Raw genomic sequence first — 71,319 nt, forward strand, 5'->3', positions numbered from 1 at the left:
TATAGAGAGAAGGTCCTGTAGGTCACATGAAACCTTAGACACTGTATAGAAAAGAGAGAGAACATCAGTAAATTTCAGATCACGCTTCATTTTCTCTTCATTCATCCTTTTCATAAATCACTGAAGATGGTCATAAGCAACAGGACACTGATGTGGGCGCCCTTGGTGTGAAGTACAGTATGTATCTCGCAACAACTATCTGAACAGCAGAGCTGGGGGGGAAAATCAATACAGCATAGTATTTTATTAAATAAATAAAAATACTCAGATTATTGTGGACAAGGACTCATCTAATGCACCACCATCCTGAGATAACATTAGCCGAGCAAAGTTACATTAAATCGGCTCAACCGAAAAAAACCATCCAACATTGGACACACACTTAGCCTGACAAAGCTCCCTCCTTATTCAGAGCGAGCTCATGGCTCAGTCACATGAGTAAAACATAGGATTGCAACAGTCTATGACCAGTTGCAACTTGTGGTGACTAAATGGTTGCCCAGAACTTGAGGGTGTTGCGCACTCACGACCATATTTGATCACTCGAAGATTGTATGGATCGCCTGATAGGAAGCAACATTTCTGCAAACAGTTGCAGTCTTACTCGGACTGACTGCATTCACTCTCAGAGAGATTGTCAAAGGTTTGCAAATAATTGCTGTCTAATTTATAAATGTGATCAGATTGCCAGCATGTTGCCATCAGTCTGCATGAGCCTTTGTCAATAAGCACAACTCCAGGCACTCGGCTCAACTGGCTGCCAGCTTGTATTCTGGTTAGAACAGGAAGGTTGCTGAACACAACTCTAAAAGCTAAAGGTGAATTTCTGTTCATGTATGCAGCAACAGATATGTGATTTTCAACAATTTATTATAGTTAATTGCTTCATGATCAGAAACAGAATCCATGTAATTCCCAACATGTCCCCAATTAATCACAGACATCAGACTGATATCAGACTGACTTCATCTTAACATTTATGGCAGGTTGCAGTGACAGTTTTCGTATGTTTGACAATCTCATTTTGCAGCCAAAAAATAAATAAATAAATAAAGTAAGATAACTTTGTCTTATTGGAAAAAATAGATACTGACAAAGTTTAACTTTGATGACATAATTTTCAATTGAAAAAAAAAGATATACACTGACAGGTGAAGCGGATAACACTAATTATCTCTTCATCATGGCACCTGTTAATGGGTGGGATATGTCAGGGAGCATGTGAAGATTTTTTCCTCAAAGTTGATGTGGTCGAAGGAAGAAAAATGAGCAGTGTTAAAGATTTGAATGAGTGTGACGAGGGCCAAATTGCGATGACTAGATGACTTGGTCAGAGCATCTCCAAAACTGCAGCTTTTATGGGGTGTTTCCAGTCTGCAGTGGACAGTACCTATCAAAAGTGGTCCAAGGAAGGATCAGTGGTGAACCAGCAGCACAGTCATTGCCAGCCAAGGCTCACTGATGCATGTGGGGAGCAAAGACTCGCCCGTATGGGCCGATTCTAATAAGCCAGCTACTGTAGCTCAAATTGCTGAAAAAGTTAATGCTGGTTCTGATAGAAAGGTGTCAGAATACATACAGTAGTGTGCTGCAGTTTGTTGCGTATTGGGGTTGTATAGCTGCAGACCAATCAGGGTGCCCATGCTGACCCTTGTCCACCATTGAAAGCACCAACAATGGGGACGTGATCATCAGAACTGGGCCATGGAGCAATGGAAGAAGGTTGCCTGGTCTGATGAATCATGTTTTCTTTTACATCACGTGGATGGCCGGGTGTGTATGCGTTGCTTGCCTGGGGAATACCTGGTATTAGGATGCACTATGGGAAGAAGGCAAACCAGCAGAGGCAGTGTGATGCTTTGGGCAGTGTTCTGCTGGGAAACCTTGGGTTCTGCTATCCATGTGGTTGCTACTTTGACACGTACCACCTACCCAAGCACTTCTGCAGACCATGTACATCCTTACATGGAAATGATATTCCCTGATGGCTGTGGCCTTTTTCAGCAGGATAATGTGTCATGCCACAAAGCAAGAATGTTTCAGGAATGGTTTGAAGAGCATAACAAGTTTGAGGTGTTGACTTGGCCTCCAAGTCCCCCAGATCTCAATCCAGTCAATCCACTCAATCCTTAAACTATTGTAATTATTTCCATTTTTTTACCTCTACATGCTGTAAATAGCCTGTCTTTCTTTTTCATCAGAGACCAAGCAGAGTGCATGCTTATGAAAGTTTCCCTTGCAGTCGAAAGCCTTCATCTCTCATAAGCAGCATTAGCCGAACCTCCGGCTGGTGGCTTATAGAGTTTCCACATTCACACATAGTGGAATCATCCAACATAGCGTGTTTCCCTGAACTATACTATACCTCAGGACACTGCATGAGAAATTGGCCTCCTATTCTGGTTAACGTTGCATGGAAAGCACATTAAGAACAATGTTCTCTGGCTGAATGCAAGAACTCATCTCACCAGGGGTGATAGTAACAGGCTTTGTACTGGGATGAACTGTGAGCATTAACACTCTCGAAAGAATAAACAGATTTCCAAGTATCAGCTCTAAAAAATTAAGATTTATTACAGTAGCACTTTGTTCTGGATGTCTATTCATCCACAGAGGATAGTTACTGGTGTGATGGTTTTAGTTTGCTGCTGTTAGGAAGGTTAGATGATGTGCTTTCTCTGTTTGAGGATTTTTACATCTCTTACCTCAGATGGAGGCAGACGGAGGCATTCAGCAGGCGGCCCTGAATTACAGTAATTAAAAAGGCACAGACAGCCCTGCAAGGCCAACTCCACATGAGAACAGGGCAGAGCCCAGGCAGGCAAGCAGAGGCAGAGCAAAATAGAGCTGATATTTATTGTTTTTCATTCTTTTTTTTTCTTTCCCCTTGTTTTTCACTTTGGGGGTCAGACTGGGAGCTAACTGCGTTGAAAAGGTGTTTAACTTTTTTTTTTTTTCCTCAGATGATTATCTGTGGCATTGGCCTAGCACACTTGAAGCCTTGACACCCATTTTTTGGCGGCCCACAGTTCAAGCAGACCGTGACTGATAGTGAGTTTGGACATCTTGTACACAGTATGTGCCCAGCAGCATCTGCGTCAGTATGCACATGAGCACATACATAATTCACACACCTGCACCAACAAGGACAATGTCGAGTCAGTGAGCCAGTGGTGTGAAAAGGGGGAAAAAGTTGAATCCAGCTGTGCTTCCTTGTTATTCTCCTGTGTAAATATGCAATTATGATTTTTTTTTTGTATTAAGCTGTGTGTTTGCAAGAAAACAATATGTACTAAAGTCATCAGGCACATTCACTTTTAACTTTGGTTGGAATCCAGATATTTTCCACCATATAAATCAGTTCTGTACATTCATTTAGTGTCTACACATTCATTTAAACTATTTCAAAACAAATGTCATGTATGAATGAGGTTTAGCATGTTTATTATAGTGATAGTGCTGTTCAATACTGCACAAATAACATTTTACAGCCAACATATAAACGGCTTCACTGTCACAGAATATTCACATATCAGCAGCTGCAGAGCTCACTAATTAATAATTTCCTCACCAACGCAACAAAGCCTCAGGGAGTCATTGTGCCTTATCAAGAAATAGTCCATCATATGACACCACAAGGTGCAATTTTATAATTTCAGGTTTTCTGTGGCTCAAATAATTTGTATGGAAGGTATAAAGGCTCTTTATGGCAAGCTATCCAGCTTCTTACTTTAATTGCATATATTGACAGACAGATGAAAGAAGGAATTAATTTGCACATTTAACGCATGGCAATAAAGCCACTATGTATATACACTCATCCTCACATATGCAAATATGTTATCAGCCAATCTCATAGCAGCAACTTCGTGCATTTAGGGATGTAGACATGGTCAAGATGACCTGCTGAAGTTCAGCTTGAACATCAGAATGGGGAAGAAAGGTGATTTAAGTGACTTTGAATGTGGCATGGTTGTTGGTGCCAGACTGGGTGGACTGAAACTGCTGATCTGCAGGGGTTTTCCAACCATCTCTAAGGTTCCTGGAGAATGGTCCAAAAAAGAGAAAATATCCCTGAGTGGCAATTCTGTGGGTCGAACCTTGAAACAGATGGGCTACAGCAACAGAAGACCATGCCAGGTGCAACTCCTGTCAGCTAAGAACAGGAAACCGAGGACACGGTTTGTGCAGGTTCACCACAATTGGACAAGAGAATACTGGAAAAACACTGTCTGCTCTGATGAGTTTCATTTTCTGCTGTAAAAGTTGGATGATAGGGTCAGAATTTGGTGCAAAAAACATGAAAGCATGGATCCATCCCACCTTGCAAGCTGCTGGTGGTGTAATGTGTGGAGGATATTTTCTTGGCACACTTTTAGCTCCTTAGTACCAACTGGGTGTCATTTAACACCGCAGCCTATCTGAGTATTGCTGGTGACCACCTTAAAGGCTATCCCTTTATAACCATAGTGTGCCCATCTTCTGATGTCTGCTTTCAGCAGGATAACGCACTACGCCGCAAAGCTCAAATCATTTCAAACTGTTTTCTTGAACATGACAGTGAGTCACCAGATCTCAAGCCAACAGAATACCTTTGGGATGTAGTGAAACAGGAGAGTCACATCATATGTGGCTTTCACGTCTGAATCCTAAACTATTTCAGGAGTATCATTATCTGAAGTTAACCATAACAGGTACTCTTCAGGTTTTTCCCACAGCTGGAAATACGTTGATTAGGGAAGAGGTTCTGCCTTGATAAAGCATGGAGGAGAATGGACACAATATGGAGTTACCTGTACACCACCACATGGGTGCAAGGAGGATGCTCTGGACATTTGTACACATGTGCAGGACACGTATGAAAAAAAAGGTATAAGGGGCAATGCGTAACCCCACCCCTTAGACACAGTAAACTTAAAAATAGCCTCATCATATTCCTTATAATAGCTGTGCCCTAACACTGTGGCACTGCTATTGTAAGGGGAAAAGTTTGAAAGGATTTACATGTTTTACAGCCCACTTGCACAGTGTTACAGACAGCCTCTGCCCACATTTGGAATGCTATATTCTAATGGTAGAGCACTGTCAGTAGAGTAAAAATCCATTATCTACTGCCATTAGTGATGCATGCTTTGCAAAATAAAAAAAACAAACAAAAAAAAACATTAAATTGTTTATATGTAACATAAACATAAAATGGAAATGCTATTTGTGTGTTATGAGTGTTCTAATGAACCTCAATTAATATTGCTTCTGAGTGAAAATGCACTGTATATATTTGGCTTCTTAATTAATTATCTGATGGTCTGAAGGGGGATCCATTATTATTATGAAATTTGTGGGCTGCAGTACAAACCTTTATCTGTCTGGCATTTTACTTTTAGGACATACTCTCACAAAAAGCAACATAAACACTCACACCTGCACAGGTTAGTCCTGGTCTCATCCAGACAAGGTCATTGATGCAGGAGTGTCTGAAGAGTTGGTGTTGGGTGTCCTTATAGGAGTAGAAACCACAGGTCTGCAGGAACAGCTCAGTCAGCTGCCTACCACCTAATCTCCTTTGTCAAGGCAACATTAAAGTTGCATTGGGAAGAGGGAGAGCTCATGTGCCACCCAGCTCAAGCTGATTGAGGAAAGCCAAGCCCCTGATAGACACTTAATTTTTGTCACTTAAATAGATACCTAATTTAAAGCATTAATTTGTCTATAGCTCTGATAAAACAGTAGAAGACTTCTAAAATGTCATGCAGTTATCAAAATGTCTTTAAACATTGTTATTGCTTGAAAAATGGAAAGCTCTGTGTATCCTATCATCTTAAGAGCACCAAAAAGGAGACCTTTTTTTTTTTTTACTAGGGGATAAAAGAGAGCACTGCAGCGGGGGGTGGGGGGGGGGGGGGGGTGGGGGGCTGTAAATCCACACAAACAGTACAAATTATTGGCAAATCATTTTGTCAAAAAGGAGTTGTTGCTTGGGGATGTAGGGAGACACAGAAAGGCCCGACAACAAATAAACATTTGTTGCACATCTAAGCCGAGACATCAGAGGGGCCAATTCTTTCAGCCAGAGTATGGTGGAGATCAGCTAGATTAAAGAGGGCTCCAAAATGAGCTATAGATCGTTGAACCTTTATTGTTTATAGTGATGGAAGCTAATCTGATTTTGCTAAAATAAATAATTAAATGAGTTCCAAAACAGTCCTTAACTCCCATCTCAACAATGAACATAAGCATGGGCAGAGAGAAAAAAAAAGATATTAGATCTGCACCAAGTAGAGTCTGATCTTTGTTGCCAGCATATGGGTGCACAATTGGGTCAGGAGATAAGCAAGCCCCTGTGGACTGTGGACAGATGCAATCCATCTCTCGCTGTGTTGATGTCCTCTCCCATCTTGTCTCTCTTACAGGCAGGCAGGGATCAGACCATGACCTGTGGAAAAACAGTCATGCCTTTAGGATGCAGATGAACGGTGAGGATGAGGCCTGGATGGTAGCAGGCTCCCGTGCTTTCCTGACATCTGCTTTCATGAGATATCATGAAATGTGATTTTGCTGAGAGGGCTGATGCAGATCCAAAATCAAAAGGATATCTGGCTTGCTGAGGTGCTCTGGAAAATGATTATATTTTTGCTTTAGAAGTAAAGGTCACGTGATTCCGTTTAGTCTGATTTAATGTGATTTTTCAAGTTATTAATTAGAAAGTTTGAGATTTTGAATAGGCTTCCAATTCAACAAATAAGGCAATAATGCAAATGTACGCACACCTGCACCTTTCTGCGTGCATGTCAATGTGAGGACGTGTCACACAAAAATTATGGCTACACTGTAAACTTTGTGCAGGTCAGCGATTCAGTGGTAATGATGAGCAAGGTGTCTGTCCATTGGCCTGCTGCCTGAAAATCGCAATACATTAGACTGTCAAGCAGGGCGGAAGGTGTAGTGGTAGGTGGGGTGGGTGTACACAGTGCTCTTTGGAACAGACGTGGTGGGATTTTCACGAACCACATCAGTCACGCCACTGGCATATAGCTCTGATCTGGGAGCAAAAATCATCTCAGAGCTGCATTATGATAAATGTCAGAATGAAGAGCAGGAATGAGTGTCATCTGTATATTATCCACTAGCCAGCCTGTATTACTCCACAAGGGGACATGCAGCCCTATTCTGCACCTACACAGAAGTCATCTAATCATTTCATAGCTGGATAATTAACTTTTAGATTTCACCTTTGTGTTATTTATTACTTCCGCCTTCCTGATTAGAGATATTGTTTGCTGTGGAGCACTTTCTAATACCAGGTCTACAGACATGTTATAAATCTAAGTTCCATTCAGTTTTTATTACTTATTCTATTCCAGTTTGCAAGTAGATCAGTTTGAGCTAAATTAATCAGACTACTTGTTCCTAAACCCTCTGTGAGGATGCCCGTGTGCCTACTACTTTACTGCAGTTGAATAGGTCTTAAAGGCTTGCTATATAAAATTACACAATAGAAAGAAATTTATGAAAGAAATTTCTTTTTCATAGATTTTTTTAATCTACCTATGTCTTGATCCCCTACATGTACATTTCCAAGGAGGATGTTGACTCATCAACTTTCTCCTGCAACCTAATCAATATGCAGAAAATATGCTATGTTCTACAGTTCAAAGTAGCACATTGGCAGCAACTTGATTTTACTGGTGTATCTCTCTGGTGAGCTGATTGGAGCTCATGGGACTGATAGGCACCCTTTATCCGGATTAAAGCATCTAAAGACTTTACATCCATCCACCACTGTTTACTAATGCCAAGCAAATAATTCCCCAATATCCACACACGCATAGACACAAACTCACATACCAGGGTCCTAGTAAATTAAAAAAAAAAAAAAAAACATCTGTCACTTCAGTAGTCTGCTTATCTGTCCCAGCCATGTCAGTGCTCTCCCAAGTGAGCACAAAGGCAGCAGTGGTGTTTTATGTTCTGGAGATGAGTTTGCTGATAGCCACACTGCTTCAGCCTCAGTGCTGTTCAAACAGTGAGAGAGCCGTGAGCGGTGATAACCAGGGTCACTGTCTCTTATTGCATTTCTGTAAAACACAGACAAAGGCAATGCCATTGGAGGTAATTAATGGTTTGTGTGACACAGAGAACCACACAATAACAGCATTTGGCTCGATTGGTCTGACTAAACACCACCCTCACTACCACCTCCACACACATACAGTACCCCCCCACGCTCTCCCTTCCCTCCCTCACCCACACCTTCCAAAACGGACCCCTTGAATCCACCACCTCCTCCCCCTTTTCTTTTCTCCCTCTCACACTTTGTGGTCTAAGCTGCATGCTCACTGTCCCGAAACATGATGAACCATTCAGCCCTATGGGAATTTCTCCTCCCAGCTTGCTAGCGTCAGCTACATCTGTGTCTGTCAGCCGGTGTAGTTCCAGCAGCAGCAGTAGCAGCAGCAGCATCAGTGTGGCAATGGTAGTGACTTGGCTCAGGCATCAAGCTGCTTCTCAGTGACATTCTGCTTCAACTTGACTGAGAGGCAGCATCGTTTCCTCTCAGCTCAGACAGGCAGGAAAACTTTTCTTTCTCTGGCTCTGGCTTAGATTCTTCTTTAATTTATTAATGCCAGAGGAAGGATCCCTTTGCAACTTTAAGGATACCTGTCTCATCTGGGCAAACCAGTCTGTTTCGGACAGCTGAGAAGAGTGTCATGCTGTACACCGCGCCTCTTGAGCAGGGATGACTGAAATCTTCCAGTACCCACCCTCTTCCTACTCTCCGTTGTCTTTCTCCTGAACCCCTGTGTTCACACTTTTCCCCAAGACCCCTCCGGCATGCAAGGGTCAAGTCAGCAGGATTTCTCATCCAGCACAATCCTCTCTCCAACTGTGTTGTGATCCTGTTCCTCAGCACCGTACTTGAGCAGAAGGCTTCCCAAGCAAAACAAAGGGATTAACAATGAACTTTGCTCTCACCAGGAGACACGGTCTCCCCTTAAACAGAAGACTGTGAGATCTGATGAAAGTCAGCCGTGAGTATTCATCCTTTTTTCTTCCCTTTACATCAGTCATTTGCTTCACAGTCTCCAGAGAATCATGCCCTTTTTGATTAATGCACAAAGGCATGACCTGGATTCAAGAGGAAATAGCATCATGTGTGCACAAGTGCATGTCTGAGAGGTCTCAGCATGTTTTTTTAATGTAGCCTTTTACCTTGATGAATGCAACAGAGGATAAGCTTCCAAAAAGATGTGTGTACATTTGTTCCTCGGGCAAACTTGCTGTATAGAAAAGCACCATACACACTACATTATGTATGTATCTATTTAGCCCCATATCAGTCTTAAGTTGTAGCTGCTAATTATTGCTAAATACCATTAGTTCTAAGTCAATAAATAACTTGCCTCTTGACATACTGTCTTAATTATTTTCCCACTCATTCCTTTGGAGTTTTAATTTTAGATTCGTATCTGCTGTGATAACCTACATCCGCCTCTCACATATTTCTATGTACACACTTAATCTGTCAATAAAGCATCCAGTTTTATAGCACAATCATATTTCTATCTCCTCTCTAGCCCTCCAATCACCTTCTTTAGCCCTGTCTTAAAATATCTGATAATAGCGCCTATATTTTATTTTCTTCCTCCTGGTTGTAAAATGTTAAATTTGTGTCCTTTAGTTGAATTAAACCAAAAAAAAAAAAAAAAAAGAGGCATTTTGATTCACTTCCACAAAGCCAATCGATATTTTCCTTCAAAAGCTTAAGCTCTTTCCTTCCCCTCCTCTCTTTGATTAACTGCAAATGACAAAACAGAGAAGGATTAAGCAGTGAAGCGTGATTTTAACGAGTCCTTCCTGTCCCCACAGACCTTGTGAGGTGTTACAACAAATGCTGAAAGGTGCTTGTGCTCTTGAGAAAATCCTGCAAGTAGCTGCCACAGAGCAGTAATGGCAATAATGCTGCGGACTAGTAGACTGATTTACCACCAGAAACTTCACAGTGATATTAGTAATATTATGATTTTATTTGTGAACGTTGCAAATTTTCCACTTGGGAGTTTTCATGCTGAAATGCACCATAAGAAACCTGACATTATCCATGTGTTTGTGTGCAGTCTTAGAAATGTGTTCCCTCAACTGTTTAGCTCTTCCAATATCTTTTGTTGTGCAGACAAAAGTAATAGCAGCGCCGAGAAAATGGGGTGAGTTGGGAACAAACATCAGAAAACCCAGAGGCACAAACGAAGGCAGACGCACACTCGTATTTAGGAAAATCTTCACACAATAATTCAAATGAGCCAGATCATTATCCAAATGATGGGGTTTTAATGAAATGCTGTAGTCACTCATAAAACAGTCACTCAGTGTTATTGTTTTATTCCCTCCAGTCGCTGCCAAATCCACTAAGCAGAGCATAATATTCATCTAACGATTGTAGTCCTCATTTCTCAGAGGAGAAAAGATGTAATTTAGGTTTGTGCTGGTTTTAAAAACACAGCATAGAAAAATGTTAAGCAACAAAACCCTTATTTTCATCTTTGGCTTTAGCCGATTCGATCCTATGCTTTCATTGTCTTTCTTTCCCCTTCAGTGCCTGACATAAGAGTGATTCAAGCATTATCTTAGAGCCACCCTCCTCTTCCAGAATGCCACATATCTAGAGTTCTTAGCACTACCCCAGTGAGCTGACTACAGGATGCACAAATCGTTGTGTCAAGGAGGTTTGGGCTGATTTGCACATCACACACACTCATCAGGCAGATGCATAGCCTAAAGTATGGTTTCCTCTGCTTCCTTTGCCTTGACATGCCTCTGTGTTGCTTTCTCCTTCTTCTGATGATCACTCTCGTCTCCTTTCTCTTTTGCTAATGCCACACATGCGCTAATCGCTTCCTTGCTTTTTGCTGTGCTGTGCAGTTGTGTTTCCACCAAAGGACAATGAAAAGAAAGGTTACCTGTGACTAGGAGGCTTGGTGGGGGCAGTGTATGAAGCTACTGCACAGGAGCAATGATGGCCAAGTGCCAGAGGATCTGCAGGAAGCCAGCCTTCAACATGTCTGCCTCTGCAACCAGTTTGGAGGCTCGGGACAGATTTGTGCTACCTGTGCAGACTCACCAACTGGGCACTGTTAATCACTGGATCAATGACCATTACTTATGCATACCAACACGATATTTCAGAGAATGGTCTGATACCCTTAGTATGTATAATTAATAAGGGAGACTCAGTTTTCTTGGCAAGAGCAACACAATTATTTTGCGTCACTGCTGGGCACTGATACACACTTTTAACCTCTCATATAAAAACAAAATTCACATAAAGCCTTCTGTAAAACCAAAATGACAGAAACGCACATCATGATACTGCAGCACTATCTCTGTTTTATTTCTCGCCTCATTTTACTGGGTTGACACGGTCAGCAAAGCTTGCCCATTTCCCAATGTGAGTCACATTTGATACCAAGCTTCATCCATAAAAAGTCAAAAAACAGGCCACAACAGACCATATTCACTATTTATAGTGAGGCAGAGGCCATGTTTACCCCACAGTCTGAGCTCTGAGTGTACCATTAAAATACTTCCTGCTTCGATTTAGAAGCTATTAGCGGGCTTGACTTGTTCTACCACTTGAGGTCAAGCAGCAGAACAAGTCTGTTCTTTGTGTGTGTGGCTGTAAACCTAGAACACAACAGCCATCAGTGAGTCAGGAATATCTCTATTCCAAAAACAGTGCACCTATCATCACTGATTCATTCTTTTCTGAAAAGGAAAATCAAATAGCTTGCATTATAAAATTAGAAAGTCTGTAGCCATGCGTTTTTAGAGTGTAGCTTACTTATCTGGGCTCACGCCAGCAAACTGACATGCTCACGCAAGACTGCTAAAACTGTTATGTTTAGGGGGAGTAATATTTTCCAAGCCACATCAAATAGCCTATGACTATTATAATAAAAAATGTATTAAATGACTATGTGAAAACAGTGTGTGCCTCCCATAGTGATTAGTAAAGATTTATTAGCTATGGGCTAATAAATGCCCCTTTCAAACAACTATTAAACTGTCCACTAATAAATTTTTCATTTATGCTTTCACTTACGTACCATCATTTTGGAAAAAAACAAAAAACAGGACAATAATGACAACAAAACAAAAAACAGCTGTTTTCAGGAGAAAGTAAAAACTCCAGTGAACTGTGCCTTTCTAAAACAAATCAAACATGTGACCATAAGCTGCAAGATGCTTCCAAGCTCTAAAATGTAAGCCAATCACAGAAATGCCTCAAACCTGCAGTTTCAAATAGCCAGCAGGGAGCAAGAAAAAAAAAAAAACCCAAACATCCCAGTTAGTCATGGTAAAAAGAAAGGGCACCCTCTTTCTCTCTTATAAGATTTTTACAGATCATGACATCAGGGAATCAGGGAAATGCAACCTCAGATGTACTACAGAGTATGACGTGTCATTATTTATTTAATTAACAGAAATTAGGCCAAAATGCACAGGGAGTGTGCAAAAAAAAAAAAACTCAGGACACCCTTACGGCTTCCATAGGGCTAGATAAGCTGCAGGTTGGTGCTGCTAATCAAATGTACTTGATTAACTGATCATCAGCAAGTTTGAGCACCTCTGTGAAAGCAAAAGCTTTGGTAGTTTGCAGGTCTGGATCATTCAGGTGTGAGTTAACTTTAATGTCAAGGAGGAAAGACACCAGCAATGATCACAGAGAAGCAATTGTTGCTGCTCACCAATCTAGGAGTGTTTATAAGGCCATTTTCAACCAATGTGAGTCCTGAAATTTGATAGTAAGAAAGCTTATTCACAAGTGGAAAACATTCAGGAAAGTTGCCAATTATCTCCCAGAAGTGGATGTCACAACAAATTCAACAATGCCAGTGTGTGCAGTGCTCGGAGAAATTACAAAAAACCCAAAGGCTACGTCTCAGACTCCATAGGCCTCAGTTAGCATGTTAAATGTTAAAGTTGAAACACAGCATATCAGCTCAAACACCTCATATACCAGCTGTCAATCACAGTGTTGAAGGGGTGATGATTTGGGCTCGTTTTACAGCTATAGGACCCGGGCACCTTTCAGTCATTGGGATGACCATGAACTCTCCTGCATACCAAAGTATTCTCGCATCAAATGTGACGCCATCTGTCCGAAACTTAGCCTAAAATAGGTCATAAAACATGACAGCAGCCTACAACTAGCAAATCTGCAACAGAATGGCTGAAAAATAAAAGAATCAAGATGTTGCAATGCCCCAGTCAAAGTCCAGACAATGTAGAGTTAAGCAAGGACCTTCAGAAAACTGTGCATAAACAAATGTCTGAAAACCTCAATGAACTGAAGCAATGTTGTAAAGAAGAGTGGGCCAAGATTCCTCCACAATGATGTGACACACTGATAAAGTCAAACAAAAAACAAAGACTGGTTCTACAAGCCATTGAATCATGGGATATACTTAGTTTTTCACGCAGAGCTTCTGCATGTTCATTTCCCCTAAATGGTCCCATTTAGAGTAAAATAGATGATAAACAGACTTCAAAACACCAAGATGGGAACAGTCCAAATTCTCCAGGCTTCATAACATGACTTTACTAACCAATGTATTGGTACATGCTTTATCTACAGTCTTTGAATTGGACATAATTAACAGCCAGCTTGTCAATGTATTGGAACTTTTAGCAGCAGAGTTTCTGTTTAGGAGACCAAAAAAACAACAGAGTGAACATTGAACAGAAACCTTAAGCAATACAAAATATTTTTTGCAGGATAAATTTAACATGCAGCTAAGATGATGTCATTTAGGAAGCGTTAACTGAGGCTGACATTAGATGTATTTGTGCAATGCACATTGACAAATTGGTCCATCTTTTAAAGGTGGAGATGCCAGGTCCAAGGGCTCCCCTGTTCCATAAATTCAATAAATAATTTCCTGATGATTTTATGGGCTCAGTCACTAGTTACAGGCCACACCGAATAGAACTTTAGGTCAGTTTTGATTATGAGTCAGAAAGGAGGATAACCAAGGATGGTCTCATTGGCTAATGCCTTGTGATTGACAAGCTGCTGATGCTTGGTTTCACAATCAGATCCACTCCTCGTTCAGCACATCAAAATTCAAAACACAAAGATGGTGATGGTGAAAACTCTTAGCTTGAGGCTTATGATGGGTAATATCACAGTTAGCTCTGTCCATCTTTTATACTGTCTGTGGTCCCATTCTGTGAACACTCAGTACTCATGGCTCACCGCACACCCGTCTTTCAAGCAAACCTTCATTTTGCTTTGTTGTGACATTTTTCTGTTTACAAAATCGGTCCAAAATTGTGACATCAAGTGTCTCCAAGACCACATTTTGCCCCAAGTCTGGATCAACATAATGGACCTAAAAAATGGCGTTACTACCCCCAGAAACATGCTGCAAACATCACTAAAGTTTCTCCACAGATGTCTTTGAACCATATACTTTTATAAAATTCCTACCTTAAATAAAGTCTCAGAGTCGAAAACTGAGATCAGAAACTGCTATTAAAGTGAACATTTTCCATCCCTCTATCCATCCATCCATACATGCATACGTCCTATAACAAGATCAGGGACATTTGAAGTCCTGCAGGAGGACCCCAACTGTTGCACAGTCACTGTAATGTTATTTGTGTGGACCTGAGGCTGCCACTCCTGCTTACCTGGCCCCATCCAAAGAATGCCTCTGAATAATGAACTTATTTCTCAGGAGAGTTAGTGATTATATCCAAAGCATTACTGTACATGTACATTGTAGACAGTGATACATCTCTCTTTGGAAGAGTTATCCACTTGAGAAGTTAAGAGAGAGTTTCCTTTCACCCGTCCTCAGAATTTAGTAGCATTTTTCAGATTAGGCAGGTTTGGATGCTAAGAGATGGATTGGTTAAAAAAAAAAAAAGAAGAAGTAATTTGAGCTTTAGAAAATAGTCACAGAATAGTTGTGTTTTTCTGTTTTTGAACTAAAGGAAAGTGGCCTCAGCTGCATTATCACTTTGCAAGACAGTAACATTAAGTAAGCTAAAGATCTCTGTTTGGAACCACAGAAAAGATTTAACCATTTTTTTCTGCATACACTAAGTTTTCCAAAGCAGCTCTGATACACTACCCTGGTCTCTAGATATATACATTTTTTTCCTTTTTTTTGTTTGATGAGAGCACTCTTACACTCCAGGGTTAGTCTTCTGATATATAAATGCTTGTATACATGTTTGAAAGCCAATTCCCCTGCCACTGACTGCTTTCCCAGCTTCCCTTTGCCTATGTTTTGGAACAGGCTGGTTGAGAGGGTAATGTGTAAAGCTGTCTTTACCTAGATGTGTGCCAGTATGCTGGCTGACAGCCTGAAGCTTCATTTGGTGCTCCCCACATGGAGGTTATCTGCACTGAGTTCATTGTTGCTCTGCACTGTGAGTCTCAGAGCATCTGCACCTCCCTGATGGTAGATTTACCATATGGCGTAGCTGTATTATTTTCAGTAGAACAGAATAACTGTGAATGTGAACATAAAATGTTAGAGTTTGGAAGGTCATGCACAGGACACAGATGCTGGGCTGTAACATAGTGATTTTCTAATTTTAAACAGACCAAATGGCATGGATGAAAATACCAGTGCCATGGTGTCCAGTTGGCTGCAGTATTTCCTGAGGGAAGAGTGTCCGTTCTAGAAAGATGGAGGGTGTGACAGCTGATTAACTTATAGAAAAACAAGAGAAAGACCCAAACAGTAGATATATGTAAATAAATAGTCTGCATGAATGGGTATGAATCTGTATCAGTTGCATATGCAAATATACTCAATTCCACATGATTTAATCTTGCTTCAGTAAATTTGAAACCCTCCAAAGTGAGCACGAGACTACACGGATCTGTTATGTGTTTGTAGTCCATGAAAGACAAGGCATCAAGTCCCGTGGGGTTCGGGCTGGCATGGATAGCCAGACACTCGCTATTGATTGTAGTTTCCAGCACAGAGGAACAACATTTTCACATACCTGCTCTAACCTGAGAGAGAGGGAAGCTTGCGTGTCTGCCATTTTCACTGTTAGCCTGAGCACAGACGTGAAAACAACAGCGCTCAAATACGCCGTCGATTAGTGAGGGATTATTCGCTGTGCAGGTCACTCACCGTCCCTGCATTCCTGGGATAGTTTTTTTCAACAGCCGAGAAAACGCGTTAGCAGGGAAAAGCAAACTAATGATCAAACAGTCATACAGAAATGTTTTGCTTATTTGATAATTACAATGCAGTTCATCTCAAAAAAGGACAGCAGATTGATGAAAATAAGCTGACAGCAAGTTTGAAATGTAGGCAGGCATTTGGAGGTTTAAGCTACCTCCAAATTGGATCTCTGAATTAATATATATGTATAAATTAAACATCTTACAGCAAATTAATCTTCTCTCCAAAAACATGTGAAATGGGCAAACATGTAAATTACTCACAATGCATGTGACTAGTATGTATGTGATAACCCTGCCAGTAACCTTTGACCATTGCTGGAAGGCTTGACCCCATCACAGTCAGAAAATGTGCAATACAGTAAGTACAAAAAATAATAGGTGATTACTCTTCAGTTATACATAACATCTCACTCTGATGTGTTATGTCTGTTTCACTCTGTTGGTTTTATATTGATGTGAAGCACCCTGTGATTTGTATCTAGAAAGGCACTATATTAATACATTTACTTACTTCTGTAAGCAAATGAACCTATCCAAGTAGATACACTTAAAATTATCTTTTTGTTTATACACTTATAAAGTAGTAACTTTTAAAGACGCTAACTCATCATTACATATAACATATTTACTATAAAAATGATTCTGGTTTCTCCAGAATGCAGTAAATATCGCATTGTTGAATATTTATTTTTTTACAGATATTAGTAATATTTCCACTTTAGCAATAAATAATATTGATGTAATGACCTGGATCATTGTGCCACTGCCTGATTCCATATGGCTGCATACTCACATGAGTTAATCAGCTGACAAAAAAATGCTAATCTGTATTGTATAAAACATGTAAGATTCAAAATTAGTGCCTGTGGCTTGTGCTTGGTGGTGGACTGTGTATCTAGTAGTAAATTATTTAAGGAGGAAAACATGTTAGTCTGAATATTTTCACCCCAAATCTGAATGCGAGTCCAAGTTTGACAATTTGATCCACGCTGAACTGCTGCCATCTAGTGGCAGAGATATAGAGTAATGTCTCTGTCTTTTTTCTTCTTTTTTCAGGAAGGCTTAGTGGAAATGAAAAACCGAACAACCCATGTCATGGTTGGATGGCAATAATCAGGAAAAGGCCATGGAAGGAGAAAATATGAACTCCACAGTAAATACCAGCACAATGGACATTCACTTGGTCACTCACAGTCTCTGGGAGGTGATCACCATTGCAACTGTCTCAGCTATAGTCAGCCTCATTACCATTGTGGGGAATGTTCTAGTGATGGTCTCGTTTAAAGTCAACAGCCAACTGAAGACAGTAAACAATTACTACCTGCTGAGTTTGGCAGCTGCTGACCTCATCATAGGTGTTTTCTCCATGAATTTATACACCTCTTACATACTGATGGGTTACTGGGCCTTAGGAAATCTTGCCTGTGACTTGTGGTTGGCTGTGGACTATGTGGCTAGTAATGCCTCAGTCATGAACCTGCTAGTGATCAGTTTTGACAGATATTTCTCCATCACCAGGCCTCTAACCTACAGGGCCAAACGGACTCCTAAACGAGCTGGCATCATGATAGGTTTAGCCTGGCTAGTGTCGCTTGTTCTGTGGGCCCCACCTATTCTCTGCTGGCAGTACTTTGTTGGAAAGAGGACTGTCCCTGAGAGGCAATGCCAAATCCAGTTTTTCTCTGAGCCTGTGATTACCTTTGGGACAGCTATTGCAGCCTTTTACATCCCTGTATCAGTCATGACAATCCTCTACTGCAGAATCTACAAGGAGACAGAAAAGAGGACAAAAGATCTTGCAGAGCTTCAGGGGATTAACTATTCTACAGACTCTGGGGTGACCCAGCCTCAGAAAACCATCATCAGGTCTTGTTTTAGCTGCAAACTAAGTTCAGCTTCACATGACAGGACCCAGGCCTCCTGGTCATCCTCAACTAGGAGTAACGCTGTCAAATCAGCAGCAACCACCAGTGATGAGTGGTCCAAAGCTGGACAGCTGACCACATTTAACAGCTATGCCTCCTCAGAGGACGAGGACAGGCCAGTGTCTCCAGGAGACTTTCAGGCCTCCTTCAGGAACCAGGGTTGTGAGGCCAGCAAGAGTGGAGTATGCAGCGAGAGCGAGCAGCTCAGCAGCTACGATGAAGACAGTTTCTTTCAGACACCACCCAAAAGCAGCTCTCAGAAGAGCAGCAAGTGTGTGTCCTACAAGTTTAAACCAGTGACTAAAGAAAGCCACGTCGAGCACCAAAGCAAAAATGGAGACACGAAAATGGCATCATCAACATTCTCCTCGGCTGAGTCTATGAGCGTTCCATCCACCTCCACGACGTCCAAGCCCATAGACACAACGCTGAAGAACCAGATCACCAAGAGAAAGAGGATGGTGCTGATCAAAGAAAGAAAGGCGGCTCAGACTCTCAGCGCCATCCTGCTGGCCTTCATCTTAACATGGACTCCTTATAACATCATGGTGCTTATTTCTACCTTCTGCTCACACTGCATCCCTGTCTCCCTCTGGCACCTGGGCTACTGGCTGTGCTACGTCAACAGCACTGTCAATCCCATGTGCTACGCCCTTTGCAACAAGACTTTCCAAAAGACCTTTCGCATGCTCTTACTCTGCCAGTGGAAAAAGAAAAGGATTGAAGAAAAACTATACTGGTATGGACAAAACCCTGTGGTCAGCACTAAACTGGCCTGAGCTTTCAAGGAGTAAGACAATTGCTGTAAATCATACATTTGCACCAATAACTATGGCTTTATGAACTTCTACATACATATTAGGTGATATCAAAAGATATCCAGAGGATCTTATAGTGCTGCTCATTAATCAGTAGGCCTGCTATAGTGTATGGTAATCGCTGCTGGAAGAATATTATATATTTTGTACACTGTATATAGGTTCAAAATTATAAAAAAAACATACCAGTATTTTTCTCCAAATTGATGCACATAATGGCATCGATTAACGCTATGATATTTGGAGATCATCATGAAATTGGTCCAGAATGTCACAACACACACACACACACACACACACACACACACACACACACACACACACACACACACACACACACACACACACACACACACATGCACTCGTTTAATTCTCTGAGTTTTGTGCTTTTACTGATGAGGCACCTTTCCAAATTGCTGTTTTATTTTAAAGGGCTAATTCACATCATCATCATGATGTTGGACTCTTGCTTGTTAAGTCAAGATGGTTACTTGATGTTTATGACGCCTTTTAATGTGTGCCACTGTAATTTGTCCGATGAATAAATGTGCATAGATTCAGCTTCATTGTTTTGTCATCACTCGCTATGAATTTTATGTGGTGCAAAATCCCAGTGCAAGTTACAGTGATAGTAAAAGGCATTAATAAATCACTTGAATTTAACAACGATGGTCGGCAGTTCAAAGACAAACATTTTTTTCTCATTCCAGTTTCACTGCATAACTAACTTGTTAATAATGTCAGTGTTTACATAATATGTTTTGTGGAGGATATAACAGTTTGCAGTGTTTATGAATTCACTTTATTACATTTCATTCTCAGGATATTTTCTTTTTCTTTGAGCATTGAATTACAGTATTTTTTCCCCATGAATTATTGTGGCTAAATCAATATCACTGTATTTCTGGCAAACTTGTATTGTACTGTGGAAAATATGTTGGTGCAGTGTTCCTTTCTGTAAGCATTGAACGGAAGATGGCTTGCAAAAGTTATTTTATTTTTATGTGTCATAAGCTATAATGCCATGAACCTTTTTTTGGTAACTGTGATAAACCAGGAGCCTGCACTTGCAATTTTCAGAAAGAAAGAAAAAAAAAAAAAAAAAAGATTTGCTTCAAGTACACAGCTAAAAAAAAAATATTAAAGGAACACTTTGAAAACACATCAGATCTCACAAATTATCAACCTGAATTCAAAGACACCCCGAAAATCAAAGTGAAAAAATGGAGCAGCAGGCTTGTCCTTTTTGCCAAAATTTCATTGCAGCAACTCAAAATAGTACTCACTAATTTGTATGGCCCCCACATGCTTGTATGCATGCATGACAACATTGGGGCATGCTCCTAATGAGATGGTGGATGGTGTTCGGGGGATCTCCTCCCAGATCTAGACCAGGGCATTACTGAGTTACTGGACAGTCTGAGGTGTAACCTGGTGGATGGACCGAAACATAATGTCCCAGAGGTGTTCTATTGGGTCAGTGTTATCAATTCCTTCATCCTCCAGGAACTGCCTGCATACTCTCACCACATGAGGCCAGGCATTGTCATGCACCAGGAAGGATCCAGGACCCACTGCATCAGCGTAGGGTCTGAGAGTGGGTCCAAGGATTTCATCCTGATGCCTAATGGCAGTCAGGGTGCCGTTGCCTAGCCTGTAGAGGTCTGTGCCCCTCCTTGGATTAACAGCCCCCTCTGCTACTTAACTGCACAGATCGATATCCCAGAGATTTAATGAAGTTTGAATGATGCTGTGCTCTGATTAAAAAGTGTTCCTTTAAATTTTTGAGCAGTATATAGTGACTTGGTGTATGATGGAAACAAAGCTAGAGCTAAAGCTGTACTGCGACTTTTTAATGTGTTTCGAGTTTGTGATAATTTTTTGTTTCTTTCCAGTATTTTGTGATCATGTCCATGCATTTCTGAATAAAATGTGGTCAATGGACGGTCCAATAGTTATTACAGGAAAATTACTGATATCATCCATTGTAGTTTTTGATGAAACTAAGACTAAAATCTGACATAAATCATGAGAAAAAGTCCTCATAGCTCATCCTTCTTGCAGTTTCCACTCTGAATCACTTTGACTGTGTCAGACGGTCTCACCATCATCCATGCATACTTGCATAGCCGCTCCTTGTTGCAGTCTTTCTGCCAGTAGATGACGTTCCTGCGATTTAGATTGGCACCGGCGCAGGCATCGTACCACCAACCTCCTCCTGGCACCCCTTGAAACTCCAGTTTGGCACAGTTTTGGAAGTAGTTATCATTGTCTCTGTCTTTAGTGGTGAATTTCTGATTGTCGTGCAGATAGTTCTCTGTGTCCAAGGTCATAGCGTCTATGGCTGTGCCCTCAAACAACCCCAGCCTCAGTCTATATGCTGATGATTCATCCTCCACCAGGAATGGATCATACTCTCCCATCTTGGTGATGGCATCTCGGTCCACGAGTTTTACTCCGAGTTTATAGCGTGCAGGGCCACGGGTGAGCAGATGAAGATATTCATTCCCAAGCCAATGATCTCCAGTGATAGACCCAAAGCCTTTCTTATATTCAGCCCAAGTGCGGTCAAAGTTCACACTGCTATTGACAGTAATATGCTGCACCACAGTCCAGCCTCCCTCCTGCATGGCACAGTAGGCCACAATGGGGGAGCCCCCTGGTTGGATCAGGTACACGCCGTCTCTGGCCTGGCCTGAAGAGGCCATCAGCATTTCATAGCAGTCTCTGGGCAGCACTGTCGAGCAAATAAACATCAGTCATATCAAATCTAATAACAGCCAATTAGAATTACTCTTTTGCCAAGAATCATCTTTAATAGTTACCACATCATAATTGTCTTTTCTTTTTTCACAATTATCACTTAGTACAAAAGATTACAATCAGTTCTGCAACCTTCAAAAGGAACCAGAGAAGATTGCTTATTTAAACCTACCTCATGTACAATTTGATTATGTTTAACCTCAGTTGTAGAGTCAAAAGTTGCACTGTGGTAACCATCAATTAGCAGTGTTTGAAAATGTGTTTATCTTCTGCTATTTTCTATATTTTTACCTGAAGCATCATTAGATTTTAACACAAATCCTTAAGGTCAGTGAAAAAAAAAATCCAGTTATTGAGGGAAATAATCCATTTATATATCTGAGGGACAAAACATATTAACTTCTACTTTGAGAATCTGGTGTTGTGCAGCAATAACTGCAACTAAATGTTGATCAGCCATCAATTTTACTTTATTCCTTCATACAGAACAGCTTTAGTTCTGAGATGGTGGTGGGTTTGCTTGAATTACCTGCTTAGCTCAGGTTCTTCAGCAGCACAAAAGTCAGGACTTTGACTTTGGACATTTCAAAGCATTATCTCTTATCTTCACTTCTCTCCTTTGGTAAAAACAACTTGTGTGATGAGTTCTCTTACTCCATGACCTACTTTCTCTTTAGATTCAGTTCACAGATTGACCTCCTTTAGAATTTGCTTGTTTACTGTAGTTCATATACCATGGCCCAAATTCACCAAAATAGACCCAAACCATGATGCTCCCTCCACCATGCATTGGAAAATGTTTTTATGGTGTTGTGTCGCGTTTTCTCCAAAGATAATTGCTCAGATTTAAATGAAGTTTTTAATCACATTCATCCACAAAAATACTGTATTACCAATACCCTTCTGTGGATAGAAAGCTGTAGGTGGGCAGCTGTGGTTTTTTTGGAGAGGAGTGGCTTTCCACTTGGAGCCCTGCTCTGCACACTGTTCCTGCTCAGTGTTTTCTTGATGTTGCACTTGAAAACATTAACTTTAATGTGAAAGAGGCCTCTACATACTTAGAAAAGAAATTAACCTCTTGGAATAATCTGTGTTGTCATCTTTTCTTGAACAGGGTAACAACCAAATTTGTTTTTCTTTTTTTTATTCTGAAAGAAACAGAACAGCAGCTGAGACATATCCATGGCAAGGACACAGAAGGTTTACAATCCTGTTTTCCTGAGTGTGGACTGATGGAGTAGAAAAACGCTTAAAAGCTGTTTCTGTTACTGTACCTTGCTCCAGCGCAGTGAGCATCAGCACCAATTTTCCTGATGTTCACAGAAATCTCCTTTGTTTTTGTCATGATTCACTTCCTCATATGTGATGTGAAGATCACATTGTAAGTCTCTCTTCTTAAAATTCACAGTGGCCTCATGTTTATTGAAAAAACAAAAATTAAACTAGATTATAGCTTCAGCTTGAGTTTGCTACTAACCCTACAGGTTCCCATAAATTTGCCAGTCAACATGTAATGCTGGATATTTTTCCTCAGTTCAGACATTTCTGAAATAATGTTTTCTTTTCTTAATGAACTCTTTATCGACTCTTGGGACTTGTATGAAAATGTGATGATCTCTCTGGGTGATATTTATGGAGAAATGAAGAAACTTTCAAGCACCACTCTAGTTAGTATTGATGGCTGCAGCACAACAACACAGTTTCTCAATGTTTCCCAGGTAAACACATAAAACCTTGATCAACTGCCAAAATCTTACAGCTGTTTTTCTAACAAATTACCTTTTAACGACACACACATAACCTCAGACGACCTAATACTTAGTTAGTGAGTCAGGAAGCAATTTGGATATACAGATTGGAACTATGACTCTCACATCCATAAGAGTAATCTTCACAGAAATTATGTTTTGAAGGTTTTCAGCATTTAAAAACAATCAAATGACTTTCCAAACCAGTGTTTTAAAAATTCTCCAAACTGAAGTGCAGTTTTTGTCTTCAGCAACGCCAAATCCACAACTGAAACAGACAAAGAACAGTCAAACTGAAAGTGAAAGCCTGCATAAAAAAATAAATACCTCTCATTCCACGGTTCAGGACCAATTTGTGCTCATCAGGGGAAAGGAGATTGAGGTTTTCAGCTTGAAGATGCTCCATGACAAGTCCGGTCACATTAAGCAGCAGCAAAGCTGCTGTTGGCAACAGACATCTCAAACACTTCATCTTTCACTTTCTTCTGTGGTCAAACCAACAGCACTTTTTAGTGAGACAGGTAAACTGATATAAAACTGATACTAAATTTAATAAAGTTAATTAAGTACCCTCAACAATTATACAAATACAGAATCAAGGTGCTTACGTTAAGTCTCCAAACACAATGCAGAAATCCTCTCCCACCCTGTATTTGTCTCCTCTGAGCATATGAAAAGCAGCAGAACACAAAGCCAACAGCTGAGTTCAGACTGAAAGTTCACTGTATTGCCGTGCCTGTGCCCAGTTAGAGTTGGACTTTATCCTCAGGTTCATCTTAAAACGATAGACACCAATCCTCGACTTATCTGTGTGAAGCGAGATAAATCCTGCATTTAAACACATATCTCTGCCTTACTTAAACCACTTCAACAGTGAATGAGGTCAAAGTCCAGCTGAACTGTAAAGGTTCAGCTTTAGCCTTTGGTCATTTCGCTCCTCCTCCTACTGAGTGTTTTTGTGTGTTAATTAGAGTGTGTAAGCCCCTGATCAGAACTGGTGTCTGCCCTTGCTTCAAGACATGCCTACTACCCAGATTTGTTCCAGTGATCTGCTACTTGTTGCTGGTAGTTTAAATCCTCGTTACTCGCTGGAGACTAAGAAGTATTAGCCAAATACCTCCAAAAAACTGCCCCATAGGACTTAGGGTGCCACACCCTGCTGTGATTTTGTTTTGATTAAGTATAAGTAAGCTGCACAGGACTGAATTATGTTTTTAGAATTTTACACAAAAAATAGAGCTAGATCAACTCTGGGTTAACCTTGTTCATCTGGTTGTTTCATGCTCCTTTCTCTTGCCCAGAGGGAGGTATGTCAGAGAGTGTTGCTTGTAATCTGACGGCTCAATTCAAAATTCGTTTAACTTAAAGGATATGTGTATACGGCTTTATAGAAGATGTAATTGTTGCATTTGCATCTATAGAACAGAAACATTAGTACCAGCTTCCTCCCCACAGAAAGGAAGCATGTTTATTTTTTGTAACATATTATTACAATATCAATCACAAATTACAAAATGTATTAATCATTGACTTAAGAACAGATACAAGAAACAGAAATCATTCATTCTTACATTGATCAAAATCTTCAAGTTCTATGAAAAGCTGGACAATTATTTACTACTTTGCCACCAGAGAGACAGTTATGCAAATCAACCTCGTCACACCATTGCATTGCTGTTGTGCCCATTGCTCAGTTCTTTAATTAATGCTTAAGTTGCTCTGCAAATACATCCAGCCCCACAGTAAGAACCACTCACTGCAAACAATGGCAGCTATAAATAACACTTTCAGCGACGTGTTCTGGATCTTCAGTGCTGTCAAGTGAGTTGAGAAATGACGGACTCGATGGCCTAAGGGGCAAAAAGATGCACATAAAACAAGCCTGTTTTTGTAAAGAGTTAGAAAACAAAAAAAATTAAAATCTGAATTCTGAATTTTTACACTGACCTTTGCCATGTCTCCTGCAGGCCCTGGAACAGACTTCAAGAAAGGTTCCTGTTGCCAAAACTCCCATAACTGCTGATTAAAGACTTTAAAGTTTCTGCAACAAAGAAACAAATCGTAAAACTGTGGCAAGTGAACATTAAATCTGATCATTATTTATTGTGTCAAAAGCTTGGATTTCCCATGTGAAATATATAAAACCTACTCATCCAACAGAGGATTTGTTGATCCGCTGAAGCTGCTTGCTTTCAGATCCTCCCACCAGTGTTTTAAAACTGAATGTATCCACTTTAAGCCAACAATAAGATGCCTGTGAAAATAAAACAAAATAAAAAGCAATTATCTTGCTGCTAAACATAGGATCTGTTATTATGCACGTGCAAAGTGTTTCAATCAACAGGATTACTCACTCTTCATATGGACTCCTGAGGATTTTGCTAACTAAAGGAAAAAGGTCGACACAACAGCCAATAGTTATCTTTGGAGAATCCTCATCAATGCTGCAGAGAAAATTTGAAAATATCATTTACTCTGCTTGTTGTCAGTGTGACTAAGGTTGCTGCAAATCTCGGTGCTCACCATTTGCTTATGAGGGGGAGAAAGTCAACAAACACCCCAGTGTCTTGGATTCTGTACAAAAAAAAAATTATGTAACCATACTTTGGAAATTCCAGCAAACAAACAATGGCACATGTTTGAAACCAGCTGCAGGGTACACACCTCAGAAAGTATGTCAACAACTCTCCAACATTTCTCTGCCACAATGTTAAAGCCACTTTCAGTCTTAGATTTCGTCCAAAAAGCACATCAGTCATTGTGTTATGATCCCTTGTGAGCTGGAAAACATAATTGGCTTCAGGTGCATATCACGAAAAAAAAGTAATTTTTTTAACAAAGCAAAGATGAATAAGCCTTACTGACCTCAGTCAGTGCACAGTACTCAGCCTCTTCAGATTCACTTCTACTAGTCCTGTGGTTATTAGTGACATGAAGTGGGAACTCCCAAGAGTCCATATTGAAAATATCCTCCTGTGTGTTCGTCTTGTTTTCTTTGTTTGCGGCATCACAAGTCCTCCCGGACCCAAGCTGCTTCCTCCGAGCCACAGTCAAATGATGAGTCTTCCTTTTACATGATACTACCCGCTTCACTCTGCCTGGGTTGTTCGCAGAGCGACTAACCGGGTATCTGGAAGGGGTAAATTTCTAAAATGTAGCTTGAAACAAAAAAACAAATGGCTGTAATAAATGGAAAACAAGCAGGAAATACCTCTTTTTGTTGAAGTCTTCATTTGCGTCATCATCCACCTGCACATAAAAATACAAAACCATGGTGGTGCATAACACAATTAACAGCATAACAAGTTCCAGGAAACAGAAATAGATTTGCGTATCAGAATTATCAATTCAGCTCACTTGTTTTGTGTTTCTCCCTTTGGGATAGCTCACTCTGTACTGTGGTGCATCGGGATCCTCAGCACTTTGGCTCTCAGTATATTCTGTGTGCGAGTCCATTATCTCTATAAAAAAAAAAAAAAAAAAAAAAAAAAAAAAAAAAAAAAAAGAAAGAAGAAGAAGAAGAAACAGCCTTTATTGTCCCACAGAGGGGAAATTTGGGTGTAACAGCAGCCGCAGTTATTATAAATATGAATAAAAATATAATAATTCACACTATTAAGAAAAGAATATAAATATATATAAAATCAACAAACAAGATTAACCTTAATACTACTAATAATAACACTATATACAATGTACATGAAAGAAAGAAAGGACATCTTGAATCAGTTAGCAAATAAAATATATGTGTACCTAACTTAAGTGAACCTTAGGGCCTTCAACCTAAAGCTGAAGGATTTTCAGGATCAAGTTAATGGATTTATTTTATTTGTGCTCATTTTTTAAGTTGGCCCTGCAGACAAGACTAAAAACTTGTAAGGTGATTAAAAATATATATAACACAGGATTTTATAGGATTGGTGTGTAGGAAGCTTATGTTTCTGTCCATACATTGTGTCCGGTGTAAACAGAATATTGTCCCCACAACATAAGGGTTACAAATGTACACACACATTACCACTGTAAACAGGGAGCTAGGAATAAACTTCACACAAAAAGTGAGGAAATTTGTGTTTGGCTGATTACTTCTTTGTTGTAATGATGCATCTTAGCAATAAATCTTCTACTGTTGGAAAGCCTGTTTATTTTTATTTCCTTACGTTTTGTGCCGAGTTTAATTACGCTAAACATATTAAAACATCACTTCCCAGAATCCTCTTGGGCAGTGTTGTCGTTCTGTACGATGACGTAGTCAGGAAGAGCTCTCCAGCCAAGCATCTGGTTGATCTTAGCTAAGCTGTAACTCTTATAAGTTATTGTTTCAGTATTTATGTAATTATTCAGGACACAAGTCGTTTGTGCTTTTGGAGACAACCATTCACTGCCTTTAGTTAAACTGTAAGTTTCGTCCACAGGCAAAATGAGTTGCTTTCTATTGCACGTAACGTACAGTATTAGCGTTTAGTTGTCGTTAACATGTAATTAAGCCAGGTAGCCAGCAGCTAACAAGGCAGAAAGCTTGTTAATTAGAAGTCTGTGAGTTACAACTAGCTGTCGAGTAAATATAGGTGAAAACACGTCACGACATTTAAACGGAAACAAATAAACCTGTCATAAATAGTATACATGGTGTACTCACCTTGCTCTCCTTTTCTAAACAGTGATAGGGCAGTTAAACACTCCCTTTGATTCTTTTGTGCAATTGGCAACTAGTCAGTGGTAGATACCGCCCATCATTAGCGAATAAAGCACCCTATTCATGATTCAGCTGCTGGACTGTGCACCCTCTATCGGCTGTTGACATAGTGATGGAGGACGTTTCAAAACCAAACACTTCTTAACACTGGTCAGCCGATCTCACTGAGAGATACTTCATGATTAGCCTGACTGACAGTTTATGAAACTGATACATTAGATCAGCTGGTATAGGAGTTTTGACTCTTGAATTAAAACTTTGCAAGATTTTGTCTTCATGGGCTATTACACGGATAGTGTCTTTGTCTGGTCAGTCAGGCATATCAGCTGCTTGCCTTTTCTTTTTATTGATCTGAGACAAGTCATGGCTTGTGAGCTTATCTCTTCTGTCTTTCACTGCAGTACTGCCTTGAATGCACAATGGAAAAACAACACCATCTGCTTTTATTGTCACATAATCTATTTCCAAACTTGTAGCTGACGCTGCTGTTTTTGGTTCTGCAGTTTCATCATTTGGGTTGACTGGAGGTTAACCGATTTGGACTTTCTCAACAGTGACCAAAACACAGTATGTGAGTTTGTTTATCCTAGCCAGCCAGCACTGTGTGAACTTCCACCGAGGTCAGGTCATTTATTGGAAGCCTTAAAAAATATATATACCAGTTTATATTTATACCAGTGCTCTTGGTGTCATGTGATTTTTGTTATGAGAAGTTGGAGATCATGTGATTTAAGTATGTGTGTGTGTGGCTTCTTTAATCAGGCTTTTTTTCCCTGCAGTCCAGTGTTAACATGTTGCCCGTTCACGCTGCCTGTGCTTTGCTATTTGTTGCACCCCTGCTGGTGCTTGGTGTTCCTCCTATTTGGACCCAGCCGGAACAGGTGCACCTCTCCTATGGAGGTAAGGGTTTGAACTGTTTCCACCTGACTCATGTGTTTTCATTTAGGGATACTATTTTTCCATTAGAAATACAAGCGAGTATCCGGGTCACATGACTCACATATTTACAGATCTGTTGTATAAATTGCTCAATATTCTGTTTGACATAACTGTTTGTTCACAGCAGCATTCCATGACTGTGCTCTTTGTAATTCGTTTAGGTTAAGGGCTCTATATAATTACCTATATTTCCATACCTATATCTGATGCAGCATAAATCTTCTTTTGTTCTCTCCTTATTAATGTGAAACATCTGGTAGTCATTTAATGAACTGATGTCTTTATGCAATGAGCACCTGGCCAGCTTAAGCTGCCTTCCTAATGCTATATCTTGCCAGCAGCAAGATCAAAAGTACCGCTCTTGTAAAGTCAGCTTTTTCACATAAGCATCGTTTGGCTTTACTAAATGCACCAGTAAGTGAATCCAGTATTTCTGTCAGATCAATCTGCATCACATTTCCAGTAACTGGGCTTTTCTTCTTTAGGAGTGCCAGGCTCTATGGTAGTGACCTGGACAACCTTCAATAAGACAGAGAGCAAGGTGGAGTACAGCCTTCTGGGGGCTCAGCTCTTTGAGCTGAGCGCCAGAGGTGACGCGACTCTATTTGTTGACTCAGGAAAGGAAAAGAGGAAGATGTTCATCCACAGGGTCACACTCACAGGCCTCAAGCCTGCTGCTTCTTATGGTGGGTGGAGTTCTGATATAGCTGACATTAGCTTTTGGCTCCTCACACCATCACACACTGTGTAAACACTTGACTTTTTTTCAGTCTACCACTGTGGCAGCGATGAAGGCTGGAGCGATGTGTTCTTCTTCACTGCTCTCAACGACAGCACTAGTTTCAGCCCCAGGTTTGCTTTTTATGGTGACCTGGGCAATGAGAACCCCCAGTCTCTGGCTCGACTGCAAAAGGACACGCAGCTTGGCATGTACGATGTCATCCTACACATAGGTAACCTCTGCCCTAATAGATATTTTATTATTCAGCACTGTAAGCGAAGCATTAAGTTTTATAAACCGGAGCTTAAGGCATTAGTCATCCACAGATATTAGGCACTGCTTAGAGTACAATAGATTGTATTAACATAAATCAAATCAATAAGCTAGCTGACATCCAACAGAAATGTCTAATGATGAGGCAATGTACCATTGCGGTAATTACTGTAATTACCATAATAATACACATTTGTCATTTGCAATATTTACTTTGAGCAATATGGGATGGATTCTGGTCACTTGCCTGCTGTTCACTTCACAGATGATATTGCAGAATATAGATCTTTAAGCCAAAAAACCTAAATTCTGATTCACAAGCTCTCCAGCTTTTCTTTTTAAAACAAGGACATAATTTTTCTTTTGTTTTTGTCGCTTTTTTATTGAAACACCAAGTGAACTACTACCTCTCCTCTTGGCTCAAAAAAAACAGGTTCACCGCAGCACAACGTGCAACGGGGCTTGCTGAGGGGGTTATTGATGAATTCATTTTTGTCACATTAGTGGTCTCATTACTGTGAAACAGCCAAAGCAGTGCAGAGGCCTCTGCAGGAAATTATCCAAACCATTTAGCTTTATTTCTATTGCATCTCAAGTCACAAGTGTAGTAAAATGTGATATAAAGTAAAATGTGCCAGCACTTTCACAATAGTGCATTTAAACATAAAACAGTAAAGAAAGTCCTGAAGGAGACATTCCTGACTTCAACTTCCTGTACATACACTTTTTACTGTGTGACTTAAAATGGTTTATTTATATTTTAAGCATAATTCTGTCATTGTTGCACGTTTGCTGTTGTTCAGCATCTAAATCACCAAACTGTTGGAGCAGTACTTGTGACGACTGGTGCAGCGATCACGTCTCTGCAGTGAATATGAAACTAGAGAGCAACTGTTTAGTTTAACTCCACATAAAGACAGAAAGCAAGGAAAAGCAAAATGATGTAATCCCCTGTGGAACTATAAACTGTCATTTATACATTTTGGGGTTTTGATGATAGGCACAGCCAGACTAGTTGTCTCCCAGTTTCTAACTGCCTTGTGGTTTTAGCCTCATCATCTTTAGCTTCTTTACATCTAACGCTAGGAAAGAAACTGCAAAATTTAAAGCTATTCTTTTAAGTTCAGTGCTGCTAAAATGAAATCTGATGATGTCAGATGAATCAAGTGAAGCTGAGTAGATAGTATAACGTTTTGGGGAAACTTAATCTGCACAAAGATCCACATCTTGTTTTTACACATTGCTGGGAGAGTAAAAGACTTGAAATCATCTAAAAGATTCTAATCCATAAATTTTTTTTTCTGCTTGTTTTACAGGGGACTTTGCCTATGATATGCATGAGGTAATTTACCCTTCTATCTTTCCAGTATTGTGAAATGTGATCAAACCTGTACCCAGGTCCAATTAAGATCTCTGACAGCAAATGTCCTTCATGAGTACTTTATACTCTTAAAATCATTCTGCTATATTGCTAATTCCAATAAGACAGAAGAGATAAGCCACTTTGCGTTTCTCTACCACCCCTTTCCCAGAGCACACCACTGTTTATTCTCAGGTCATATGAAAGCTCTCGTCTGTGGTCGGGACATTCAGCTTATGATTAGCAATACTGTGAAATGCTTTAAGCCTGCGGTGAAAGACGAGAGTACGGATTGTGTCGCCCAAATATTTCATGAATAAAAGTAGTGCTATTCAAAACCACAAATCTTAAGTCCCAATAATATATTTGCTCATATGAAATCCTCACAGCTGTCATCTTTGATATTAGGGGACATAACCTTGTCTTGGATGCTAATATAGTTTTCCTTTAAATAACTTCGTGCATTATTAATGCTGTTTTTTTAATATGGAGAGAATGTTAATCATAAGACTGCTGCAAAAATTAATAACCATAATTCATTTGAGCTGTGTTTTCAGCTGGAATGTGCAAGCACAACCTGTGGCTTCGCTGATATTATAAATAGAAAAGCAGAGAAAGGGAATTTAGCCCGAAACGTCGTTAATGGCTGTGGCAGGTAAAAGCCATCAGAAGAGAAATGAACCGCACGGCGCTTTTAAAGCCAGTATTAGGATATCTAAGACGAAATCTTCTCATTTCATTGAGGTTTGTTTGGTAGCCTTATGATACGTTCCTGAAGCTGTCTGGAAAATGGACTGAATGTATGAAAATGAAACACTGTCTAACAGGAAAATCTTTGACATCATGTTTAATGGCTGGATGACACTGTTCCAGGACAATGCCAGGATTGGAGATGAGTTCATGAGGCAGATCCAGTCCATAGCCGCCTACGTGCCCTACATGACATGTCCAGGCAACCACGAAGCTACATAGTAGGTGAAATTCAGTTGAATCTCTCTGCTGTCTCTGATCCTTATGTGAATTCACTGCAAAATGCTTTTTCTTTCTTTCTCATGTGCCGTCTGTCTGCTATCTGTAATCTGCTTTCAGTTTTTTCTTTTTCTTTACATTTGCACCACATTCTGCTCACAGAGCCAGAAGTGTAATTAATGGGTTTTGGACAAAAAACAGCATTGCATGCCATATTTCAAGGCTGGCCCTGTCAGCTGCAGTTTTTCTTCTACAGAATAGAGAACACACTTCGTACGTCCTGAAAACGTTTCGCTGTACCGTTTGAACAGATGGGAGCTATTTTTGTCTTCAAAGTCTGGAGCAGCATTAGGAGCCGCTAACTTCTAAACAAGACTAACATTTATCTGACTGGGCATCATCAGCTTAATATCTGTTTTTCAGTTTCCAGAGATGGCCTGTGGTAGTGGGAACTGTCTGTATTTTCACTCCTCACCACCAAATGTGCTGTTCACATTTGAGTCTTGGAAATTAGCTGGATAAAAAGACTAGACAGCTAGACAAAGGCTTAGTTAAATAGTTAAATCTTAAATTAAAATTATATATTTCATTATTTCTAAACAAAGCAGCCTATAGTGCAATTCTACATGTTGTCATTTGTGCATAGGTATTATTCAGTGTGTGGCTTTGCCCCCATTGGCTCAATAATTACAACTCCATAATTCTGCCTCATAAAATTAAAAAAAAAATCAGGTGTTTTAACTCAAAACTGATAAAAAAATACAATATTACAGTATGCTATTTAATTGTTTTCAGTACATTAAATTACAAATGTATTTGTTAAAATGAAAGCAGGACTTTCAGCAGACTTCATATGGTTTTTATCTTGAGGATCAGTAGCAAATGGATCCCTGAATTCCAAGAACATCTGCTGGAGTTAGCTGTGTGTGTCTTGCATTTTGAAACTTTCAGGGGTGTCTGATCCTGCACCATAATATTTACTTGACGCTTCTATATGGGGAAAGTTCTCACTTACTTGGCTTTGCCATGTGTAATAGGACTACTGCCTGGTCTTTATTAAGGAGCTGCTAACAGTAGCCTCTTTTTCTTGGCGCTGTATCCCGACATAAGAACCTGATATCAAGAACCAGCTCACTGCATTACATAACCAGAAATGCAGCTCCTGTCCCCTCTCTTCTGTACCTAAATATGTGTTTTGTTCTGTGGTGTTGTTCAGAATCCAAGTACACCCAGCAGCTGGGCCCTGCTTTTCTTCCTCACTTTCTGTTGTGCTCTGTCTACAGTAACTGTACTTCTCTGTTCCTCTCTCTTTCCAACCTCAAAACCTAATGGGTGAAAGGTGATTGAAACAGGGCTGACCACAAAGGTTTTCAGTCAGCATTCTAGCAGGATGAGAACAGAGGGTCCATGGAAGATGCTTAGTTCCCAATCAAGACTGTCTTTGTTCACCGAGAACAGCATATGTTTCAGCAGGCCTCAGGAACAGCCGTCATGTGAAATAATGTCCAGTGTCGGGAGATGGTGATGTGTTCCATGCACTGACTCCTTTAATTTGCCTGGATTTAGCCCATCAGATGATGAAAGGAAAGACTTGATGAACAGGGAAAATCTTATTGGGCCAGTTTAAGGAGACTGTATTGTTCTCAGTTTGATATCCACCAGATTTCTATCTCCACGCTATTTTAAAAGAAATGCAAACATGGCTGGAAAGATGAAGATTGGGTTTAGACAGAATGACTCATGTTACGCTGAGCTCCCAGGCCACAGATTAACGAAACAAATGTAAGCATATCATGTCTGTACCCAATTACATTTTCCACCACTGTGCTACAGACTTGATAGCTTGTTTTTGAATTTGCTTCTAATGGCTAATACTTTTCCTTTGGGTATCACTGTTCCCACTGCGTACACCTATAAATGCATTGATTTAAAAAAATGTTTTTTCTACTAATTAAATACTGTGGTCTCACATCCTTGAAATGCCTGCTGGTGCACTTTTTAGCCACAAGATGGGAGTGTGAACATGTGTTAGCGCTCTTCCTCCTTCAGAACAATGATCAAATTTGGTTGTGAAATTCCAACCATAACCAATTTCAGGATAAAGAGCTCATCCTTTTGCTTTTACTTTAGCTGGAATGACTTATGTAGACTGGTGAATGTGTTTATATATATATATATATATATATTAGGGGTGGGACTCGATTAAAAAAATTAATCGAATTAATTACAAGCTTTGTAATTAATTAATCGAAATTAATCGCATTTTAATCGCATTTCAATATTTGACATGAGAAATATTAATTTAAGTTTAGTTGATGAATAAATCAATATACATAAGCTTAAACTTCAAGATTTTGTTTATTTTCCCACCAGTCTACTACACAGACCAATGAAGGGTGGAAGTGCTCCTGTGATAAACTCCTGAAATTAAAGTTAAGCATCATAACTGGATAGTTTTATTCAACATTAATGTCTCACTTGTTATAGTTGGAAATTAATCATTCACTCAGCTGTATTCCTTGATGTTGAAATGTGTTATGCTTGTTTTAACAGCTTATTTTTAATTAAAGACTTAAAATTAAACCACAAAAAGGAGAAAAAGTTCGTTCTCCGTTTAACAGCTGTTTTTACACAGCTGTGCGTCGCACTCACGGTTGCTAGGCGACATGAGCGACGCAGAGGTGACGGCAGCTGATATGAAGGCTAGCCGCTCACTTCCGGCCTTTGTGGGCTGCGAAAGACGTGGGCTGGGTCCTTCGCAGGATGCAGCCCCTAATTTGGACATTGTGCGTCGATATAATCTGTATGCCTGGAACTCGTGCACTGAGAAACGTTCCACGGTGCAAAGTGCGATTAAAATGCGTTAAAAATTTTAACGCGTTAATTTCCCTGTAATTAATTAATCGAAATTAACGCGTTAAAGTCCCAGCCCTAATATATATATATATATATATATATATATATATATATATATATATATATATATATATATATATATATATTCAAAGTCAGCTCGCTATTCAAAGTCAGTTAAAGTACCATCAGTATGATCAGCATGACCTTTGCTGGGTTATCATACTGACCATTTAAACCTGGCCTCGGTGCCCACCCAGACCATAGATGTCATTACTAAGATTTATTCAGCATTCGTTCAGAACTCTGTGATCCTCTTTTTGTGTCCCTATTTCTGGCCTTTAACCTCTGACCCCGCTGTTCTCAAGTTACCCCTAACTCACAATACCCCTAACCCTACATTAAACTTGTCAATGCAGGGATCTGCTACCCTACTCTCGCTGCTGCTGAGGGACCCCCCCTTACATAAGATAAGAAAATAATCATTCCCATCACCTTGCTTAGTTAATGGCCTGTTGAGAAGACTGGCTCCTGCCTTCTTGCTTAAATTAAAAACTGTGAAAAGAGACTGACAGATTGGAGTCTGGGAACGCTTTCCATGAAAGAGTTTTTCCCTTTTGCATTGTAATATTTGGCGACAACTGTTTTAGCAGCTCCAATTAGAATGTGTCTGTTTCACGTAGTCTGTTGCAGTGCAGTGAGCAGCGATGGACTGATAACTGCAAGTGTCTGGCTATATCTAGAAAAATAAAAAGCACCATGACTCAGTGCTGAAACCACTGTGGAACTACCTCAAAACATGATTCCTCTAATGATTGCTGGATGTAAAATTATAGTCTTTTAAAAAGATGTCATGGTTTTAAGAGGGGTATATTTAGAGACATGTTTTCTTGATTGACAAGTGCAGGACTCTCAGTCACAGTGGCTCCCACTCGCTTCTCCCATGTCAGCTCCACCCAAGCTCCCCCATGTTGACCAAAGTTTGATTATCTGGCTCCAGTCACTGACCATGATTTTAAGCTTCAGAATATCCCATCACTAACCTATAGGTTTATGTCACAGAGGCTACTTTGCGTTTCTGCCCAGCCTTTAATTTAGAGAGCCAGCCTCTGATAGCTTGCATGTAGCAGTGTTTGCAGTTTCTTTAAATATCTAAGAGCTTCCAGAGTTTTTTGAAGCTTAAAGCAGATGCCATCACCAGGGGCTGATGGTTGTTTTCATCTGACGAGGTATCACCAAGTGTTTTGCCAAGTTTAAATGACAAATGATCATGCAGTAAAACAAAAGAACTGCCCCAAATGCATGGGGCCTTTTTTTTGGGAACGGCTGGTTTATTGTATTTTAGAGAAAGCTTGACGTGATCTTAAATCTATTCTGAATGGATAGCAGCTTTTCCAAGCGCTGGTGTAATCATCTCAAACTACGAGAAAGCAGCAGTTTGAGGTGCAAATTGCTGTTTGTTAGATGTTCACGGAATGCAGAGTGCATGATCAGTCCATCTCATTACATTTCTCGCAATATTGTTTGTTCACAGCAACTTCTCCAACTACAGGAATCGCTTCAGCATGCCAGGCCAGACTGAGAGCCTGTGGTACAGGTAAGAAAGCTTCTTTAGCAGCACTGGACTTTAATGCATCTAAGCAAGTGAAAGCATGTCATTGCAAGCTGTCCACACAGCATTTATGAAGAGAAATTCATTGTTTTTTAACAGCGGCCCCATGTGAAGTATCATGTTAAACCTCCTGCTGTACTTCAGTAAGCATTAATGAGCTGTAAGAGTCAGCAGAGGAGTATAGAGCTCCCTTCTCTTAGTCTAGCTTGCTTCTCCTATCACAGACACTGAGACTACACAAAGAAGCTATACATCTGACAGGTGTGACTCATTGCCTACTACAGGCCTCCTTCTGTCAGACAGTAAGATAATACAGTGCATTGCTACACCACAGGCCAGCTGCCCACTCTCCACTCTGCTGGCTGTGAGCCCTTCACTCATGTGCACAGTTAGGACGCGGAGAGAAACACCATTCAGGCAACTGACTGCAACTGGAAACTGTTCTGTTCATAACATTAAGCACACATGTGTAGTGGTAGACTTACTCTTCCACTAACCCTGTAACATGGATATGTAAGCGCTCACAGTACAGTGTGGCCTTTTGGATAAAAAGAACAGTTTAGTGCATTTTATAACAACATGCCAGTGACAAAACGTGGTCTGGATCTTGGAGTATTTTTCAGACTTTGAGACCCATTCTTGCTTATCAGATGACTTTTAGCGCGCGTTGCCGTGTATCATTCTAACAATGTGTCTGCAGCTGGAACCTGGGGTCAGCACACATAATCTCCATTTCCACTGAGGTTTACTTCTATCTTAAATTTGGCCTGGACCTCCTCTTCAAGCAGTACGAATGGCTGGAGAAAGACCTGGAGGTTAGTGGCCAGAACAGTTCCATCTGCTGATTGTGGCTAAGTGCTCTCTTTTGTTCCCACACTTGCTTTTGACCTGTCTTTTTCATTTTAACACAATATTATCTTTCATTTATTTTATTTCTGTATAATATTCTGAGTTCTCATTCCATTGAAAGGAAGAAAGTGTTTTTGCTTTTGTTTGTTTTAATGTGGCACACATGTGGGTCCACATATTTCTAATCCAGGAGGCCAACAAGCCCGAGAACAGAGCGGCGCGTCCTTGGATCATAACCATGGGACACCGCCCCATGTACTGCTCTGATGATGACCAGGATGACTGTACTAATTTTGATTCCTATGTATGTAAGAGTCCTGCTGGTTCATTTTTCAGCTAGTCTATTAATTCGTCACATTGCTACAGAGAAAAATGGTTCATACTGCTTCATAAAGTGAATTAAATTTATTGTATAGAGGGAACTTTTAATCTCATTCCCAGCTCTATGTTTTTATTTTTGGACTTTACTAGTGTCTGACTTGTTTGACTGAGATGACCATATAAAGCTCTTAAATCAATCTGAAGCCTGAGCTTTGGTTCACAAAAGCTGGACTCACTATTTAAAACTTTGATTATGTCTAATATTTTCATTCATCACTGCATCAGCATATATATGATAGAAAAACTGGCTGAACATGTCTGGCTATGTAAAGGGTGATGGTGCCACCCATACGCTCACCTTATCCTCACTGTTGAAATGGTTTAGCTTAACTCCAGACTTTTTATTAGCAAAACTTCTGCATTACAATATTGGTAATTCACTATTTATGAGTGACATAACATGATTTTTGTCCTTATAAGAGATGTGTTATCATTACCTTAAAATACTGTGAGACTTGCCCTGAAAGAAGTTGCTGTTAATTAGGAGCTGTGTTCCTGGTTTGTGTTGTTAAACACTTTGTTTTTATCACAGAATGTTATTTGCAGAATTTACGTTCACAGCATTGCTTTACACTTAAATTGCCCCTGGTAGGAGACATGACACACAGACTGGCCAGTCCACATCAGTACCCATAAGCAGTGCAGCATGCTGTCATAATCACTGTAATTTGCACCAAATAGTTTCCACTGGGGCTTGCTTCTCTCTGCACTTGGCACTGTTGAGGGTGAAGCTGGCATGGGCATAATGGATGCCTGCCAGATAGTGTTTCACCTAGCAGGTAGAGCTTTGGATGCTGATGCCAGTTCATACTCTCATTGTTCCTCTCTCCTGTGTCTCAGGTCCGGCTGGGGAGGAATGACACCAAACCACCAGCTCCAGGTCTTGAGGATCTATTTTACCGTTATGGTACGCTACCTATTCGACAACCAGCTGCGTGCTGCTAATGGGTGTTTAAGATCGCAAATTTGCACACTTAGACTAATGTCCTAACAGCAGAGCAAACCCAAAAAGCAGGCCTTCTAACTGGCTGAAATCCTAGCAGCCTGTTTTCAAATTGTTTTCCTGTATTACATTTCTCAGACTTTTGCTTATTGGATTGAGTTATTTAACTTGTGGTGAATCTCAGAGTTTTGGTTTGTCTCATCTTAAGCGTTTGTTGATTGTTGAGAAATCTCAGAATTAAATAGGCACAGGTTCTGAGAAACCTTCAGATGCACCACTGAGCTGTTTGTGTATGTTTCTCTTCGATGAAAGGTTGCTTGCTCTCATACTTTTTTTTTTTCCTCCCACAGGAGTGGATGTGGAGTTGTGGGCCCATGAGCACACATATGAGAGGCTTTGGCCTGTCTACGGTGATAAGGTGAGCTGGTGCATTTTTAATTCACCACAGCCCTTTATTTTTGTAAACTAGTGTACAATAATTTCAATGCTTTCCCTCGTAAAGGTGTACAATGGGAGCAAAGAACAGCCATACGTAAACCCCAAGGCCCCAGTCCACATTATCACAGGCTCTGCTGTAAGTACGTTCACATCACCGTGTCACTGTTAACATTTTTTCACACAGGTCAATGCATCAAGTGACAGTAATATCAACAAAAACGCTGTTATGTATGGTAAACAGCTCTGTCTGTGCAGCAGCTGGTCTCCTACATGAGTTTAGTACCAGCTGTTCCTCTGGTTAAGTGTTTTCTGATGTGGTGGTGAACAGTGCAGGGCACATTTTGTCATCCAACCACAGAGGGATTAGTCATCGGTATATTAGAACGCAGACAGACTCACACCGAGGCACAGCCGCAGTTGTAAATGTCAAACAGGGCTTTGTGGACAGAGTTTGAGGATGGCATGTGGCTCATATCTTAAAGGCTCAGTGTAATTCCTGGTGAATCTTCTGCAGGGCTGCAGAGAGAGGACTGACAAGTTCAATCCAAACCCCAAAGAGTGGAGCGCTTTCCGCAGCACAGACTACGGCTACAGCCGCATGCAAGTGGTCAATGGAACCCACCTGTACTTGGAGCAGGTGTCTGATGACCAGGTGAGCACACAAAGAAGAACGCGTGCATAATCGCAGCAAAAGCGAACAGATTCAAAGAGTATTGCTCGGATAATGACAAAGACCTTTCTGTGTGTTCCAGTATGGGAAGGTGATTGACAGCATATGGGTGGTGAAAGAAAAACACGGCTTCTCTGCCTGGGTATGAAGACTGTTGGTCTTTTTTTTTAAACCGCTCACAAAAAGCACTTTGTGCTGAAAACAAGCACTATTTTTCCTTCCAAACCGATTATGCAGTGATGATCAAAGTTATTCCTGCTCAATGAGATTTTATAATTTTCAGCACTGAGGACACTGAGCTTTATCTAATTTTTAAAACCACCTGAGAATAATTTACTGTAAATGTACTGTATATAATGTGACTGTAATTTTCTGAAAGGCTGCAATAAAAATGTCTTATATTTGAGTAAATTTGGCCTTACTGTAATTCATCAGCTATAGTAAACTTCAGTTGTTTTAATTGAACTTCTAATCAAAGAGTATTTGTAGGTCTCTTCATTTCTGCCTGAATAATTAATGGACAGCAGACACAGAGAGGATGAATCTGGCAGACACAAAGCTTCATTCCCCTTAGAGAATTTTTTCATTTCAAAAACCTGCAGATGCACTTAGATGTATCAGGTCTCTTCTCCATCACTATCAGGAGGACAGATTCTCCCTTGGCTAATCCTATCAGCTTATTGGAACCTTATTTGATAGCCCATCTGTGTGGCTGTCAGACAAAAAGACACATGGAAATTTGCGCCTGCACAAAAGCACTATTATGTAACTCAGGGATGCTTGTGGCTTTGGCTAATTCAGAGTGAGACAAGGCACTTTCTCCAGAATGTTTCTCATGCCATGACTCTTACCACTTTGGTGGTATTAGATCCTAATAACAGCATGCTGCTCCTGATGACTACTGGCAGACAACTATTGCAGATCTACACACATCCGTGTGTTGAGCTGTTAAGCTGTCTATTAGGGCCAGAATGCAATTATTTGTCTGTATAATTCTGCTGACACAGCATAGTCTATATACACAAACTCAGTGATCCATGAACGCTACCCACGAGGTAAAGACGTGTTTATCTAAAGCACATATACATGACGATATAATATGGATCCACTGATGGAAACACTGGACAGGGTGGCACTTTTCAGACAAATGAAGGACTTAACAAAGAGAAGACAAAATGTGAGAGCAGCAGCAAGATGTGTCAAACCAAATTAGAGAGAAGCTGAAAGTTCGTGCAGAAATACAAACATCAGGCATCAGGAGCATGTCTGTAACTCCAACCAAGGTTTTCTCACTGATGTCAACACCCTGTCAGGAGCGCAGCGAAGGAGGACCCAAGTGCAGACACAGACGGAGGCAAGACTATAGAGGGTTATGCAATTTATTGTCACCAGGGACACCATAAACAACGAGATGGCTCTCAGAGATTCCCGTAACACTGAACTCGAACACTTAAACTGTGGGAAGGGGTGCAACCACCGAGGGGTCGGTCTAGACGGAGGGAGAGGGAGAGATACGTTAGGGACTGTAGTTAGCATAACATAAATGGACATGGGGGGGGCGGTAGCAGAGGAGTAGGCTTACGTGGGGAGCAATATGACAGAGTCCTGAGGGGAGGCAGTTGGCTGGAGCGGTGTGCTGTTATCTTCAGGAGGGCAGGCAGGCAGGCAGGCAGGCAGACTAGGGGACGAGATGACTTCCCAAGCATTAGCAGCCACTCTGGCAAGGACAGGAGCCCAGAGCAGCTCCTTAAATAGTGCCCCGATGAAAGGATTCACAACTGGTGTGCAGAGCCTCCGCACGGCAGCCTCCAGCCCAGCCCAAACGAGGAGGAGAAAACAGCCTGCCAACCCCCTGAAATGAAAGAACAAACAAAAACAAAAACACAGCCGACAGCACACCGATCCATGACACACCCTGCAGCACAGTGGTGTCTGCCAGAGGAAAAAGACACAAGGGAACAACAACCACACCTCACACTCACATGCTTTTTGGCATACCTACCCACTGCTAACTGCCAATCACAGCTTCATGATTGTAAACGTTTCTTTGCAGCGTATGCACGGCACCATGGAGTTCCTAACCTTTGACCTCCTCATGCCATACTCGGTATTGTTGTACCCCACACCAGGAAGAGGAGGAGGCACTAAGTGCAGGCTGTCTAGACCAGCTGGGAGCTGGAGAGTGCATATTATTTGTTAGTAACCATATATATGATCCAGCAAGGCTTTGTTGTTTTCTAGACCGTTGTTTATGTGCAACGCCTGATGCAAAATTGGACGAATGGAAAGTTCTTGCCCAAAATAATGAGCGAGTCCTGTGGCAAACACGTTCCTCATCATTTAGTTCATGTGATTTCCTTAAATGGGGGGAAGAAAAAAATCTTTGATTGCAATCCAGGAAAAAAATATACCAAGAAGAAAATAATATGCGACTTGAGATTGCAGGCTTGCTGCTTGAAATATGATGTGCTTATTACCGCCTGCGATAGAGGCACAGCAGGTTTGTGGTGTGGTGTGGTGTGGTCGAGGACCTTTGACAGAAAGGAATTCTTGCCTTAAACATTGCAAAAGTTTTTTTGTTTTTTGCACCCAAACTGTCAGTGTGTTAGAAATCAGATTAATTTACTTATTTCACCGAGACTTAAGGAGACTGATTACCTTGCTGCTCACTGATCTTATAGGTAAGTGGGTGTGTTGTAAACAGCAGTGCAAGAGGTCAAAGAGCTACAGCATGTGTTACATTTGACTGGAATTTGCCCTGTAACTTAGCTGAAGTTCATTTCAAGTTGATGGCTGAGTAAAACAGGCTCTTCTGTCTGGTTAGATAACAAAACTTTTCCAAGACAGGCAAAAAGCTGTGAAGCCTCTTTAGAAGACCTTCAGTTCAATTTTCTTAAGTTAAATTCTGTGGCTTACCAACAATATTTATCTATTTTCAGAGACTCTAGTAGCTCTCACTCTCAACAACAAACATCCCTAGGAGACAGAGGAGGGTTTCTGTGTGGTATTTCTCTCCATGGATGATCAAGGGTCGGCATGTGATCACAGGGAGACCGGGGACATTAATGAATTCAAGCTTCAGACGCTGGATCTTGGCGGTATTTCATCAATCCAGAGGCTCAGCGCTCCTCCAGAACCAAAGTGGCACTATTAAGCAGCCTCAGACCACCACCGAGGCAACAGCCAGCACAGTCTGCCCCGGCTCATCTCGGCACATTCTTATCATAATTCCACTCTTAACCTAAACACCACAATAACTTACAAGGCTTCACAACACAGAGTCAAGAGAAACAGGACATGTGAACTCTGTCTATTGCCACAGTAAATCTGGGGTAAACAAGATATCAACCATCCTTAAACAGTTCTGTTTTTCTAGTTGCACAAAGTGAGGGAGAGAAAATATAAAGCACATTTTCTCCAAAAGAAAAATGTAAACCCAAGTAGATCAGAGTGGGCATTTGATGAAAGCAATATTTCTGAAGTCATGAAAAGCTGGTTGCCTGGGTTGAAATAACATTGAAAGTGAAGTTTAAAGCCCCACACTGATAGAACCCCCTTTGGAGCCCAATAGTGTGTGCCCTGTTGCCACAAGGTGTGTGAATTATATTAATATAACAAGGTCACACATCCACCGTTTTCTTCGCTGCTTATTCAACTCAGGGCCACGGGAGGCTGGGACCTGTCCTATCTAACGTAGGGCAAGAGACGGGTCACCAATCAGAGCCAACACAGACAAACAGAAACCACAGGCAGTCACATATATACCAAAGACTAATTTAGAATCACCAATTAACCTAAGCCCCCAGCTGACCAGGAAGTTCAAACCAAGAATCTACTTGCTATGAGGCAACAGTGCTAACCACTGCACCACAATGCCACCCATAAGAAAACACGTACTTTGAAAATGTGTACAGTTTTTATTGATTACCTTAAACACCATGTACTGTAAACTGCCCTGTACAGCTCGATATGACAGATGCTGTTGAAGCTTTCCTGGCTCAAGATGGCAAATAGTCTGCACTGATTTGCAGGTATCGTTATCTTTGCAATGCACCTTGATGGATGCACCTAATAAGCAAACTGACTTGGTAACAGATAACTTGAAAATATGGTCACTTCTGATGTTCTCAGAAGCTCCAGCAAGCCAACCTGAGACTCCTCTCAGTCTACAGTAAGTGCAGGCTTTGTGCCAAGGGGGGGGGATTCAGCTCATTAAATCTGAGTCTCAATACTTGAGGGGCCTTGATAGCTGTGACAACAGCGGTATGCTACCAAATTGGCTGTTGTTGGTGTGCAGCAATGGGACATGTCACTTGGTTCAAGAAGTCTGTGTTAGGGTCTGTTAAGTCCCCCCAAAATTCTCATTCATCAGCCTGCATAGTTTGGAGTAGCTAAATTTGTTAAGCTTGATCTGTTGCAAGTATGATGTGAGATGTTTTGCCGGTGGCTGACTGCAAAGAAAGACTTTCGGTGTTGAAATGAACAAGATTAGACACTGTGGAATGCAGCCATATTTTATTTTCCAAAGGGCTCTGTTTTGCCGGAAGATATTGTACTGTATATCTATTGTGTATCTGTCTAATGGTCATACCTGCCCTTTTGTTAATTTTATTTTGGCCTCTACAGCTGAATGCTTTTACCCTTGTTTTTAAAGCCAAGACACAAGGATTCATTTACAGAGCTCTCAGGGGCCCGTCATGCCTGCCTGGTTAAGACAAATTGCACGGCAGAGCTGCCTTCTCTCACAGGCTGGCACTGCCAACCAAATGCTCTCACAGAATGGAGAACACTGTTGAGAACAATGCCAGCCTCATTATGCTTATTCTGTGTCTGAGATGTTGCGCATGCCAGAGAGTCTGCCTGCTTTAACTGTGATTACCTATATCTTCTTGCACAATGCTTCAGGTATCATTGAGACCTTTCATTGTTGGGACTTTTGCGATCAGTGTCATATAACTTGCTCTTCTCTGTTCACTGTCAGTGCTGCACTTACTGTACAGCATGAGCTACATTGAGGTGAATAGGCAGCCTTTGTCTTTCCAGGTATAAAGGCCTTCACTTTGTCTGCAGTGGAGATGTAAGCTCTAGAGAAGAAAAGGTCAGCGGGTGGTTTATATGTCCAGTGTTTTACAGAAATGGTAACTCAAGACCTCCATCAGAGCTGTGCTTTTAAAATCATTTAGATGGGAACAGAGGTGGGAAGTAGAATTTTCAGGTATCTGGACTTTATTTGAGTATTTATTTAGTTTAAATTAATTTTTTGTCATGGTCCTGGGCCTCATGCCCAGTGTTTTGTGTTTTTTCTTTTAGGTTCTGTTTTCATTATGTTTCTAAGTTTGTTCAGTGTTTGGATTCTTGGTTGTTATGAGTTTTTTTAAGTCTGGTTATTAGTTATTGTTATTATTATTGACTTCCTGGTTCCCTTTGTTCCTGTCTCCCCTGCGTCTCTGTGTTCTAGTGTCGGTTTTGTCCCTCTGTCATGTCCCTTGCCTCATGTGCTTTTGTATTGACTTTTATTCCCACTTTTGATTACCTGGAAATTTAAAACTTACATTGTATTCATTTTTAAGAGTGTGTTAATCATATATTAGATCTGCACATGATGTCTTGCTTACATTATGGTTTTTAAAAATATATAATATAAAATGTCTTGCAAAACAAACTGAGGCATGCACTGATCAAGCATAACATTATGACCACCTGCCTAATAATGTGTTGGTCCTCCCTATCTGTTAAAGCAGGACTCCACTAGACCCCTGAAGGTGTGCTGTGGTATCTGACACCGAGATGTTAGCAACAGATCCTTTAAGTCCTGTAAGTGAGGTGGGGCCTCCATGGATCTGACTTGTTTGTCCAGCACATCCCACACATGCTCGACTGGATTGAGATCTGGGGAATTTGGAGGCCAAGTCACCCGTCTCAAACTCATTGTGCACCTTAAACATTCCTGAACTATTTTTGCTTTGTGGCAGGACGCGTTATCCTGCCATGAAGGAACACCGTTTTCATGGAAGGGTGCACGTGGTCTGCAGCAGCGCTTAGGTAGGTGGTATGTGTCAAAGTAACATCCACGTGGATGACAGGACTAAAGGTTTCCCAGCAAAGCATCACACTCCTGGTGCCAGGTGTTCCCCAGGTAAGCAGCACACATGCATCAATGTGATGTAAAAGAAAACATGATTCATCAGACCAGGATACCTTCTTCCATTGTTCTGTGGTCCAGTTCTGATGCTCATGTGGCCATAGTTGGTGCTTTTGGTGGGTGACGGGGTGATAATGGCCACCCTGACTGGTCTGCGGCTATGCAGCCCCATACTCAATAAACTGCAATGCACTGTTTTATCTGACATCTTTCTATCAGAACCAGCATTAACCTTTTCAGCAGTTTGAGCTAGAAGATTCACGAAGACTTTATTGTCATTATAAGTAAACATATAACGAAATTTGCGTTCCAGAACACCCATCCAAGAGGAATACAAACAGCACAAATAAACAGGGGGGACAGGTGTCAATAGCTCTTTTGTTGGACTGGACCACCCATGACCCTGTCGCTGGTTTACCACTGTTCCTTCCTTGGACCACTTTTGATAGATACTGACCAGTGCAGACCAGAACACCCTATTAGAGCTGCAGTTTTGAAGATGCTCTGAGCCAGTCATCCAGCCATTGCAATTTGGTCCATGTCAAACTGGCTCAAATCCTCACGCTTCCTTTTTCCTGCTTCTAACACATCAACCTTGAGGACAAAATGTTCACTTGCTCCCTGAAATATCCCACCAACGAACAGGTGCCACAATGAAGAGATAATTAGTGTTATTCACATCACCTGTCAATGGCCATGTTATGCGTGATTGGTGTATTAATGTTGTGTTACTGCATGAAAATATTAGGCAGTTTTGTACAGTTTAGTGCAGGCTAAATTAGTTAGTTTGCTGTACAGTACTTTGGTTTACAGTTTACAGTAATGTATTACAGTAATGAGCAACTGTGGTGTTTGTGGTCAGTGTTAGGTTCTAAGTGATTCCACTCTACACCCAATCTTAGGGTTTTCCCACCTGCCAAATCCCACTTTAATCCCTGTCTATACTTTTTTTCTGTTTAGGTGTGGAGGCAGTCATCTAGCTACAGTGCAGGCAACAGACTTTTAAAAAAAAAAAAAGATTTTTCTACTTAAGTGAAGAATGTCTGCACTTTTGCCACCTCTGGATAGGAATGAAGTGATTAATGGTTGTAATAGATTTTGCACTTATAAACTCGTATCCCTTTTTAAAATGTCTCATACAGAGCCTTGGGTCTCTCTGAGTGTTCACAGCCCACCAGGCGCATATACAGGCCATACTTCATACTCCTCGCATTGGGAAACAAATAGAAGGGTGGAAACCGCAAGCCCTTTGGGGCATTTTAAGCACATGCCTGCTGCTACCATTTGACACTGCAATCACCCAGTAGTAAGCAATCCCAGCAGTACCCAAAGGAAATTATTTAGCTTGTAGGAGTGTTATGACAAGGGCATAACCTGAATCTAGACTTAAGACAATATTTCAACACCCAATTTCCCATTGGGAGTTCATGCAGGTTATTACTTAGGAAACTTCAATGGTGTTCACAATGTTGGTGGGGAGGCAAACACTGATGGATCTTTCAGCACTCAGCAGAGACAGAAGTGTCTCACAAACCGGTCAAAGCTTGCTTTTTCCTTATCCACCTTAAGTGAGTCTGGCATAAAAGGCTCTTTTCTCACTTTGACTTCACGTGTCAACAAGGCAGACCTCCCCTGATTTGGAGAAAATTCAGATGGCCACAACGGTGTGCCCTGTGTGGCCTCTGGTTTTGGCTGACACGTTTGCCAAAAAAGGGTACGTGCTTGGGAGGAGGGATGCCTACCACTGGGCAAAAGATGAAATAGAAAGAGATGTGGCAGCAGTCTCTATGCTCAAAGCTACATTTCAGACTGTAAAGGTAATCATCTCGAGGAGACAGTATCCAGTGTTGTTTTTGAAAGAGTACGATCATATTAGACCGCCCCACTGATGGCAAGGTGGTTTTGAGTGTTTACGGAGAATCAAATGAATGGACAATGTGGATCTCCAGTATATGTTGGAAAAAAAAAACAAAAAAAAACTCCTCCTCACCAGCCGCTACTACACTGCTGCTAAAGCACACGTCTCAAATCACAGAACACAAAGCATTCAGAGAATTTGACCAGCAGAGCAGATGGTTTTGTCATGAGAGGACATTGATGCTCTTGGTTTGATGACATGTTGCAACTGGACTCAGACAGAAAGGTATGTCCTCTGTCTAGACCTGTGAGGACATCTTGGAAGTCTCAGCTTAGGCCATCTGGGTCAAGCTTTGTCAAATTTAGGGGCTAAACATTGCAATGTTTGCCATGTATGAAACATAATGCTGTTGATTTTGATGAAACTAAACTAAACTTCTATCTGGCATAAACAGTAGATCAAAATGTTCCTTTGTTCTAGGAAATAGGTCTATAATTATTAGCTAGGTTGGCACAAATTCATGTACAGCTTCAAGATAAAGCCTAGTAGTCCTCCAAGTCTTCTTCTAGGCTAAATGAAAATAAAATGAAATGTCTTCACATCAGACGAGGGATTTATATCCTGTTTGTGATGAATAGTAATAGGTTTGGTGACCTCAAAATGTTTCGGTCAAGCACTGAGATCAGGTCTGTGTGGCCTCACAACACTCTTAGTTTAGTTAAACCAGTAAATATACCGGGAGTCAGTTTCTGAGTGAATGCACAAAACGCAAATTTAAACCACACAATAACAACACATTACATTCCTCTTGGGTGATAACAGAAACAGGTGGATACAGTTTTTGCACCCTTTCAAGCCAAGGAAGATAACAAAAACATGACTTGAGGTGTTTATTCTACCTTACAGTAAGTATGTTTGACCACCCATTAAATGGACCCAGGCGTGACCGTGGGCAGAGAGAAGCAAATCATCCCGTGGCTGAGAAATTGTTTCGTGTGGCCACTGACCGCCAGAGGAGCTTGTTTAAACAGACGCAGACTGAAAGACTTAATGATCACGCTGACAGCAGTCACACAGGATGTCTAGTGAGGCTGGTGTGCTGCGGCTGAGAATCGTGCAGCTGCTGAGAGAAAGGGAGGCACGTTGCGGTCGGCGTCTCTTTATGTTAGCTGCAGAGAAAAGAGGCGCACGGGGTTCATTTCTAAAGCTGACTTGAATATTTTCTCTCCCACCAAACCTAAATCAACAGCATATAGGATATGCAGTCCCGGTGGCAGCCGGCTGTGTTTTTCCTGCCACCTCAAACGTGTTCTGCCATTTGCTCTAATGTCATCCCAATTAGATATTGGGATGTGGACAGAGAACAGCTCAGACTTAAAAGCAGGTTCCTCTTTTTGTAAGGTGGTGGTGAGTTTGGATTGGATTCTAAATGTAATCACACCTACTTTTTGCTGATTTGATTTTTCCCCAAAACCCCAGGATCCCTTTGCACATGCCTAATACGTGCTGACCAGCACTTGATGTGGATATGCAGAGAAAACAGCAGAGGGAAAAGTCTTCCAGGTCTGTCTGTATTCTAAAATAGAAATAATTCACTTTTTCCCAACTGAATTGATATTTGGGAAGTAGTCACCTTCTTACTCTTTTATTGTAATGATAATTTTGAAAAGGATGTATGGAATACCTTAAAAAACCTACTGTACTTCATAGGTTTTGGCCTGCCCTCTGGGATGTTTCTTATCTTTAGATCCAGCATTCCCTGGGCTTTAACTATGCAAAGGAAGACCGCATGTGTGTGAAATGTTCTTAAATCTTTGGGCCTCTTTATCTGATAGAGACTTGGTCTGCTGCTACATTTTGATCCCTCTAACTTAGACCAGGCCAAAGCAAAGACGACAATCCAGATATCAAAAGGTCTGAGGATTCTCTGTACTCTGTGTTCTGTAGGACTCACTTGGGCTGCTTATGCAACCAAACACTTTCATTACTGTAGATCTTTTCTTTTTCTATTCAATATAATAATACAATAATGGATTTTTTCTTAAACTTTGCATATTACACCATGTCATTATTTATGTAACAAAAATTAAACTAAAATGCAGAAGCAGTGTGTAAAAAAAACCAAGTACATCATTAACTGCTTCCATAGAAATTAAGAGGCCAAATTGCAAATCGACAAATCAAAGAGGGTTATAAGGCCATTTGCAAACAATTTAAAGTCCATAAATTTACAGTTAGAAAGATTATTCACCATTGCCAATCTTCCCAGCAAGTTCACCCCATGTGCAGAGAAAGTGTCACGTTCTGCTGGTGCAGGCAAAGCAGAGGACCCCAGTACAGGATTCAGAGGCAGGAGCTAAATTTAAACTTTGGCTTTATTTGCGTGTATATACACAACATACAGGTTCTGGTCATAAAATTTGAATATCATGAAAAAGTTGATTTATTTCAGTAACTCCATTCAAAAAGTGAAACTTGTATATTATATTCATTCATTACACACAGACTGATATATTTCAAATGTTTGTTTCTTTTAATTTTGATGATTATAACTCACAACTAATGAAAACCCCAAATTCAGTATCTCAGAAAATTAAAATATTGTGAAAAAGTTCAATATTGAAGACACCTGGTGCCACACTCTAATCAGCTAATTAATTCAAAACACCTGCAAAGGCCTTTAAATGGTCTCTCAGTCTAGTTCTGTAGGCTACACAATCATGGGGAAGACTGCTGACTTGACAGTTGTCCAAAAGACGACCTTTGACACCTTGCACAAGGAGGGCAAGACACAAAAGGTCATTGCTAAAGAGGCTGGCTGTTCACAGAGCTCTGTGTCCAAGCACATTAATAGAGAGGCGAAGGGAAGGAAAAGATGTGGTAGAAAAAAGTGTACAAGCAATAGGGATAACTGCACCCTAGAGAGGATTGTGAAACAAAAGCCATTCAAAAATGTGGGGGAGATTCACAAAGAGTGGACTGCAGCTGGAGTCAGAGCTTCAAGAACCACCACACACAGACGTATGCAGTCATGGGTTTCAGCTGTCGCAGTCCTCGTGTCAAGCCACTCATGAACAAGAGACAGTGTCAGAAGCCTCTCGCCTGGGCTAAAGACAAAAAGGACTGGACTGCTGCCGAGTGCTCCAAAGTTATGTTCTCTGATCAAAGTCAACTTTGCATTTCCTTTGGAAATCAAGGTCCCAGAGTCTGGAGGAAGAGGAGAGGCACAGAATCCACGTTGGCTGAGGTCCAGTGTAAAGTTTCCACAGTCAGTGATGGTTTGGGGTGCCATGTCATCTGCTGGTGTTGGTCCACTGTGTTTTCTGAGGTCCAAGGTCAACGCAGCCGTCTACCAGGAAGTTTTAGAGCACTTCATGCTTCCTGCTGCTGACCAACTTTATGGAGATGCAGATTTCATTTTCCAACAGGACTTGACACCTGCACACAGTGCCAAAGCTACCAGTACCTGCTTTAAGGACCATGGTATCCCTGCTCTTAATTGGCCAGCAAACTCACCTGACCTTAACCCCATAGAAAATCTATGGGCTATTGTGAAGAGGAAGATGTGATACGCCAGACCCAACAATTCAGAAGAGCTGAAGGCCACTATCAGAGCAACCTGGACTCTCATAACACCTGAGCAGTGCCACAGACTGATCGACTCCATGCCACGCCGCATTGCTGCAGTAATCCAGGCAAAAGGAGCCCCAACTAAGTACTGAGTGCTGTACATGCTCCTACTTTTCATGTTCATACTTTTCAGTTGGCCAACATTTCCAAAAATCTTTTTTTTGTATTGATCTTAAGTAATATTCTAATTTTCTGAGATACTGAATTTGGGTTTTCATTAGTTGTCAGTTATAATCATCAAAATTAAAAGAAACAAACATTTGAAATATATCAGTCAGTGTGTAATGAATGAATATAATATACAAGTTTCACTTTTTGAATGGAATTACTGAAAAAAATCAACTTTTTCATGATATTCTAATTTTATGACCAGAACCTGTATAGCTGGACTGGTTGGGACCCAGCAGCACAATACATAAGATGAACTTAGAACTAAACTATGAACTATGAAACATAAAGCACACAGCAGGGCAGTGATGATGACACTGACCACACAAGGACGCAACAAGGACCCAGTGAGAAGACAGACAATAAATACACAGAGGGATAACGAGAGAATGGACAACAGATGAGGAGCAGAGCTGAACACAATACACAGACGAGACGAGGGGTAGCAAAACTAAACACAAGCACACAGGACAAGATACTGTCAAAATAAAACAGGAAGTAACCAAACCTAGTATAAGCAGACACACAGGGAGCCTGGCACACAGAGGGAACCTAAACATGACCAAAACAGAAACCTAAAACCACACTGGGAAACACTGGGAAGTCAAACTAGACAAGGGACTAAGACATGAGAACAAAACAGATACCCTATAACAGAAAACTATGGTAACCTAAAATCCTAATTCATAACTCAAAAACATAACTCAAAGAAGCAAAGTGCACTGGGTCAGCGGCCCAGGATCGTGACAGAAACTGCTAAAAGCCCCAACACTATCTCAGACTTTACAGGCCTCAGTTAGCATGTTAAATGTTAAAGTTTGTGACAGTACAATTAGAAAAAGACTGAACAAGTATGGCTTGTTTGGAGGGGTTGTCATGAAAAAGCCTCTTCTCTTTAAAAAGAACATGGCAGCATGGCTTAGCTTTGCAAAGTTGCATCTGAACAGACTTCTTGAGCAATGCCCTTTAGATGAATTAAACCAAAAGTAGAGATGTCTGGCCAGCACGGCCAAAGTCAAACACAGCATATCAGCACAAACACGTTATACCACAGTTGTGGAAGAGTGATGATTTTAGCTTATTCTGCAGCCTCAGGATCTGGGCACCTTGCAGTCATTGAGTCGATCATGAACTCCTCTGCATACCAAAGTATTCTAGAGTCAAATAAGAGGATGTCTGCCTGACAAACTCACACGACTGTACAGTTTTAAGCAAACCAGCAAACCTAAACCAGAATGGCTGAAAAAGAAAAGAGTCGAGGTGTTGCAATAAGCCAATCAAAGTTCAGACCTCAACCTGATTAAAATGTTGTGACAGGACCTTAAGAGAGCTGTGCATAAACAAATGCCTGCAAACCTCAATAGACTGAAGTACCGTTGTAAAGAAGAGTGGGCCAAAATTCCTTCACGACGATGAGAGAGAGACTGATAGTCATACAGAAAACAAAGACTTGAATCATGGGGCATACTTAATACTGCTTCTGCTTTTGGCTTAGTTTTTTAAAAAAAATAAACACAGTGACATGGTGTAATATGCCATGTGATGTTGTTCACCTGAATTTGTATTTACCTAATTTCAAATCCTGGTAAAGACCATATATTTTTATTGTGTCCTGATATGTAAAACCTTAGAATTGAGAGAGGGTACACTTTCTTTTTACCACGGCTGTAATTGTTCAAGCGAATTTACAGTAAGTATATGGACATCACATATTCTGCCTCCTCTATATGCGCTCAAGCATCATCTTTGCCTAAATCACAGAATTCCAAGTTGTGAGAATCTCCTTTTTGTGTGGTATATGTGACAAAGTGAAAGCTTTGAACAATGTCCTGACCCAATTTTTCCAATACTGACGGAGTTCATGTTTGTAATTGGCTGAAGTTGCCTACTTTTAGTGCCTAAACCTAACCAAAACAATGTTCTTAAAGTTACTAAAAAGTTCTGATTAATACCTTAATACTATTTCAATACCTTTGAAATGACAAAAGACCATCTAAAAACGTTCATTAGAACAGCCAACAACGTGGCTGCTGTCTGCTCATGTCTCCATAAAAGAGGCCTATGAGGCCATGATATAATAGCACAAATTTGAGAAAGAGGAGAAGGAATGAGTCTGCAGAAAAAAAAACCAAACTAACTTCTGCCAGTGATTTAAGACTTCCCAGTCAGCATAATCATGGCTATCCTCCACATTTCAGCACACGAGAGAGCAAGATAAAATATCTTTGGAGGGAACACTGGCTGTCGTTCCTACTGTGGTTATAGAGCAGTTGCCTTCAGAAGAATGTCACAAACGTTACTGTGATGAAACCATTTCCTCCTGCTTGTGGAAATCTGTTTTGTTTTATCTCAAGGGTCAATAAATGTTTGGTTCAGACTGCAACAGTACAACCCCGTTTCTTTAGGAAAACCTTCATATGAGACATTTAAAGTTAATGTGTAAGTGTGTCAGTGTGTAAAACATTAAATTTAGACTGTAGCTCATAACAGGCCTATTACTGTTTGGACCAGAGCTGGCTCCGTCCCGGAGTTTTTCCGTCTGTGGAAGGGTGTCAGTCCACTGTTTACCTCAGCTGTCAATGTCGGGTGAGAAACGAGCACCTTTACTTACCCTCAAAGAGGCTGTAAAACTTTGTGACAGGAGTCTGATACAAGATGAGTCAGAGAAGATGAGTCGTTCGATGAATCAGAGAAGCTCACTTCTGGCTGATGACAGTGCTGAACTGTTCTGTCAGTAAGCGCTGCTGTTTTTGACGCTGTTAGCTGCTAGCCAGCATTGGTGAAACTGTCTTTGAAGTAACTTTGTTGGACTTTTGCTGCTTAGTGAATGTAATCCAACTGTTTATATAAAAGTGTGACTTTTAGGGCACTCAAGCTCTTTTGTCAGCTGACCAAAGATGAGATGGCCACATGACTAATCTGCTGACAGTAAGTAATTGTGACAATATTGGGAATAAATAAACATGTTTATGCATATTTTCATGTGTTAGAGACCTGACTTCATGTCAGGAGATGAGGAGGAAGAAGATGTAATTTCATTAAGATGCCAGTGGCGTTGTCCCTTTCCTTTATGCTTTTGCTTCTTTGCTGAAGGGGACCCCTTCTCCATCGATAGTAGGTATGATGCTTCATTTCACGAGTCTGAATGTGCAGGTACAGATTTAAATGTTCCTCCACAGCAGGTGAATGCGACTTCTACGACTTCTCTTCCACATTTTGCATACAACATATATATGACTGGCCACATACGCAAAACGCAATTAGTCAGAAGGGAGATGTTCTTCCTGGTCACTTTATGCTTCCATTAACCGGCACCTGCTCCTATGTATGTAATTATAAGTTCATAGGAGTGCATCAATTTGTAGGAAACTGTAATTACACATTGTGTATATTTATGAGTACAATATCCTCTTTTTTTCTATTAAATAACCTCCCAAAATTACTGACTATACCTTTAATATTCTGCGTGTCTTCACTTCTGGGAATCTGGTTATTGTGGAAAAAGAAACAGGCTGGTTCTACAGCTGCCTTTAAGCAACAAAGATATTTCTCATGTGGGATGCACATGATGGATCAGACATGAGGAGAAAAGCAGTAAGCTGAAAAGCAGCATCAGACTGCATTACACCGCTAAAGTCTAGCACACAACAGCTTACTTTTCCAAGCCCACAGGAAGTGATGGGAAAAACAAACAGCAACAGAAGCTCATCTTTTTTCATCTAACACATTCGTCTCATATCCCCTGGGTCTAATTTTAGCTTCGTCAATCCCAGCCTAAAACTGTCAAGTATGGGTTTAGCATTAAGGTGAAATATTCCTCGTGTTTGGTTTTGTAGTTCCTGTCTTTGCTCTGTGTGTCCACACAATCTGTCCCCTCTGTGGTATGTAAACCATCACAGACAGAGCCTGTTTTTTGAAATTTTCTCTCCACAAATGCACATTCTTCAGGTCCAAATGTAGTGATTACAAAAAGCCCCTTCCTACCCAAAGCTGCAGATCTTATAATTATCTTCACAGTGAAAAACACTACAGTTAGGATTCCATAAATAGGAAAGATTTCATTTGCATAATCCTCTTAAATTTTACATTTCAAAAAAGATCAGCCATGTGCATGTCCATGTTCAAAAGTGACTTTTGACATGAGTGCGTGGGCCCATAAGCACACTCCTGTCAAGTATACACACGTGGAGCGTCTTTCCAGCCACAGTGTAGATTCCAGCCATTTTCACGGCAGTGATGGATCCAGACACAGGTCAGTCACTGTCAGCCAGCCCTGCAGAGAGGTGTGATTCACTCCTTTGTGCTGCGTGACTCAAAGCCCTCCTCCCTGCCCCCCCTCATGTCCTCCTCTTCCTCCCACTATCCTAAGCGGTCTTGAGCTTGCCATTTGACCTGCTGCCAATTTGGATCTGCTCCCCCAAGGGTCAGCTGTGGGATTGTATACAGCATTTCTACATAGCAACAGTTTGTTGACTTACACTCTGAGGAATGCAGAAATGACAAACAGGTGGCAATTGAAGTGGACCGATTTGTATTTTTCCATTCAAATGGCATGTTGCCCTTTTTTGACATATTGATTCCACATACTCATAATCAATAGCTAAGGTTTTTAAATCACTCTGATGCAGGGACAACATCGTCAGCTCTAGCAAGAATTAACACGTGCAGATTGTTGCCTTTGGAAGGTAAAGAATTGACTCTTTCATAAAGTGGCTTTCAAAAAAGAAAAAAAAAGACTGTGAAATTCCTTCAAATTGGTCCAACAATGGAAAAAAAAAAAAAGAAGAAGAAGAAATTGCCATGTCCAGCTAAAGTATCACACAATGACTGAGCCCAAGTGGGCGGTTCTTCTGCCAGGCGTTAAAGAGGACCAGATGATGGGGTGAATGTGTTTTCGGCCAAGGGCTTTCTGATATTTTCTGAGAAGATGGGAAAAGAGGAGCAGAGCAGATGTTGATGTTGATGTTTCTTGTGTTGACATGAAGTCATATTTGTGTTTGTCTCAGTTCAGACTGAGCACTGACTGATGGTGATCAGGCAGGGCGAGCTCTATGGCCTCTCAAGCCCTTGTCAGTTCCTGTATTTACTGATCCCTCCGGACCTGCCACTGCATCATATTTATAATGGGGTGCGAAGCGATCCCCTGGACAGAGCAGACCAAGAGGGAAACGAGGTTGAAATAAAATGACCTCAGACTCTAAAAACTAAAAGTTTGCACTGAGAGTTTCCAATGAGACACGTTCTGCCCCGAGGGTCTGTGAAACAGCTTTCCTGTTCCTCTCCTCGTGAGCTTTGAAATCATTTCTCCACTTTCTCACTTTTTTTTTTTTTGCAAAGTAGAATGTAAGACTGTAATAAAAGCAGTCACTAAAGTCAAATGAGAAGGAAAGTTAGCCTGGCCACTGCACAGCCGCATGGTGTCATGTAGGCTTGGGAGCCAAACACCACAGAGCGGCTCACATACAGGGAGGGGCGTCCACTCTGTATATGTCACAAGAACCAGAAAAGTCCTCTTAAACATTTGCAAAGGACCACATAAGCGTTGCAGTGTTACTTTATCAGTAACTGTTCTTAATTAATAAACCCCATCAACCACCCAAAGTCAAAAATTACACTTAAGTGATCATTTTGTGTTAATGGATGAAAAATTACATTTGAACAATCAGGATTGACTCGGAGAATGGCAAAGCTCAACCCAGACACCATCATTAAATCCAGGCTGAAGTAAATGGTAATTATTGGTAGCCCGCTTTGTAGTTCTGTCGAAGACGTTATCTGATCCAAACGATGAACTTGTTTACAGGAATGAAGGATTTCTGGCTTTAGTCTGAAAACTTTCTACCAAGGAACGATGTGTGTTCATATAGAAACTAATCAACATTTTTCTTTGTATGGAATTAAGGGAAACCAAACATTTTGGGAAAGTGATTATTTGTACTTTGAGAGGTAACTGGAAATGTACTTTTTGAATGGATTAAACAAAGAGGAGACTCACTGTGCAGTGTTTTGTTTGTTTGGTGAATCTTATGCCCATAAAAAAAAAAAAAAAAAAAAACTGACCTGGTTTGAACTTCACAAACACCAGCAAAGTTGTCTCCTTGTGCAGCTCTGCCCCACATGCTACACTCCTATTATTCTGTCTTTAAAATGTTGTGTCAGTTCGACACAGAAAGTTGATCTTTGCTTTCTTTGCAAGTTTGAAGTCCGTGGCACAATTGTAAATGCACACATGGAAGTGGCCAGAGTGTGTAGGGAGTGATCAAAAAACGGAATGAGCACTAGAAGTCCAGAGCAGAGTTATTATAGGTTTATTTTCCAATTAGTTTTAAAAGTTGTTTTTCGGTTTTACAGCTTTTTTTTTTTAAATTGAGTTCAGTTCCAAGTAGTTTCCAAATTGGATTTTCTTGTTTTAGTTTAATTTTTATTAGTTTCAGTGTTAGTTTTAGTCTTTTTAATTATTAGTGCATGAAGGCCATATGTCAATGGCAAAATTTAGGAAAATCAGTATAGGCATTCCAATAACAGCATAACTTCTTGAAAGCAGTTGACTCACAGTCTTGGCATCCAGAGTCTGAATAAATAAGTCCATTAATGCCTAATCAGGCAAGTTGTAATAACATTTATTCCAGTCCAGTCTAGCAAGTCTAGATTTAATGTTTGTTTTTCAGTTAACTAAAAAAATTTTTTTAACATCTAGGTTTGAATTTTAGTTTAGTTTAACAACCTTGATCCAGGGGTACAAGGAAATGGCCTTGAAGGGGGTTGAAGGGGTTAGTGAGCAAATTTAAATCAAGCATTTTTTTTGCTTTTAAGGAGGGAGGAACTTTTAGATCACACGTCATATAATGTGTAATTTTTAGATAACTTTAGAGGTTCTGGTAAGTGGATTTTGTTACACTCTGGGGAAAGTCTGGCTGGAGGCTTTCACTTGATTCCTGTCTTTGTGCCAAGCTAAGCTTACCAGCTGCTGGCTGTAGCTCAGTTTTTAGTGGACAGAAATAACTGTAGCAAGTAAACAGTGAATGAACATACACTATAATTGCCAAAAAGCATTCGCTGGTCTGCCTTCACACGCATATGAAGTTGAGTGACATCCCATTCCTAATCCGTAGACTTTAATATGATGTCAACCCACCCTTTGCAGGCTTCAACTTCTGGGAACGTTTTCCACAATGTTTAGGAGTGTGTATGGGAATTTTTGACCATTCTTCCAGAAGCGCATTTGTGAGGTCAGAGACTAATGTTGGATGAGAAGGCCTGGCTTACAGTTTTTGCTCTAATACATCCCAAAGGTGTTCTATCATGTTAAGGTCAGGACTAGTCAAGTTCCTTTACACCAAACTTGCTCATCAATGTTATGGACCTGCTTTGTGGACTGGTGCGCAGTCATGTTGGAACAGGAAGGGGCCATCCCCAAACTGTTCCCACAGGGTTCAGTGCATGAACCCGTCCATAAATATCTTGGTATGCTGAAGCATTAAGAGTTCCTTTCACTGGAACCAAGGGGCCGAGCCCAATTCAGTGCAGTCAGACAAGTACTGTTCTCCTGGCAACTGCCAAACCCAGACCCGTGATTGCCAGATGGAGAAGTGTGATTCGTCACTCCAGAGAAGACATCTCCACTGCTCTAGAGTCCAGTGGCGGCGTGCTTTGCACCACTGCATCTGACACTTTGCATCGTGCTTGGTGATGTAAGGCTTGGATGCTCGTCCAAGTAAACCCATTCCATGAAGCTCTCTACACACTGTTCTTGATCTATTTTGAAGGCCACATGAAGTTTGGCAATCTCTGCGCACTGTGCACCTCAGCATCCACTGACCCTGCTCTGTGATTTTATGTGGCCTACCACTTCTTGACTGAGTTGCTGTCATTCCCAATCGCTTCCAGTTTCCTATAATACCACTAACAGGTGACTGTGGAAGATTTAGTAGCAAATTTCACGACTGGACTTGTTGCACAGGTGGCATCGTATCACGGTACCTCGCTGGAATTCACTGAACTCCTGAGAGCGACCCATTCTTTCACGAATGTTTGTAGAAGCAGTCTGCATGCCGAGGTGCTTGGTTTATACACCTGTGGCCAGGGAAGTGATAGGAACACCTGAATTCAATGATTTATATGGGTGACTGAATACTTTTGGCAATATAGTGTATTTCATAAAATAGTATCCACATTTTGTTTAGATTTCAGTTCTTGCTGAATTGGTAATGCTTTTTACCACAGCAACAGCTTGTGTGAAAAATATCACAGAGAGCAACTGAAGAACGTGTTTATAGTGACGCCAAACAGACATGCCGCGTTTTATTGGACAAGTCAGTCAATAGTTATTTGCTTCATTGTCTATTCAGGCAAAGACTGCGGCAAGTATTAACTGCTGGGCTGTTTATGTAACGTGTTTATCCCTGCTGAGTCAAAGTACCACTCATACAGATGTTAGCTGTCAGCTAGCTAGTAATTAATGCACTGTTGTTGCCAAAAAATGCAGCAAATGTCTTTGTTTTGCTGATAGACTTCAGGAGAACGATTGTGGTAGGTTCTAATGACAAATGCACTGTGTTTCCTGCTTCTCATTAACAATACAAGCCACTGCGTGTTTCACATGGTTGAATGCTTTTATCATGAAGTATTAGTAGTACAGTAGGAAACCCTTGAGCAACAACTTTCTATGGAAATTTGGTCTCTGTTACTGTTACTGCAGAAGTTAACACAGAATGTGAATACAATAGCTATTTATTACAAAGTGCAGATCAAAAACCTACCTTTGGCTGCCTCTAAAAGTGAGTAGTTCACTTGAATTAATGGTTTTATGATATTAGACTCATCATGGGTTAATCCAGGAAAGCTATTGCTATTAGGGACTATTTTTAGTGTGGGCAGGGGTGATTTGTTGAGCTGCTAAACAGTGTCCAGTCAACTTTAAATTTAATGTTTGGGTTTAGTGAATTTCTTCACTTCAGGCAACACAACCAAATATTAAGCTGAACAGCAAATTTTGAACTGTGCACTGATCAAAATCAATAAACCTAGATTTTTTTCTTTTTAAGCGACTTGGAGCAGCCGTTAATGGCAATGTAGAGATTTTAATCTTGTTTTTGCCACATGAAAATAACACATTTGTTTCTTTTCACTGGCTTTGCCTTCTCTTAAAAACTGAGGACAGATGAGGTGGAGCAATAAACTGTTCAAGAAGTACAGAAAGGGCCTTGGGTGAGTCACACCTGGAAAAAAAAACAAAAAAAAAAAAACAGGTGAAAGGATGAAGGGATATCTGCCTGTCTCCAACAACTCAGGCCACATTTTTCACAAAGCCTTGTGGATAAACTTCAAGCAGAGTGGTCTGTCTCATCCTCACTGCCATGCCTGCATGGCTAAAATAGAGACCGGAGATTCCAGAGTGACGCCTCAAATAAGCAACACTCAGCACGGCACCTTTCTTCACAGGAAAATGGGAAGGAAGATGAGATGGAGCGAGACACAGACCTGCCTGTCCCTTCAGCCACTGGAATGGGAAAACTAAACATTTTGGTTTAAACATTCAATAATGGAACGCACTCATCCGTAATTGACGGCCTTGGCAAAAACAGGCACCTCCCTTTTGTTTTTATGATTCATTTTTTTTCAGGGTGGTAGAATAATAAAAGCACAAGTGTTTGCACCAAGTTCCAGCTCTCTTCAAAACAAAGCCAAAAAGCGGCATGTTGTTCACATCCTCCGCTTGAAGACGTAGCGCAGCTGCTTTGCAAATGAAAAGTGCTTTAGTCATGCTCACCAGCTCACAGCCAGGCTCGAGGAATGCTTGATCAGTCCATCACTTGAGTGCAACTTGAAATATCTCAATAGCAGATTAAAACTTTGTGCTAATGCACATATAACACACATATTTGCATAGCTATGAAAACTTAGTCATTGCTGTGTAAATTTTGTTATGTGTGTTTAATGCCATTTGACAAACGTTAACTTGATAAAGCACCATACCAAGATGGTGAGCACTGTATGTCAGTTCAGATTAGCATGTTAGCATTGTCAGGTCATGTTTCTATGCTTCCTTAGATGTGATTAATATTGGTTTCCTACATTTAAAGAAGCTTTACTTTCATAGATCGCACATAAATGATGAGCTGGAGGATGATATAACACATATAGGTGGACAGAAAGTGGAGTCACCACATAGATCCCACAATGCATGGAGGACCTTTGAAGAGTTATTCAGGCTGTTTAACATGAGCGTCATTTTAACCACCTGCACTGGCTCCTGTTAATATAGGTGGCCACGCATAGGAAATTAGCACAAATCTTTGTGATGTACGCCTTCACCTGACTTCTAATGGGGAAATAAACTATTAGGATCCGACTAAACAAAAAGCCTTTTAAAAAAGCATGTAGATCAGAGATTTACTGAGGAGCAAAGATCTGATCATCACAGGTCTCTACCTTGTAAGTGAATATACCCATAAAAGGACAAAGGGAAGTGATGTGTAAGGATGGCAGCTGGTCTTCTGTGAAATTCTAGTGATATTGGGGATGACGGAAACCAGCTGCTGACTCAGTGACTCATTTTTACCTCAGCAGGGAGAGCGAGAGAAGGAAATGGGAGAGCAGCAGCTCCCGCCCAAACAAAGAACAGACAAAGCCAGCTTCAGTAGGGAGAGCAGCCAAAACAACATTTCACTAAACAATTTAAAGTCTGCCATATCAGTTTGTGCCCTTCGAGTTTTCCTGTAGTGCTGCCCTTGAATCATATTGGAATGTAATCATCTGGTTTATAAACAAAATATGATATAAAAAAAAAAAGGAGTCAAAATTAAAGTGTTCATCTCGTGGTTATTTCAGCAATTAGTATGATACAGCTGAGAGCAGAAACAACTGAGAAAGGATTTTGTGTATATGTGTTTATCTTTGTGGCTAAATGGCAGCAACACAAATGCCCGTTTTCTTTTTTTCCCCCCTCACTGTCCTCGTTTCGCTCTACAAATTACGAGGGCAAGCCTGTGTTGTGTCTGAATATTGGCAATAACAATTATTTTCAGTGGTTCACAGTCTTGGTCAGTCAAATGAAGGGACAGACTACTAAAAAAGAAGCACAAATAAGTGCGCATTTGATTATATGTAATACAAACAGCTCAGACAAAAGCTATTTTCAGCACTACTAACATTACAATTAACCAGCTGAGAAATTTACAGTACTGTGCAAAAAATTTGAGCCACCCCTAATCTCCTTATATTTTATTTCCAAGAAGCCAGAATTTCTTTAAATTTTCTTGAGCAATAGTTCTCCAGGCTTTCTGAAGGTTTTTAAAAGTTTTCCTTTGGACATTAGCTGCTTTTTCACTCATTAAAAGTCCGTGTCATGGCGTGTGTGTGTGGCAGGCAGAATTGGACCCCAGGATGCAGACTCAAACAGGATTTATTGGAAAAATACAAAACAAACCTATACTGGGAAGGAACTAAACAAAAACCTGAGGAGGAGCAGGGAGACACACAGCGAGGGAACACTGAAGACGACGCGACAGAGAACAAAACAAAACTGAGGGCTTAAGTACACACTGGGTAATCAGGGCAAGAGGAAACAGCAGGGAACAACATGGGAAGCAAAACTAAACACAAAGCACAGGGAACATACGACTGTCAAAATAATACAGGAAGTGACTAACCAAGGCGCACGCAGACTACATACGGGGGACTGGCACACAGCCACGGGGCAGAGACACAGACTAGTCACAACACTAGGAATAAACTCAACATGAAAACACAGGAGGTCAGGGACAAGACATCATGACAAGACCATGGAGCAGGGGAGACAGGGACGAGGGGAACAAACGTATCAAAACAACTGAAAAACAACAAAACTCAGGGAAGACAGAACTAAACACAAAATGCTGGGCAGACGGCCCAGGACCATGACAGCACCCCCCCCTCAAAGGCCGGCACCCGACGGCCAAAACAGGAAACAAAACCAGACCAGGGAGGGAGGCGGGGGACCAGGACGGAGGGACCGGAACAAAAACAAAACCAGGCAGGGAGCAACAAAGGCAGGGAGCAAAACATCAAAATCACAAGGTTAGAACAAAAACAGCAGGGGCACAAGGCCGGGACAAAGTCCAAAAACAGGGACAAAACACAGGGATGAGAAAAAAAAACAACTGGATGAAACAAAAAGCGACGGCACAAGGCCGGAGAGCTCCAATGTCCAAAACAGGGGGTCAAAACAAGAAACAGTTCAGGAACAATGACAAAAACAGAAACAAAAAGAGCAACGGCCAGGGGGAACAAACAGTCCATAGTTCAGGGGGCCGTCCAGGCCAAGGGGCCAAAAAGCAGAGTCCAAACCTCTCAGGCGGGCGACCGCGGCTCCAGCGGCGGCGGCGAGGAGTCGAGGCAGGGGGCCGACCGCGGCACCAGCGGCGGCGGCGAGGAGTCGAGGCAGGGGGCCGACCGCGGCACCAGCGGCGGCGGCGAGGAGTCGAGGCAGGGGGCCGACCGCGGCACCAGCGGCGGCGGCGAGGAGTCGAGGCAGGGGGCCGACCGCGGCACCAGCGGCGGCGGCGAGGAGTCGAGGCAGGGGGCCGCCCGCGGCTCCAGCGGCGGCGGCGAGGAGTCGAGACTGAGGGCCGACCGCGCTCCAGGCGGCGGCGGCGGCGAGACGAGACTGAGGGCCGACCGCGCTCCAGGCGGCGGCGGCGGCGAGACGAGACTGAGGGCCGACCGCGCTCCAGGCGGCGGCGGCGAGACGAGACTGAGGGCCGACCGCGCTCCAGGCGGCGGCGAGACGAGGCAGGAGGCTCGAACTGAGCCCAACGCTCCAACTGAGCGTAACCCTTGGGCTTCAAACACGGCTCCGCCTGAGCCGGACCCTTGGGCTGAACGGGGCCTACAAGGTGAGGCTCCGAATGTGCAGGCTGGGTCTGCGGTGTAGGGCACACAGCTACTTCACTGAGCAGCTGGGGCTGCTTGGGGGATGGACCAGGTGCATGTGATGGGGGGTGCGTGGAAGCTGACACTATGGAGGGCGAGGGAGCTGACGCTATGGAGGGCGAGGGAGCTGACGCTATGGACTCTGACTGCAGGGAGGCTGAGGGAACTAGGGGGAACGAGGGACCAGGAATGGAAGCACAGGAGGGAATTAAGGAGACTAAGGGGACCTGAGACTAAGGGAGCTGGGGGAACTAAGGCTGACACTGGGGGAGCTGACACGGAGGGCGCTAAGAGCGTGGACGCTGAGGACGGGGAAGCTGACACTGGGGAAGCTGACTGCGGAAGAGGTAAGGGGACTGAAGCTAACTGCGGGGAAACCGGAGTCGGGGGAGCAGGAGCAGAGGAGGCTGGGACTGAGGCTGCAGGGGGAACCACAACTAAAGGAGCTGAGGGACCAGAGGAGGGAACAAAGGGAACCTGAGGGACCGGGGAGACTAAGGGGACCAAAACTGAAGGGACTGAAGCTAAGGGAACTAGCACTAGGGGCCGCGTGGAAGCAGGCCGGGAGACGACTGGCCGCGTGGAAGCAGGCCGGGAGACGACTGGCCGCGTGGAAGCAGGCCGGGAGACGACTGGCCGCGTGGAAGCAGGCCGGGAGACGACTGGCCGCGTGGAAGCAGGCCGGGAGACGACTGGCCGCGTGGAAGCAGGCCGGGAGACGACTGGCCGCGTGGAAGCAGGCCGGGAGACGACTGGCCGCGTGGAAGCAGGCCGGGAGACGACTGGCCGCGTGGAAGCAGGCCGGGAGACGACTGGCCGCGTGGAAGCAGGCCGGGAGACGACTGGCCGCGTGGAAGCAGGCCGGGAGACGACTGGCCCGCGTGGAAGCAGGCCGGGAGACGACTGGCCGCGTGGAAGCAGGCCGGGAGACGACTGGCCGCGTGGAAGCAGGCCGGGAGACGACTGGCCGCGTGGAAGCAGGCGGGAGACGACTGGCCGCGTGGAAGCAGGCCGGGAGACGACTGGCCGCGTGGAAGCAGGCCGGGAGACGACTGGCCGCGTGGAAGCAGGCCGGGGACGACTGGCCGCGTGAAGCAGCCGGGCGCTAGGGAGAGCCGGCTGCGTGGAAGCAGGCCGGGCGCTAGGGAGAGCCGGCTGCGTGGAAGCAGGCCGGGCGCTAGGGAGAGCCGGCTGCGTGGAAGCAGGCCGGGCGCTAGGGAGAGCTGAAGGGACTACGGGGACCTGAGGGACTGGGGGACCAGAAGTGGAAGTAGAGTGGGGGACTACGGGGACCTGGGGACTACGGGACCTGGGGGACTACGGGGACCTGGGGGACTACGGGGACCTGGGGGACTACGGGGACCTGGGGGACTACGGGGACCTGGGGGACTACGGGGACCTGGGGGACTACGGGGACTACGGGGACCTGGGGGACTACGGGGACCTGGGGGACTACGGGGACCTGGGGGACTACGGGGACCTGGGGGACTACGGGGACCTGGGGGACTACGGGGACCTGGGGGACTACGGGGACAGAGGGCACGGAGGAAACCGAAGAGACTGCGACTAGAACTGAAGATGAAACTAAACTGATTGGAGAGACCAAGGGATTTAAGGGAAGTGACGCCACTGAAGGGGGCAAAGCTGAGGCAGGGGGAACTAGAGCGGCTGGAGCTAGAGCTGACTGAGGGCGAGGGAGAGCGGCTGGAGCTAGAGCTGACTGAGGGCGAGGGAGAGCGGCTGGAGCTAGAGCTGACTGAGGGCGAGGGAGAGCGGCTGGAGCTAGAGCTGACTGAGGGCGAGCCGACTGCGTGGAGACTGACTGAGAGCTAGGGCGAGCTGACTGCGTGGAAACTGACTGAGAGCTAGGGAGAGCTGAGGCTGAGGGAGCTGAAGCGGGGAGAGCTGCAGAGGCTGACTGAGACTGAGCGGAGGCCGGAACTACAGCTAACTGAGACTGGGAGGTGGGTGGAGCTACAGCTGACTGAGACGGGAGTGACTGGGGAGGAGCTGCTGCAGGCGGCGTGGGTTGCTGAGGCTGAGGTGCTCCCACCCGCGGAACAGGAGCGGGTGCAGAGTGAGGCTTGGTGGTTGCTGTAGCGGGCGAAGATTGTGAGTTCAGTGCTCTGATGTGGGCTTCCACACGAACAGCTGAGTTCATCCATCCTGCGATAGTGGGCGACAGCAGCAAGCGTGGGTGAGCATTCAAAAGACCAAGCACAGCAGAAAAACCAACGGAAAAAGCCTTAGAGTCAGAGCAGTTGTAAATCCGGGAGGAGATTCTGAAAAATCTGTGAACCTCCGGTCTGAGCTCCTTGTCCATGAAAATAGCGGTGTCTGCCGGATCAATCGGAGAAAGAATGGATTCTGTGTGGTGAGGTGTGGCTGTGTGCAAGGTGGAGGTTTCGGGGACCGGTGTCAAAACAAAGTTATTACTGTTCATGTCAACACAGCCTTCATCCATAGAAGGCTGCCGAGAACTCACAGTGGCCGATGCAGGAGACGAGTCAGAATCTGGTAGCTTCGCTTTACTCCTGTGGCGCCGAGAATTCCGCTTACGTGCCGGCGTAGCGGGTCGTGAAGGAGGTGTGCTGGGGCATGACGAGGCCGGTGGAGGCGAATCTGATGCCAGGGAGAACCCGCCCAGCTTAATCCCTAAAGGCTGGGGTAGAGGTGGGGCAGTGGTATCGAGCGGTTGCTGCAGTGCGGCTGAAGAACAGGGCTGTGGCGGCGGAGGTGGAGAGAGCGGCAAGCTCTGACGCGGAGACCCTTTAACCCAGCTGGAGTCTCCCCAAGCGCGGTGAGAGCGGCGGAGCTGTCCCTCATACTCGGGAGCCAGCCACGGCTTCCTCCTCACCACTTCCTGCAGGTGAGCTTGCACAGCTAGCTGCCGTTCACACAGGTCTGAGTCCGCGGGGTCTTTGAAATGGTCGCGTCGTTCTGTCATGGCGTGTGTGTGTGGCAGGCAGAATTGGACCCCAGGATGCAGACTCAAACAAACAGGATTTATTGGAAAAATACAAAACAAACCTATACTGGGAAGGAACTAAACAAAAACCTGAGGAGGAGCAGGGAGACACACAGCGAGGGAACACTGAAGACGACGCGACAGAGAACAAAACAAAACTGAGGGCTTAAGTACACACTGGGTAATCAGGGCAAGAGGAAACAGCAGGGCACAACAGGTGAAGCAAATGAAACTAACAACATGGGAAGCAAAACTAAACACAAAGCACAGGGAACATACGACTGTCAAAATAATACAGGAAGTGACTAACCAAGGCGCACGCAGACTACATACGGGGGACTGGCACACAGACACGGGGCAGAGACACAGACTAGTCACAACACTAGGAATAAACTCAACATGAAAACACAGGAGGTCAGGGACAAGACATCATGACAAGACCATGGAGCAGGGGAGACAGGGACGAGGGGAACAAACGTATCAAAACAACTGAAAAACAACAAAACTCAGGGAAGACAGAACTAAACACAAAATGCTGGGCAGACGGCCCAGGACCATGACAGTCCGGACCATTTCCAGGGGATTACTTTTGTTTATTAAGCCACTTAACACTGACCTATGAATTATTCAAGCATAAAAAAGGCACCTAACTCAAGAGATGAACAAGTGTTGGGTTACACATAACTGAACAAATTTTAAATTGAAATTAGATTTAAATTTTAAAATCTATAGATACTTTGTGTTTTAACTCTTTTTTTGATGATGCTGTCGAGTAGCTACATGCTAACAGTTGCTAACGGCACAGGTTTTTGACATGCTCTGATTGAGTTAAAGGTGCAACTGCATATGTAACATGTTAACTACGTATTCATTCTGAATGCTGCTGAAATATGGATATGTGCTGCCTGTCTTTTGGCAAACTTTTTATCAACCAAATTGGTGCTTTAGTCTGCTAATCACTAGTAAAACTAATCTGTAATTAACCTGAGGCACATTAATTATGCTGCAGCTCAGCGGCAATTGTGGTGCAGTGTCCTACTGCTCAAACGAGTAATATGGCTGGCCCTTTTTTGAAAGATTTTGAAGGTCGACGGTACTGTAGTGCCTAAAATTATAAAAAGTGACAAGACTTTATGCTAGTTACTGTTGCTCGCTCTCACTAACGAATAAAGTTGTAAAGTGATGTTTATGCGTAGTGACACGTTCCCCACAAAGCGACAAGACAAGCGAGAAGCAGCCCCTGATTTGCAAGGAACCTTCAGTGTACTTCACTGTTGCCTGTAGACACTCATTATTGTACTGCTCTCCAGCCCTTCGGTGAATAAACTGCCTTCTGCTACAGCCAAATATTTTAGATTTTGACTAAGCACCTGCTGCCATTTTTCTGCACCCCCAGTTCCTATGTTTTTGTGCATAGTTAAGTCGCCTGGCCTTATTTCCATGTTGGAGGTATGGCTTTTTGGTTGCAATTCTCCCATGAAGACCACTTCTGCACAGACAGACTTCTCCAGAGACTAGATGGGTATACCTGGGTCCCACTGCTTTCTGCCAGTACTGGGCTGATGGCAATGCTGGACATTTTCTGATTTCAAAGGGAGTTAAGCTGGTGTGTTTTTTGAACAGCACATCTTGAAATCCCAGTCTGGTTTGAACTCTTTGTCTGGGAGAGCCCTTGCTGATGCAGTACAGTATAACTACCTTGTGTCTTGTTGCTGTGCTTGATCTTGCCATGGTGTACAGTATGACCTGTGGCATGAAACTGTGTTCCACAGCCTCACCTTGGTAGCAGAGTTTGGCTGTTCCTCACCCAGTTTTAACACAGCTCTTTATGTCTCAGTTAATGACTGTGCTTCAGCCCACACGTGAAATTGATGATCATTATCACCTGTTTGGTATAATTGGCTGATCCTTGTGTAGACATAAAGAAGTATCACTGATATTTTTGAAAGTATTCTTAGTTTACAGCACCCCTAAATACCTGCCTAAAACCCTTTCACAGTGCTGCATATTTAAGACTGTATATTTGCTGAACAACATGAACTGTTCAAGATGTTGTATCCCCAGAAAAGCTTTTACCAGCAACAGGAATAATGAGGCTGTACTTAATAGCTAGTGCATGCACTTTTTTTCCCAAGAAAAATCATTTATAAATATCACCAAAACACTGGCCAAAAACCATCAGAATCATATGGCATCCATCTGGAGATCTTCAAGAATTTTTAGTCACTTAGACATTGGTCCAGGAGCCAGGAGTTCTCTTTGTTGTCCCATATTGTTTTCTGTGGTGAGCACCAATGCTTCTAAAAAATGTGATGTAATAAACTGTTCTTGTAACTTTGTATAGTTATTTCATTTTGGGGGGTTAAATCACAGCAATTCAGCAATACAGCTTACTATTAAACACTGTAGCAGAATAAAAATGAAATTTTATTACACATTAGAGAGCAATTTTAAAAACTAAATTTAGAGTAAAAAACTTATGAAGTGTAATCATATTACTCTGGACAGTGTGAAATAGCCACAGTGTTAAATATTTTTACACATTTCATTGTTAATTTTGACTCTATATTGAGTAGAATTAACTCTGTAAAACTGACACTGGCCCCTCTAATTTTGAGTGGGACCAAATGTTATCTGGAACAGAGTTAAAATCAACAAGTTAAATTGACGCTCAGTTTTTACTGTGTAGTTTTGCATCAACAATGTGAGTCTCAAAGAGCTATTAGCTGAACTCTTGGCATCTCTCAGCATGGTGTGCAGTGTGTCCTTAAAAAAAATTGAGGGTAGTTGACAAGTAGAGGCCAAATGAAGATGTGGCAGGCCTAGAAAACTATCTATAGCTGCTGGACAATATCTGAAAGTCATGTACTTAAGGATTAGGAAAAAAATACAGCAAAGATCTGCAAGATGCATCTGGCCCTATTGTCTACTGTAGGCTAATTTCATCAGAAATAGTCTCAATGAAAGGGAAGCATGGAGAAAATGATGAGATATGCCAAATTACACAAGAACTGGAAATCAGTGAAAATCAGTGGCAACAGGTCTTATGTAGTGTTGTAGTACTCGAGACCGGTCTTCATCTCGAGATTGCTTTTTGATGGTCTCGGTCTTGTTATGGACTCGACTGCATTTGTACTAGATCTTGTCGCATTGAAGACTCTGGATTTTATTTCAAGATATTTCAGGTCTCTGTAAGGCAGAATAAATCAATATGTTTATCGATTTCTGTGCTAATTTACTGTAAACAGACAAAAATAAGAAAATCCTACCATAAATTCAACTGAATTTGTTTTAGTAAAGTCTTGTCACAGATCACACAGTCCTCAGTGGTAGCAACTTGGGGTTCAGTATCGTGCCCAAGGATACTTTGGCATGCAGACTGGAGCAGCCAGGAATCAAACCACCAACCTTTCAATTATTAGATGACCTGCTCTATCTCCTGAGCCACAGCCACCCCAGTGGATAACACA

General features: G+C 42.0%; 4 protein-coding genes across 13 annotated transcripts; 2 read left to right on the top strand and 2 right to left on the bottom strand.

The window, feature by feature from the left end:
- Positions 1-8,536: 8,536 nt before the first annotated feature.
- Positions 8,537-20,062, top strand: chrm5a (cholinergic receptor, muscarinic 5a). Its single transcript, XM_030718969.1, has 2 exons — positions 8,537-9,029; positions 17,270-20,062. Exon 2 carries the CDS (start codon positions 17,304-17,306, stop codon positions 18,915-18,917), a length of 1,614 nt encoding a protein of 537 aa, XP_030574829.1. The 5' UTR covers positions 8,537-9,029; positions 17,270-17,303; the 3' UTR covers positions 18,918-20,062.
- A 477-nt stretch (positions 20,063-20,539) lies between these two features.
- LOC115772971 (fibrinogen-like protein 1-like protein) lies at positions 20,540-24,328 on the bottom strand. The gene is made up of 3 exons (XM_030719439.1): positions 24,076-24,328; positions 23,795-23,952; positions 20,540-21,693 (listed from the first exon to the last, which is right to left on the bottom strand). Exons 2-3 carry the CDS (start codon positions 23,937-23,939, stop codon positions 20,999-21,001), a joined length of 840 nt encoding a protein of 279 aa, XP_030575299.1. The 5' UTR covers positions 23,940-23,952; positions 24,076-24,328; the 3' UTR covers positions 20,540-20,998.
- A 597-nt stretch (positions 24,329-24,925) lies between these two features.
- On the bottom strand, positions 24,926-28,258 carry LOC115773122 (KATNB1-like protein 1). 2 transcript variants are annotated; one of them, XM_030719647.1, is made up of 10 exons: positions 28,107-28,258; positions 26,825-26,928; positions 26,679-26,716; positions 26,333-26,597; positions 26,132-26,247; positions 25,991-26,041; positions 25,822-25,911; positions 25,617-25,721; positions 25,415-25,508; positions 24,926-25,317 (listed from the first exon to the last, which is right to left on the bottom strand). In XM_030719647.1, the coding sequence occupies exons 2-10, from the start codon at positions 26,921-26,923 to the stop codon at positions 25,285-25,287; spliced, it is 891 nt and encodes a 296-aa protein (XP_030575507.1). In that variant the 5' UTR covers positions 26,924-26,928; positions 28,107-28,258; the 3' UTR covers positions 24,926-25,284. The 2 variants fall into 2 exon arrangements, with proteins under 2 accessions (XP_030575507.1, XP_030575508.1); XM_030719648.1 differs by lacking the exon at positions 28,107-28,258 and adding an exon at positions 27,672-27,790.
- On the top strand, positions 27,707-40,577 carry acp7 (acid phosphatase 7, tartrate resistant (putative)). 9 transcript variants are annotated; one of them, XM_030719643.1, is made up of 15 exons: positions 27,707-27,865; positions 28,667-28,783; positions 28,926-29,063; positions 29,588-29,788; positions 29,873-30,055; positions 31,413-31,438; positions 32,330-32,427; positions 36,813-36,875; positions 37,591-37,705; positions 37,930-38,043; positions 38,961-39,027; positions 39,414-39,481; positions 39,566-39,637; positions 40,016-40,153; positions 40,254-40,577. In XM_030719643.1, the coding sequence occupies exons 3-15, from the start codon at positions 28,955-28,957 to the stop codon at positions 40,317-40,319; spliced, it is 1,320 nt and encodes a 439-aa protein (XP_030575503.1). In that variant the 5' UTR covers positions 27,707-27,865; positions 28,667-28,783; positions 28,926-28,954; the 3' UTR covers positions 40,320-40,577. The 9 variants fall into 9 exon arrangements, with proteins under 9 accessions (XP_030575503.1, XP_030575501.1, XP_030575504.1 ...); XM_030719641.1 differs by having other exon boundaries at positions 28,943-29,063; XM_030719644.1 differs by having other exon boundaries at positions 28,667-28,734; positions 28,943-29,063.
- Positions 40,578-71,319: the final 30,742 nt, after the last annotated feature.

The sequence above is a fragment of the Archocentrus centrarchus genome, chromosome 22 (assembly GCF_007364275.1).
Source record: "Archocentrus centrarchus isolate MPI-CPG fArcCen1 chromosome 22, fArcCen1, whole genome shotgun sequence".
Taxonomy (NCBI): domain Eukaryota; kingdom Metazoa; phylum Chordata; class Actinopteri; order Cichliformes; family Cichlidae; genus Archocentrus; species Archocentrus centrarchus.

Excerpts from the sequence above, each read along its gene's own strand:
- chrm5a (XM_030718969.1), top strand. The coding sequence starts at position 17,304 with ATGTCATGGTTGGATGGCAATAATCAGGAAAAGGCCATGGAAGGAGAA.
- LOC115772971 (XM_030719439.1), bottom strand. The coding sequence starts at position 23,939 with ATGAAGTGTTTGAGATGTCTGTTGCCAACAGCAGCTTTGCTGCTGCTT. Across the intron at positions 21,694-23,794 it reads CCTGAACCGTGGAATGAGAG|TGCTGCCCAGAGACTGCTAT; the intron begins GTATTTATTTTT and ends TTTGCTCGACAG.
- acp7 (XM_030719637.1), top strand. The coding sequence starts at position 28,440 with ATGGGCTATTACACGGATAGTGTCTTTGTCTG. Across the intron at positions 32,428-36,812 it reads GGCAACCACGAAGCTACATA|CAACTTCTCCAACTACAGGA; the intron begins GTAGGTGAAATT and ends GTTTGTTCACAG. Across the intron at positions 39,638-40,015 it reads ACATTATCACAGGCTCTGCT|GGCTGCAGAGAGAGGACTGA; the intron begins GTAAGTACGTTC and ends AATCTTCTGCAG.
- LOC115773122 (XM_030719647.1), bottom strand. The coding sequence starts at position 26,923 with ATGGACTCGCACACAGAATATACTGAGAGCCAAAGTGCTGAGGATCCC. Across the intron at positions 26,598-26,678 it reads GAAGACTTCAACAAAAAGAG|ATACCCGGTTAGTCGCTCTG; the intron begins GTATTTCCTGCT and ends TACCCCTTCCAG. Across the intron at positions 25,318-25,414 it reads CTGCAGGAGACATGGCAAAG|GCCATCGAGTCCGTCATTTC; the intron begins GTCAGTGTAAAA and ends TTTGCCCCTTAG.